The sequence below is a fragment of the Chiloscyllium punctatum genome, chromosome 12 (assembly GCF_047496795.1).
Source record: "Chiloscyllium punctatum isolate Juve2018m chromosome 12, sChiPun1.3, whole genome shotgun sequence".
In the NCBI taxonomy this organism is placed as follows: Eukaryota; Metazoa; Chordata; class Chondrichthyes; order Orectolobiformes; family Hemiscylliidae; genus Chiloscyllium; species Chiloscyllium punctatum.
Window position 1 is genome coordinate 45,091,502 of NC_092750.1, and position 72,089 is coordinate 45,163,590.

A 72,089-nucleotide genomic window follows, 5' to 3' on the forward strand; every position below is an offset into this window, starting at 1 on the left:
GGAAGTTATTTGGGTGTAACTAAGAAATAAGAAAGAGATGATCACCTTATTGGGATTGTATTATAGACCCCCCAATAGTCAGAAGAAAATTGAGAAACAAACTTGAAAGGAGATCTCAGCTATCTGTAAGAATAATAGGGTAGTTATGGTGGGGGATTTTAACTTTCCAAACATCGATTGGGACTGCCGTAGTGTTAAAAGTTTAGATGGAAAGGAATTTCTTAAGTGTGTACAAGACAATTTTCTGATTCAGTATTTGGATGTACCAACTAGAGAAGGTGCAAAACTTGACCCACTCTTGGGAAATAAGGCAGGGCAGGTGACTGAGATGTCAGCGGGGGAGCACTTTGGGGCCAGAGACCATAATTCTATTCGTTTTAAAATAGTGATGGAAAAGGATAGACCAGAGCTAAAAGTTGAAGTTCTAAATTGGAGAAAGGCCCATTTTGACGGTATTCGGTAAGAACTTTTGAAAGCTGATTGGGGCAGATGTTTGCAGGTAAAGGGACAGCTGGAAAATGGGAAGCCTTCAGAAATGAGATAACAAGAATCCAGAGAAAGTATATTCCTGTCAGGTTGAAAGGGAAGGCTGGTAGGTATAGGGAATGCTGGATGACTAAAGAAATTGAGGGTTTGGTTAATAGAAAGAAGGAAACACATGTGAGGTATAGACAGGATTGACCGAGTAAATCCTTAGAAGAGTATAAAGGAAGTAGGAGTATACTTAAGAGGGAAATCAGGAGGGCAAAAAGGGGACATGAGATAGCTTTGGCAAATAGAATTAAGGAGAATCCAAAGGGTTTTTACAAATATATTAAGGACAAAAGGGTAACTAGGGAGAGAATAGGGCCCCTCAAAGATCAGCAAGGTGGCCTTTGTGTGGAGCCACAGAAAATGGGGGGGATACTAAATGAGTATTTTGCATCAGTATTTACTGTGGGAAAGAATATGGAAGATATAGACTGTAGGGAAATAGATGGTGACATCTTGCAAAATGTCCAGATGACAGAGGAGAAAGTGCTGGATGTCTTGAAACGGTTAAAGGTGGATAAATCTCCAGGACCTGATCAGGTGTACCCGAGAACTCTGTGGGAAACTAGAGAAGTGATTTCTAGGCCTCTTGCTGAGATATTTGTATCATCAATAGTCACAGGTGAGGTGCCAGAAGATTGGAGGTTGGCTAACATGGTGCCACTGTTTAAGAAAGGCAGTAGAGACAAGACAGGGAATTATAGACCAGTGAGCCTGACCTCGGTGGTGGGCAAGTTGTTGGAGCGAATCCTGAGGGAAAGGACGTACATGTATTTGAAAAGGGAAGGACTGATTAGGGATAGTCAATATGGCTTTGTGCATGGGAAATCATGTGTCACAAACTTGATTGAGTTTTTTGAAGAGGTAACAAAGAAGATTGATGAGGGCAGAACAGTGATCTATATGGACTTCAGTAAGGTGTTCGACAAGGTTCCCCATGGGAGACTGATTAGCAAGGTTAGATCTCATGGAATACAGGGAGAACTAGCCATTTGGATACAGAACTGGCTCAAAGGTAGAAGACAGAGGGTGGTGGTGGAGGGTTGTTTTTCAGACTGGAGGCCTGTGACCAGTGGAGTGCCACAAGGATTGGTGCTGGGCCCTCTACCTTTTGTCATTTACATAAATGATTTGGATGTGAGCATAAGAGGTACAGTTAGTAAGTTTGCAGCCGACACCAAAATTGGAGGTGCAGTGGACAGCAAAGAGGGTTACCTCAGATTACAACAGGATCTGGATCAGATGGGCCAATGGGCTGAGAAATGGCAGATGGAGTTTAATTCAGATAAATGTGAGGTGCTGCATTTTGGGAAAGCAAATCTTAGCAGAACTTATACACTTAATGGTAAGATCCTAAGGAGTGTTGCTGAACAAAGAGACCTTGGAGTGCAGGTTCATAGCTCCTTGAAAGTGGAGTCGCAGAGAGATAGGACAGTGAAGAAGGTGTTTGGTATGCTTTCCTTTTTTGGTCAGAGTATTGAGTACAGGAGTTGGGAGGTCATGTTGCGGCTGTACTGGACATTGGTTAAGCCACTGTTCGAATATTGCGTGCAATTCTGGTCTCCTCCCTTTTGGAAAGACATTGTGAAACTTGAAAGGGTTCAGAAAAGGTTTACAAGGATGTTGCCAGGGTTGGAGGATTTGACCTATCGGGAGAGTTTGAATAGGCTAGGGCTGTTTTCTCTGGAGACTCTTCCCTGGGGATGAGGAATGGAGTCCAGAATAGAGGACATAGGTTTAGGGTGAGAGCGGAAAGATATAAAAGGGACCTAAGGGCAACATTTTCACTCAGAGGGTGGTACGCGTATGGAATGAGCTGCCAGAGGATGTGGTGGAGGCTGGTACAATTGCAACATTTAAAAGGTATCTGGATGGGTATATGAATAGGAAGGGTCTGGAGGGATATGGACCAGGTGCTGGCAGGTAGGACTAGATTAGGTTGGGATATCTAATTGGCCTGAACGAGTTGGACTGAAGAGTCCGTTTCCGTGCTGTACATCTCTATGGCTCTATGAATCGATCAGAACCCATTAAGGAATTATCGGGTCAAACCAAGACTGAATAATGCACAAGAGGCATTCATGGCTGCTGCTATCATACTGATCCTCAGTGAGGTAGCTCCTTAAGTCTTACTTCGATTTGCTTGTGCATGTATACATGCATCAAATGCATACCTGTCTGTAATTATTGTGAATATACATCGACTGAGTAAAATATAACTGAATCTCATACGCAAAGAAATTTGGGAACATTTAAATGAATCTTTTCCCCAGTTTGGGATCATCTGATGTGAAGCGTGAGACAGTTTGAGGAATTTATTGCATTAGCACCTACGGTCAGAATTTTAGTTGGAGTTCCCAGTTGAAAGTGTGATATTCCATGGCCTCAGAAAGTAGTTTAAGTAAACTGTAACATAATTGCATCAATTTCCATGAACCATTTGTGCAAAATTTCAAAATGCATCATAATAATATTGCATGTGCCTGTGCCTTAAAAGTAGAGCTATTGAAACCTGAAAAGAATGACAAAGTTAGGTGGAATGCTAAGATTTTAACTTTATGTGTCTCTGTGCAAATCACCCTATCATTTCTATTGCTTGTGCTGTTACTCCATAAAATTAGGTGCAAGTTTCCTGAGAAAAAAATTGCAGTGTAGTGAAAAAGGATGTGATTTATATGTCAATTTATTAAAACACTTAGAATATTATACTGGGCATAAGACTTTAGCCAAGTCAAATGAAACAGGAAGAGAAACAGATGTAGAAGATGGTTGTCAGTTTGCAGTGAAATTTCACACTAGATTTATATCTCAGAAAGGAAACATGTAAATAGGATTTGTTAGGAATTCCACAATTACACAGATTTAGATTAACTTAGATTTTTCTTCTGGTGTGAAAAAACAGAAAAACCAAAAACAAATACTCCAAAACAACTGTTTCAATGAATCATTATGCCAATAGATTTATTTTTCTGCAACTTGGTGCTTATGTCACTTTTTGAGTTCATACCATTTTCTTCAGTGTTATTCAGAAAATAATTAGTTAATGCAATTGTGATGTTCATGACCATTGGTGACCAGATTTTGCTTTATGTTTCCAACTTACATCGGAAAATAATTGACAGCTGATTATTCTCTCTGTGGATGGAGGACTATAAACATATGGAAGGCGATCACTTATCTTCTTTTCGGAATGGAACACTTTTGTACTTACAGGATATATGTGATTTTGTTTTCTTTTTCTTCACTCTGGTTCATTTATTTGTCTGGTTATTATGATTATTCACTTGTATTCAAACTTCTACCATGTTGGTGAGTTGAAGACCGAATTCACTTAAAAACAAAACTTCCAAGTTCCGAAGATCAGGATCAGTTCAGTAGTATGTTTGATGATTTTTATCATTGAACAACTGGATAGTACAGGCAAGAACTTCACGGGAATATTTCAGTGAAGGTACATTGACATTTTTTCAAGATTCACCTGATTTTTCAATAATGAGTGCTGAGTGCTTCATAGATAATGTGAAGAATCGCAGAGGATTAAGTTGTGTACAGAAATAAGTAATTGACTTGATAAACAGTTGTCAAGACTGGTGTATTACTTTCTTTATTGACAGATTTCCTGTGCCACTTAATTTATTTGGTAGGTATCCCACTTTTACCTTTTTCTATCTTGCATCCATAATGAGTTTTCCTTCAGACATCTCCTACATCTGAGCTACTCAGGACATATTCTGCAATGCAGGAATATGTCGTGGGTAGTGCAAACCTGTACTATTCTCTGCCCTTCTTCTGGCCTCTTCCAACTGTATTTACAGGCAATGATAGACATGTCGTCCTCTGTCAGAGGATTACCAATTCAACTAGTGCTGGATTAGTGGTGCTGGAAGAGCACAGCAGTTCAGGCAGCATCCAACGAGCAGCGAAATCGACATTTCGGGCAAAAGCCCTTCATCACTGAAGTGCTGTCCCATCAATCGACTGCAGCCTGTTTCATGCCTCCATCAAATTGCTTTCTTTTTACTAATCTTTGTATATCACTTATCTCCTCCAATGAGGTGAGCGTTATTATAGTTTGAAATATCTTGTGAGCCCTTCCCAAATGTTATCAGAAATCCTTGGTCCCCAATTCTGGCTTGACTCTTTAAAGGAACACATCCTATAAAATGACACAATGTTCTCGCCTAACTCCAAACTCTTTGCACTCATCAAGTATTTTGCTTGAATCTCTGAATAGCTATAATAGAGCTAAATACAGTAGAACCTCGATGATCTGAATGTGATGGGCAGGGAGGATTTTGTTCGGATAACTGATAGTTCGGATAATCGATCTGATTGTAAACAAGTGGTAATTTATGAGTGTTGTTTATCCAAACATTTCTCGGTTATCTGGCAATGAACGCAATAACGCCATTTAACCAATAATTGATCTATAGTAAACATGCAGTAACTTGAGTGCCAGTTATCGAATATGCAGCAATGCACGTCATAATACCGTTTAACTGATAACTGAATGCTGAGCTGCCTCATACCATTTTTATGCGACCTTGAGATCTTGTTCGGATAATCAAGAGTGTATTGTACAGGAAACATTATGCAATCAACACATTGCACTCCAGGAAGGAAGTGATGGCCTAATGGCATTATCATCAGATTGTTAATCCAGTGACCCAGACAATGATATGGCGATTCGGGTTAGAATCCTTAGCCAGCCAGTGATGCACTTATTTTGTGAATGAATATAAGAAAAAAAGGGAAATCTTCAGGTTTATTTCTGACTCATCCATCAATGGATTGAACATTTCCGCAAGTTGCAGTAGAGATCCTAGACACATTTATGACTGAGGAAGGCCATGAGGTAACCCCATTGGGTGATCTTAATTCATCGATCCAAACTGATCACTTCCCAGTGCATTTAGTTACCAAATTGTTCAAAAATGAACTAGCTTGAACCTAAGAATCTTGTTTTAAGCAACTTGCAGCTAGTCAGATCCTCTTACAATCTCATTTTGTCCTGAATGCTTCATAGCCTATGAAATACTTTTGAAGTGTAATGTGGGTAAACATAGCAGTCAGTTCAAACTTAATGAGAATTCACAAATAGTAATGAGTGATGAGGTGACAGATACATGGTAGATAGCAAGTTGAGAGAATTTGCTTGTTCTTCTCCTTTACGGGGAATGGTGAAGGTTACAACAAAAATTAAGCAGAAGGAGCAGAGCATGATTGGTTTTTGAGAGGGATCTGTAAGCCTGCAACAGAGCCCCGTTTGTCACAGCCTGAGCGTCAGCGTAGCCAAATTTTTTCAGATGTCATTGGAGTGTGAGAAATAGACCACAAAAAGGAACCTTTGTCCCTATTACTTTCTTGGTTGTATACTTTGTAATGTGCTACTAGTATACACATAATGTAAAGAAGAAGATTCTGAAGATAGCTTTAACTTCAAGATTTGCAAACTTGGATCAATTTCTGTTCTCCTCCCTCTCAACCATATTTTCCTTAATTGCTATGAAATTCATTAAACAGCCTCTGTGAGTAATACGTTGTGGTATGGTGCCAAATTGGCTGTAGCCTCACAGAAAGTCTAATCCCAACAGGATATAGTTTAAACCATCCTTAGCAATTACTTCACTTCACTGTAATGTCATTGATGGATCTCTTCTGACACCATCATGACTGCACACACTCCAGAAATACAATGGTTTAATGTAGCGACAAAAACTGTTTAATGGCTTTTTATAAATAATATAAGCAGCTGCCACTCTCAATATTATTTAGCTGAAAATGATATTGATAATGACCAATTAGTCATAGCTGAGAATTTTACAAAGACCTATTATTTTCTCATCTAACTGGACATATGGAGCAATTTTAAGACATAACATTGCAATTACTGGAAACTTCTTCACTGCATTCAGATGCAGGATGTTCTAATTGAGGCTTAGGCTGGTTAAAATGATACTCTCATGATTAATAAGGATAATAGGGTTGTTACCATACAAAGTTAAATCTAGTTGTTGTGAGGTTGATTTATAACTATAAATAAACCACCATCTGTCCAGACATCTGGGTTGTTCTTTGGTATAAGGAATTAGAAAGCTATTTATATTCAGTGATGTACTGAATGCCTGCAATAGAGATGAATAACTGATGCCTTCCACTGATGTCAACAGTTCAGCTCCACAAACTGGTTTCCCACAGCAAGTCAAGGATGAACATGCATGGCTCACATCCACAACCATTTCCCTGACTGATGTTTCAGCCATTTTTAAGCAAATATAAAGTATTTTGCATACAGTTGAATCTATTGATACAGCTATATACAATAATTATTCAAATAAAATAATGTCTGACTGTAAAACCTAACTAGGTGAAACTGGAGACTGCAGATGCTGGAGATCAGAGTTGAGAGTGTGCTGCTGGGAAAACAAAGCAGGTCAGGCAGCATCGGATGAACAGGAGAATCAATGTTTCGGGCATAAAACTTTCATCAGGAAAAACTTGACTGGAAACTTAGCACAGACAAGATTTTTTGCTACATATATAAAAAAAACTTAATTGCTATTAAATAGTAATAAACTGTGAAGAATCAATGAAGCATATTTAGACTGTAGGTGGTTTATGGATTCCTGATTAGTCTCTTCCTTCTATTGGTTGCCTGACAGCCCTCATCCAAGTGAAAGTAGTTGGCTTCATTAGAATGATGTTAGCCGACTGCAGGTAGAAAAGGAAGATCCCTTGGGGAATTTGTAGGATCATACTAAAATACAACGCAAGAAGGAAGGTGCATCATAGGGACTTTACTACCCTATAACCACTGGATTGGTGACCTTTAATAAACTTCCATGTTCTTTTTAGCAACCTTTCACTTTATTATCAAGTTAGTTAACATTCCTTGAACAAGTCAAATTCCACATGAATTATAGGGATAACATACTGGAAATTAAACCCCGCTATTCCCAGTGTAGTCACAAAAGATAAAGATTTTTAAAATTATGCAAAAATTCCCCTAGGTTACCTGGCTTCTAGATCCAGATTGATAGAAAGCACAGACCAGGTATCTACACTTAGTAAAATCTATTGTTTATTACAGCTAAATAGAGTCAAGCTACAGGTAGACAGTTATACACCATTGGCACATAACTCTTCTAATTAAAACTCCAAACCCCTTTTAAACTTCCTTTAGTACATGCACACACATAGCACATACACACCCACATGCACACATATAAAGGAAAATAAAGGATGACATGGATGGAGTTAAAATTAGGAAAGTTGTTCAGTGGTTGATTAAACAACCTGCTGAGATAGTTCTTGTGCTGCTTCTCAGTCTTCCTTTTTCTGGATACTTCCATTGGTTGGCAAGAGGCACAGGGTGTCTCATTCACCTATAAAAGGTTTCTTACTTATCAGTTACAAATCACATCCCACAGCAACTGCAGAAGGAAAAATAAACTTAAAGTGGCTTACTGCAGTGAACAGAGAGAGAACTCTTAAGCTGGAGGAGACATGAAGGCTTCTCTGTATCCTGTGCACAGCCCCAAGTTGTTCAGCTATCAGAGAACCAATCAAATAATTGTTGTCAGGCAGAAGACATTTGTCAATGGTAACTGATTACTAGTCAACAAAACAATCCATTACTTGTTGCCAACAAAAGCTCTATTTATGCACAACCCTTCAGCTCCAGTTCATCTGCATCCACAGCTGCACAAATGAATATTAAGTTACATGCTGTCAAACCATACAACAATCCTTGAAATCCCTGATTTTGATGTATCGATGAATCATAATTAGATACAATTTCCAGAAGATGGCTGGGATATATTAGGGGCCACTGAAAGAGGATGTGAGATGGTAGCATAGTAAAATTGCATTAGGACATATTTTTCTGAGAACTGAATGTTGGATTATTGAGACTGCATAATGGTGGCGGCAGCAGCAGGAAAACAACGAGTCAGCGATACTTTCGGAGAGCAGCAAGCAGCCAATCATGTTCATTTATCTAATATCATTTGCATACACGTGACAGAGATTTTATGTCACTTTTAAAAATAAATTACTCGTGCAAAGGAGAGTGTGAGGGCATTCCTTCTCCAGGCATCAGCACACATATGCCTGCCATCATCTTTGGGGTCTGCTACCGAGACTTGGAATGCAGTGTTTCAATTCTGCCCAATGCCTCTGAAATTAGACACAGCTGCACATAAATAAATAGTCTTCTAAGTAAAATGCTTGGTCCATTGGAATATTTAAGAAGAATGATTAAAGAATAGTTAAAACCTATCAATAGACAATCATAGTGGGCAACTAAGCAGATGGTTTATTGAAACATGTTCATAAAGCGCACGCTATATACTTCTCTGGATAATTAGTTACAGAATAGACTGTTGTCATTCCAAGAGCATGTTTACATTATGTAATAATAAGGCATAAAATTGTGTGATTCAGTTTCTTAGAAAAGAACCTGGACGAGCAGTAGATTTGAATCAACCATGTTTGTTGTACATTTAATTAGAACAGAATAAGGTGGGGGGGGGGGCGGATTTAGTACACCAGTGTGAATTCAGACTGTCTTGGTGCTACTAATTCTAATTCAATTTCTTTAACTTTACCTTATTCATTTTATATTCTTCCTTTTCAAGTATCCAATTCTATGTATGTGCTAAGTTATTCTTTAACACTGACAGGTTTTTTTGTGAAAAGATTTCTTCTAATTCCCTATTTAATCTCCAAATTAATGAGGACCAGGTAGCTCAATTGGTTGGACTCTGGTTTGTGTCACAGAGCCACAACAACATTGTGTGTTCAATTTCCTGTATCAGCTGAGGTAGCTCAATACTCATCTGAGTTGTGGTTACCCTACACTTAAACTCACTGCCAGTTATGTATCTCTAAAAAGAGAGCAGGACATTGGAAACTTTACTTTAGATAACCCTGAGATAATGCTATCTTGTTTTCCAGCTGTTCAAGTTCTCATCTGTACTGACACAAGGCTGAACAGTCGCAACAATAAGACCTAAAGATTTACAGTATTAAATATTAAACTACCCACTATCGCTCTTAGAAATCATTTTATTTTGGGTAGATAGAAAATGACTGCCCATATATGTCAAATTGATACTGCATCAGAATAAATGTGCTCTTTCAGTGGTGTTTCAGGAACATGATGTCTGTTGAATGCTAATTGCACAGCAGGTTGGACATCCAAAATCCATATGTCCAAGAATTAAAATTGCCTGCAAACTGAGCATTTTGGAAAATGTTCCATTTGAGATACAGTGAAATTAAATTTAGACATTTTGGCCAAAAATGGTGACAGTTCAGGTTGGTGTTAGTAGTCAATGGCACAGCAGCTACTTGTCAGGTTCAGCATTTTGTTTACAGAACCAGACTGGTCTGGGTCCTCTCCTCAAATTGACATCAAACACAAAATCAGGGAAAATCTGAAATCCAGAAGTCTCAGTCCTGAAGGTGGCTGATTTTGGACATCAAACCTATTTTTAAATTCTTTATATTGGTACAGATATCTGCCCATAGTTTCTGTACTAGAGAAGTTAAAATCTTTGTTGTAGATGCTAGATGCACAACAAAATTGTTCACACTAGAAGCTGCAAAGTTTAATTCCAAGTGAGTGCTGCTGTCGGTGAATGAGTTTGAAAAAGAAGGAAAAAACATCAGTCTGATCTCCCCCTCCAAATGTTGAATTAGTCCCTGCTGAAAGTGGCAATGGATATCAGGCAAGAACAAGGTTCAGTTTGATTTTAATGGCACTGGTTGCACCCAATACGCATGAAACCAAAACCCAGAGAGATTCAGCACTGTCAAAAATCAGTTGGTGAAAAGAACATTTGGAGAAATATTAAATATTTCTGATCCAAAAATGAGTGGTATGACTTTGAAGTGATCTGAATTCAGTTTTCATCTAGTTTGCTTAATTTATGATCATATTGGATAAAATATGCACCTTCATGTGCATGCTGATGATTTTGAATACCCCAGACTACTTTAGGTCATGGAGATTTTAACATATGTTTTTAAACAGAAAGAAAAACTAATAATTACAAACCCCTTACACAACCTCAGGATGGCCCAACACACTTTATAGCCAACCTTTTGTGATCACTATTGCAATGAATGAAGCACTACAGCTAATCAGTATACAACCAGGCCTCACAAACAGGAAGAAAATATATGAGCAGTTAATCAATTTCTGTGGTGCTTATTGGGGGATTAATATTCAGGACACTAGGACCAACTCTAAATAATTCCGTGGAATTGTTTATGTCTACCTGAGAGGACAGAAAGGTCATTGGTTTAATATCTCATTGAAAGAATCGTATCTACAGCAGCACAGCACTCCATCTATACTTTCCTGGAATGTCAAGCTGGATTTTGTATTCAAGTCTCTGGAGCATCTCATGACTCAGGATTGAGAGTGCTATTCGTAAACCAAAACTGACATACATGCATATAATCGAGAACGTGATGGCATTGTGTAATAAGTGTAGAAATAACAATGCATCAGCCCCAAATTTCAGTTTGACTCAGTGCTGCCTTTACTGCCATTGAGTCTTACATCTGAGTCAAAACGTTGGGTGTTCAAGTCTCACCTCAGGACTACCAAACACATAATTTAAACTGGTACTTCAGGAAAACACTTACTTCCTTGTCCAATGAGACCTTAATCAAGGACCGTCTATCTGCATAGATGCAAATTACAGATCCACTGTCATGATATGACTACAGGATTATCTTGAGTAGCATTTATGCCACAGTTGGCAGTACTAAAACATACTTAAAAGTAACTTATTAGCCTTAACACATAAAGGATGAATCATGTTTTATCAATGGAAATTCTTTCTTTTGAATGCAATAAAGTTTTAAAACACATTGAGATATGAAGCACATGCACCTTCATTTCAAGCTGTAAACACTGCATTAAAGAAGTTTGCAAGACAAGGGCTTCTACCTATCATGATGTGATAACATATGGACCATTAATCTTCAACTCTATCGAATGATTTTAGTTTGAAAGAAAACACATTTAAGTGAGCCAGGATATTGTTTTAAAATGGCTGCAGAAGTCATCTGCCCTGCAAGCTGACCAAGATTCACAGGAACCTATAAAATGGATGCCTAAACATCATGGCTAAGGATTGGATTTGTATTAAGATAGCTGAGCTGACATTACTCAATAGATACCTCAGTGTGCAGGAGTGGCCAGAGATCAGAGGAAGCTTACTTAAAACTGTTTTGCAAAAATAAAGGGTTATCTATTTCAATGGCATTTTGATCAGATACAGAAATTCTTTGGTAATATGAAGCATCCCCAGTGTAGTCAGCTATGAAAACAGCCCTTTCGAAAAGCTATGATTATAAGCTTGCCTGCTGTTTGCAAAGGGAATAATATCAAGTAGATCTGTAGGACAAAAATAATAACACCAATTCTCAACAGGTTTTTATTTCAAGGCGAAACCCTATTTCTGTTACAAACTAAAATATGTCACAGGAATAGACAATTTTAAAAACGAATGGAACTTCAGGTGCTGGGAAAGGTCAAATTGCAGTTTAATAAACTACCTTCAGAAAAACAATCAGCTTATGTTGGCCGCAACACAACCAGACCACTAAAGCAACATTGGAATGTATAACTCTGGGATTTGGACAGGGTTGGCCAAACAGTGGCATTACAAGGATGAGGAATTTCAAGCCCCTCCTATGTGAGTAGCACTAGATTTTATTTTTAAATAATAAAAATTATATCCAGGATATGGCAAAGTTGCCTTTACAAGTGGTAGAAGTAAAATGACTCACAGTGCATGTGTTGGCAGTGAAGTATTTCTTCACAAAGAATATATAGATTTTTTTATTCATCAAAAACAATTCAGTTTAGTCTTCTAAAAAGGAAATTAATGAAAACATAAAATGGTGAGTCAATGCTGATCCAAAGGAATAAATTAATCCCTGTTATGACCAAGTCCAAGGAAGCAAAAAAATTCCCATTTTTCCACTAGTTATAACAAAATTAGAACTTCATAAGTTCTAATTTGTGGATTATGAAGAAGCAAGCCAGCCAAAGTGGCAAGGCATATCAAAGGAGCACCTGTCCAAGTGAAGTTCCAGAATGTCAGAGTGGCAGGGACCTCCATCAAAGTGGTACAGTGGAAATGTCCACAATTGTTTCATTTTGTCTTGGAGATCAAGTGAGTGGTGATTGAAAGGGATTATCTTTCACTCTTACAGGATTCTGGCCTTTATTGTGGAACTCATCCTGGAAAATCCACTTTCTCCCTGCTGTAAATGGAAACACAATGTAAAAGAGGCATGAGCATGACTATCCTACTGATTACATACGTGCTTTTGCCCAGCAGTAATGTTAATTGCCTGCCGGCAGACTTTCTACCAGAATCATAAAGCCAGTTGAGGAGGTGCTGACATCTGGAGCAGTTGGCCAATCAGAACATGACATCTCCAACATTTGGCAGTGTCAAGGAGGAGGCTATGCTGCTGCTAGGACACTACAACCCATAACCCCATTCAGAGGATCAAAGTGTTGTTTGGGGAGGAGAGGTTTCTGGGGTAGGAGATAATGGGGAAAGGCAAGCAGTAGGGTCAGAAGCGAGGTCAAGAATTATCTCCCTGAGGCCATAGACTTGTCATAAATTGAATACTAGTGCAGATTGAGACCCCTATGCCCTGAAAACAATTCAACAGCACCTTCCAAATGCACAACCACTTCCTGATACATGGAAACATTACCACCTACAGATTTCATTCCAAGACACAAACCATCCTGACTTGGAAATATGCTACCATTCCTTCACTGTCACTGGGTCAAAATCCTTGAATTCCCTCCCTAACTAAGTCAACCTACTGCACACAGACAGCAGAAATTCAAGAAAGCTGCTCAACACCACCTTCTCAAGGGCAATAAATGCTGGCCAGTTAGTGATGCTCACATCTCATAAGTGAATAAAAAAAACCTGACAGTTCACTAGCATTGGTTTACCAGGCAGGTAGGCCAGCTCCTTCTTGCTCTCAATAATCTACAACTTAAGGGCCTTAATTGTCAGTGGGTCTGGAGGGATGATCACTGGTCTCCAGCCTACTATTTCACTTAAATATTTCTCATCAACCTTTTCAGACATAACTTGACACAAATGTGGAGTAGGTGGAGCAGGTCGAACATGAACCCTGAGACCATTAGACCAAATAAGACATAAGAGCAGAAGTAGGCAATTCAACCCATTGAGTTTACTCTGTCAATCAATGAGATCGTGGCTAATCTGATAACCCTCACCTCCACTATTATCTTTGATTCCCTTATTGATTAAAAGTTCGTCTATTTCAGCCTTAAATATACTTAATAACTGAGCCTTCTGTGATAAAGAAATCCACAGATTCACAACTCTCTAAAAGAAGACATTTTGCCTTAAATCTGTCTTAAATAGATGACCCTTTATTCTGAGATTATACCTAGACTCTCCCACAAGGGAAAACGACCTTTCTGCATCATTAGTTTTTATTCATTTGTGCGACCTGGGTGTCATTGGCTGGCCAGCATTTATCGCCTGTCCTTAGTTGCTCTTGAGAAGGTAATGAATAACTGCCTACGTGAAGTCCAGGATTTGGAACCAATGACAGTGAGACAGTGGTGATGTATTTCCAAGTTAGGATGGTGAGCAGTTTGGAGGGAACTTGCAGATAGTGGCATTCCCATGCTTCTGCTGCCCTTGTCCTTTGAGATGGAAGTGGTCATGGGTTTAGATACTACTGTTTAATGATCTTGGGTAAATTTCTGCAGTGTACTTGTAGATAATACACACTGCTGCTACTGAGCATTGGTAATGGAGGGAGTGAATGCTTATGGATGTGGTGCCACCCAAACAGGCTGCTTTTTCCTGAATTTGTCAAACTTCTTGAATATTGTTGGGGGTGGACCCATCCAGGCAAGTGAAGAATATTCCATCACACTCCTGACTTGTGCCTTGTAGATAGTAGACAGGCTTTGGGAGTCAGGAAGTGAGTTACTCGCCACAGTCATTGTGTTTATGTGGAGAGTCCAGTTCAGTTTCTGGTCAATGGCAACCCCAACTATGTTGATAGTGGGAGATCCAGTGCTGGTAACCCCATTGAGGGATAATAGTTAGATTGTCTTTTATTGGAGATGGTCATTGGTCTGGCATTTGTGTGATGTGAATGTTACTTTCCACTTGTCAGCCCAAATCGGGATACTGGCATTTGAACATGGACTGCTTCAGTATCTGAGCAGTCAAGATGGTGCTGAACATTGTGCAATCATCGGCGAACATCTCCACTTCTGACCTTATGATGGAAATAAAGTCATTGCTGAAGCAGCTGAAGATAATTGGGCCTAGGACACTGCCCTGAGGAACCCCTGCAGATATGAACTGGAGCTGCAATGACTGACCTCCAACAACCACAATCAACTTCCTATTTGTCAGATATCAATCCAACCAGTGTAAAGTTTGCCCCAGTTCTAATTGATTCTAGTTTTGCTAGGAGTCCCTGATGTCAAACTCAGTCACATGCGGTCCTGATGTCAAGGGCTATCACTCTCATCTCACCCCTGGAATTTGGCTCTTTTGTCCATGTTTGAAACAAGGCCATAATGATTTGATTTGATTTAATTTCATTTACTATTGTCACATGCATCTAGGTACAGTGAAAAGTTTTGTTTTGCATACAGTATAGGCAGATCATACCCAACAAAGTGCATAAGGGTAAGAAAACAAAGCAAGGTATACAACATTAGAGTTGCAGACAAGGTGCACAAAGATCAACATTAAATTTAAAATTTGAGAGGTCTATTCCAAAATCTAATAAGAGCAGGGAAGAGGCTGTTCTTGAATCTGTTATTGGATCTTTATTTAAGCTTTAATGAGGTCAAGAGTTGAGTAATTGGCGAAACCCAAACTCTGCATCACTGAACAGGTTATTGTTGAGCAGGTGCTGCTTGATAGCACTGTTGATGACACCTTCCATCACTTTACTGATGATCGAGAGTAGATGGGGCAGTAATTGGCCAGGTTGGAATTATCCTACTTTTTCTGCACAGGCCATACCTGGGCAATCTTCCGCATTATAGGGTAGATTCCATGTTAATGACTGTACTGGAAAAGCTTAGCCGGGAGAGTAGCAAGTTCTGGAGCACAGATCTTTACTACTGTTGCTGGAATGTTGTCAGGGCTCATAGCCTTTGCTGTTTCTAGCTCCTCCAGCCATTTCTTGATATTCCATTGAGTGAATTGAATTGGCAGAAGACTAGTATCTGTTATATTGGGGACCACTGGAAGAGGAGGTGGATCATCCAGTGGACACTTCTGGATGACGATTGCTGCGAATGCTACAGCCTTATCTTCTGTACCTATATGCTGATCTCACCTATCATTGAGGATGGGGATGTTCGTGGACCCTCCTCTTCCAGTGTCTATCACCATTCACAACTGGATATAGCAGGACTGCAGAACTTAAGTCTGATCTGTTGTTTGTGTGATTACTTAGCCCCATCTATCACTTGATGCTTATGCTGTTTGGCATGCAAGTAGTCCTGTTTAGTAGCTTGACCAGCTTGACACTTCATCTTCAGGTATGCCTGGGGCATGGCCTCCTGAACCCTCTATTTAACCAGGGTTAATCTACTGGCTTGATGGTCATGGTTGAGTGGGAGAAAAACTGGACCAATGAGATTGCAGGTTGTGCTGGAGTACAATTCTGCTGTTGTCAAAGCCCCACAGCACCATATGAATGCTCAATTTTGAGTTGTGAGGTCTGTCCATTTACCACAATGACAGTGGCACACAGCAGGATGGAGGGTATTCTTAATGTAAAAGTGGGACTTCTTTCCTCAAGTACTGTGCGGCGGCCACCCTTACTGGTACTGTCTTGGACAGATGCATCTGCAGCTGGCAAGAATAAGGTCAAGTATGCTATTCCCTCTTGTTTGATCCCTCACCATCCACTGCAGACCTAGTTTAGTAGCTATATCTTTTAGGACACCATCAGCTTAATCAGTAGTGCTGCTGCTGAGCCACTCTTGGTGGTGGACTTTTAATACTGTACCCTTGCCACTCTCCATGCATCCTCCAAGTGTTGATCAACATAGAGGAGCACTTATTCATCAGCTGAGGAAGGTTGGGACGGAGTAATCAGCAGATTTCCTTGCTGATGTAACATGATGCATTGGTTGTCATGAGATCTGGAGTCATTGTTGAGGACTCCAGGGCATTCCTTCTTGACAGTGCATTATGTGTCACCACCACAGTTGGGTCAGTCCTGCCAGTGGGACAGGACATATCCAGGGATGGTAATGGTGGTGTCTGGGACATTGCTATACTCATAGAATTGCTATACTGAACCTTACAGACAATGTCAGGTTGTTGCTTGACTATTTTGTGAGATAGGTATCCCAGTTTTGGCACTAGCCCCCAGATATTAGTAAGGAGGACTTTTCAGGGTCAACAGGGCTGGTTTTGTTGTGTTGTTTCCAGTTCCTAGGTCAATGTCAGGTAGTCTGTCTGGTTTCAATTTTTTGTTGATTGTTATAACTGATTGGCTTGCTGGGCCTTTTCAGAGGGAACTTGAGATTCATCCACATTGGTGTGAGGCTGGATTCATATGTACACCAGACCAGAAGAGGATGAAGGACATTAGTGAGTCAGATGGGTTTACCTAATGATCGACAACAATTTCAGATATTTTTATTCAGTTCAAATTGCATCAGAATTGCATCAATTTGCCCTGTCAAATCGCCTAAAAATCATGTATGCCTCAATAGGTTCACCATTCATTATTCTAAATGTCAGTGAATACAGGCCCAACCTACTCAACCATTCTTCCAGTACCTCCATATTCAGGATCGAACTAATGAATCTTCCCTGGACTGCCTCCAATGCCACTATATGTTTCGTCAGATAAGGAAACCAGAACTATTCACTGTATTCCAGCTGTTGTCCAACCAGTGCCTTGTGTAGTTTTAACAAGACTTCCCTAATTTTATACTCTGGTCCCTTTGTAATAATGGGCAGCACAGTGGCTCAGTGTTTAGCACTGCTGCCCCACAGTGCCAAAGGTTCGGGTTCGATTCTACCCTTGGGGGACTGTCTGTGTGGAGTTTGCATGTTCTCCCTGTGTCTGCGTGGGTTTCCTCCGGGTGCTCCGGTTTCCTCCCACAGTCCAAAGATGTACACGCTAAGTGAATTGGCCATGCTAAATTGTTCCATAACCTGCAGGGATGTGCAGCTTAGCTGTTGGGAATGCAGAGTTATAGGGAAAGGAGGATGGGTCTGGGTGGGATAATCTTTGGAGGGTCAATGTGGACTTGTTGGACCAAATGGTCTGTTTCCATATTGTAAGGATTCTATAAAAGCAAAATTCTATAAAGGCTAGCATTCCATTTGTTATGAAGTGAACTAGTATACTGGAATTTTGTGAGTTATGCCTGAGTACTCCTGAATGCCTTTGTGCTGTAGCTTTCTCCATTCTTTCAACTTTAAATAACATTCAGCTCCTCTATTCTTCTTGCGAAAGTGGATAACCTCACATTTTCCCATTTTATTATCCCATCTTCCAAGTTTTTGCCTGCTCACTTAGTATGTCTGTGTCCCTGAGACTGTGCCATTGTCACCATTTGTCTTCCTGCCTATTTTTGTGTCAACCACAAACTTGGCTACAGTACATTAATATCCCTCAGCCATGTCACCAATACTATATATGCTGTCAATAATTCTGGCCCACAAATCTGATCCCTATGGCACTCTAATAGTTATAAATTGTCAGCCTAAAAATGCCATCATTAACTCAAATCTCTATCTTCTATTAATTAGCCAATCCTCTATCCCTGATAATATTACCCTATCCAACACTGCGGACTCTTGTCTTATTAAATAGCCTCATGTGTAAAAACCTTGTCAAAGATCTTTCAAAAATCCAATGTATTGCTTCCGCAGCTTCCCATTTGTCGATCCAATGTTTGAGGAAGCAGGAAGGTGATTATATTCCCCAGTGCTAAACTGCCTCATTATCTACCTTTCCTGTCATCTTCCTTTTCACTTTCTGGGAGCAAATAATGCCAGCCATGTTCTTTGAAAATGAAAGCACTTGCTTACAAGATGCATCTCCAGGAAACTACAATTTACATTTCAACAATGAGCATTTCTTATTGTGAATAGTGCTTTTTGTTATATCTTGGAATCGTAGAATCCTAAATATAGAAGCAGGCTATTTGGCCCATCAAGTCCACATCAAGAGCATCCCAACCAGACCTACCCACATCCCTATAACCCTGCATTTCTCACAGCTAATCCACCCAGCCTTCACATCCCTATAAGCACTTAGCAAGGCAAATCCATTTAACCTGCACATCTTTGGACTGTGGGAGGAAATCAGAGCACCTTGAGGAAACTCATGTAGACATAGGGAGGATGTGCAAACATCCAAGGCTGGAATTGATCCCAGATCCCTGGCACTGTGAGGCAGCAGTGCTAACCACTGAGACACGTTGCCAATCTTTTAAGAAAGAAGAACAAAAATTGTAACTTGTCAATTACTATAAAGATTCTGAGTTCAAAGGTTCAAAGTCAGTGACATTGAAATGACTTTCATTTGAAATAGAGCACAACGCTCTTCTCCAGGTCAAACTACCTTTGAAAACAAGAATTCTATCCAGTTAAACATTGTTATAAGGTATTTTTATGTATAAAAATGGAGGAGCAGCAAATTGACTGTGCCATTGCACCTGTTTCTCCTTTTCTTAGTGATCTTATATTATGTAGATATTTTGTAAATACTTGTTTACGAAAATCCCTAATCTTAGAAGGGAATAATGCACTGAATAAATAAATACTTTTAAGCAGTTGTTTCAGACATTTTTATATCAAGTTTATTCATTTGTGCATTTTGCAAACTAATTTAACACAAATTTCAAATTTTGCAAAATATTAACAAACATGTTTTTATTATTGGGTACTGATTTACAAATCCATAGTCCAAATATATATTGCACGTCAAGTGACATTAGATTCATGACATTAAATGAACACAAAAGCAAAATTACAAGTTTGAAGAAATGTTTTCTCTTAATCGAGATTACATATACAAAATGCCAAATTTGAGTGTGGGAATGTTATCCAAAAGGAATAAATGAGGAATTGATTTGGACATTCAACTTTCAAATGCACTTGTACATAATAGAAACTGCAACAAATATTTGGGATCCTAACTACTGCAGATGGAAAAAAATATGGTTAGATTACTCAGAGAAAATAATTCAGGAGAAATCAATGTGAGTGTGAAATCTAAAAATAAAAGTAGAGTAACACCTACATACAGACGCAGGGATCATGATGCATGATTAACTTTTTCCCCATTCATTGGCAGAGTCACACAAAATTCATTCTACTTACTTATTTACATGAATACATCAGGCAGACAAAGCTTGTATGCAAGTTTGTCTCTCACATCTGATAAAGGGTGCAAAATCTTGAGAGGCTAGCATAAATTTAACTCAGTTCTACTATTTAGAACAAACCTGCACCTCTTAAAAGGTGATATATTAAAGATAATGTACAAATACAAGTTATTGTTGGCAATTATTGATGATCTGGCTGTGCAGCTAGGACTCAACTTGATGTGATGAGATCAAAGGGCTTTGCTGTGATTAAATTCTAGGCCAACAGTCCTGAACCATCCTCTAAACAGAAGTACTATTCTTCCTTGACCAAAGAGAGTACTTTCTTGGAAAATTATGGAAGAATCAGACAACTTGCATTTGTGAAGTCTGAAGGGAAGTCAGTAGGGAATGAGGTAGTGGTAAATGTAATTTAGTTATTTATGTATGTATGATATAATTATAGAAAATGTTGTATAAGGTAATGGTTCTGAAGGAGTTAATGTTCACATTATATTGAACTCCATCCAATTTGATTAAGTCATAGTCTTTGGGTGCAGAGAATTGAGTTTTTAAATATTTTAAGTGAGCAGCCTAGCTCCTGGGGATCCTCATTAACATGCATCACAAATTAATGTAAGCTGTAACTATTGCTATCATACAGTGAACTACCACATTATGTAAGACCAATGCCTCTTACATCTAGACTCATCAGTGGTCTATCCTCTACTGATAATTAGACAAACTATAGGTTCAACTAGAGAAAGAAGGATTAATTGGTGGCAGTGAACGAATCAAGCCAGATATGACTGGCTAATGGTGGTGGTGCTTAAAAATTAAACAGATGACATTTATTGTAGCTTTGCTGTCTTGGTGTAACATCATGATGTTGTATGAAATCAAAGTGTTGCATCAGGCACATCTAAAATTGCTAACATTTCTGGACAATTAGTGAAGAACCATATTGAGGCTAATCATTACTCAGCTTTACCTTTATTTAGAACTAAATGTTCAAGAATACCCTTCCAATTTAAGCATGTGATAAGTTTAATATGTCTTTTTATATGTGCTTGAATGAAACACCAATTAATACCATTATTTTCAAACATTGAAACATAATTAATAAACAATTAACATATTTGTTTCTTTGTTTTTAAATAAAATGTAGAGTTAATGCACAGATTAATGTTTTAAAACAAACCAAATCAAAAACTACCACATTCTTAACAAAGTTTAGCATTGTGAGAAATCTCAAGAGTCCTGAATAACTTCTCTGTACAATCAATTATGTTGTGCAAAGTAACCATTTGCTTGATAACTTGCAACCACCCTTTTTATTATACGTTGCCTTATTCTCAGCATTGTTTCAAGTCATAATGTCTATCCATAACCTTTTCTCACGTTTTTTGAAGAGTGAACATTAACCCACAAAAAATACTTCTATGGTATTCACTAGTTATATTATCTTCAGTATGACCATTGCACTGCTGCCTCACAGTTCCCCGGGACCAGGGTTCGATTTCACCTCAGGTGACTACTGTGTGGAATTTATATATTCGCCCGTGTCTGCATGGGTTTCCTCTGGATGCTCTGGTTTCCTCCTACACTCCAAAGATGTGCATATCAGACAGATTGGCCATGCTAAATTGCCCATTGTGACCAGGGATGTGTAGCTGAGGTAGATTAGCATTGGGAAGTGTAGGGTTAGAAAGATAGGATAGGCATGTGGCTCTAGTTGGGATGTTCCTTTCAAGGTCAGTGTAGACCCAATGGGCCGAATGGTCTGCTTCCACACTATACAGATTTTATGATTTCTAATCTATATGACAAATGGAATCTCATATTCACTGCCTCTACAACAGCCAATGTTTCAGCCACGAAAGTAGAGTCATAGCATCATGGAGGTATGCAGCACGGAATCAGATCCTTCAGTCCAACTCGTCCCTGCTGACCAGACATCTTAAATCCTAAATTAATCTAGTCCAATTTGCCAGCATTTTTTCCATATCTCTCTAAACCCTCCATATTCATATACCCATCCAGGTGCCTTTTAAATGTTGTAATTGTACCAGCCTCCACCATTTCCTCTGGCAGCTCATTCCATACACACACCACCCTCTGCATAAATAAGTTTTTCATAACTTTTAGCTGTTTCCATCTCACCCTAAACCTATGCCCTCTAGTTCTGGACTCATTCATCCCAGGGAAAAAACCTTGTCTATTTACCCTATCCATATCCACTCATGATTTTATAAGCCTGTATAAGGTCACCCCTCAGCCTCCAACACTCCACGGAAAATGGCCCCAGCCTATTCAGCCTCTCCCTAAAGCTCAAACCCATTTTATTTTCTTAACTTCTCAAAATTTCCATTTCTTATCTTCTCAGCATCACCCTTTTTTCCTCATAGAACAATTATGAAACCAGCTACACTAAAATATCCATCAGGAAGATTAGCACGTGAAGCACTACCAAAAATGGCCAGTTTCATGTTCTTCAAGCACCTTAGTATGTTCACTTAACAAGCATTCAAATAATACATATGCATTTCTCAAGCATTAATTTTTAAATGTTTTATTTGTTCTTTAATCATTCTTGACTTGATTATGTTCCATCATAGGATTTACATCAAATCTAGCATCTAGTCTAGTCTTCCTGCACAGGTAGATCGACTGAAAAACTAAGTTTAGAGAGTGCCAAAGTGTGTGTATATACATGAACAGCATGGGAATTTAGGTTAGTGGACATGGTGGAGATCAGGAGCAATATGTTCTGGCTGTAAAGAGAGATAACTTTTTTTATTGGTTGTTTCTCTCTTCTCCAGATAATTTGATTGTGCTTTGTAGTTGACGGTGAGAAACTTTGCTCCAAACGATTGTGACAATCCCCTAAAATACAGGTGGCATAGCTCTATGGTGCATTGTTTTAAAAATACTGCCTGATTGTTTACTGAAGAGAATGATAATCTGCTCTGAAGTTAAAGCCCAGCCTTTTATCTTTCTGTACTCTCCAGTAGACGGATGAAAGGCTAAGTTTTAAATGTTGTTATATGATGTAATGAGAGCAATGAACAATAGTGTTTCTTTACATTTTGTTTGAAGTGCTACTGGATGTATTAATCATTTCATATTAACAGAAAACTGCCTTTATTGTATCTAGTCAGTTTTATTGCAGTTAGTCAGTAAAATTATTGTTTGGATTTAGAATGTTTCTGTAGGTTGTATTATTACCATAGTAACCAGGAGACCTTTATTGTCCTTTGACACTGTGGGCCTCACAGCTGTTCAGTTACCCTTCAAAGAACATTTGTGTTAGTCAAACAAAGATGCTTAGAAACAAATTCCACCACTCTTGTATTTTAAGACCATGTTTTCTTCAAATTGCGTCTCACTGAAAATATTTGTCTATTTTTAAATAAAGTGAAACATTTTGCACTCAAATTTTCACACACTGGCCACTATCTGTTTTAAATTCTCTACCGTTACTCAAAACAAAGTAACATATAAAAGTAAGAAAAATTACTATTTAAGGACTCAGTCTCCATTCCTACCTTCAAAGCAATAAACAAATTTAACTATGGCAACTTCTTCAAAGGAAGTGTAAATATTTCTAATTAGTTTGACTTTTGTGAAATTTTAAGTTACATTGTCACTATAATAGGAATTTGGCTGGCAAGATGGATTAAACTAAATAGCTTGCTTTATACTTGTTGTGCCACCTTTGAACTAAGCTTTGTTTTATGTCGCAGTCATAAAATATTTTGGAAGTTCTCTGTTAAATAACTTCTGAGAAACTAAAAGAATGAAAAGAGGAGGGAAGAAAAAATATGGTGGAGTTGACATAAAAAGGGTTAATAAAGGCCAGTTGCACAATTAACAGAAATCAAAGCAACACCAAAATCTGAAAGAGATCAGCATATAATTATATCATTAAGCAAAAATGTTACAATAAATTACTCAGTACAGTGATTGTGGATAATTGTTGAGAATATACTAATGAACTGGCCAAAAGAATCAGAACGGAACACTTGATATTAATTTGGGTACAGGTTCTACTTTGTCTGCAATCAGCAATTCCGGCACAGGCTGTGTCCAAAATTGCTCCTGGTCTCAAAAGTACTTCCCATTCCCGTGCTTGTGTTTCCGTTCAAACCTATTTGCATATACGAAAACTACCATGAACCAGTGCAATTAGACAGCATTTTAAGTTGTAATTTTTTTCTTAAGCAAATGTGCTTCTCAGATATGTATTCCTTGAAATATTGAATAAGGGTAACTCAGTGAAGTTTGAGGAACAAGGCTGAAAATTAGTGCATCACAGAAAAGCAAACTTTTTTTTCACAATGTTGACTGACAAACTGTTGTGAGCAACCTGATTTCACACTTCTGAAAATGTTTTTCTTACTGATATGCAAAGCTTTTTTTCAGTTAGAGCACAGTCATCAGTTTCCTAGTTTAAAAAAAAACTCTTAACTATTCGAGTTCTTGGTCTCAAAAATTCTAGATTAAGTTTTGGAAATTCCTGAAGGCTAGCAAATAAGGACAATGAGTAGAAACTTTCAATGGGGATAAACTTACACTAATGTCATGATTAGCTTTATGGGTCTTCTTCAAAATGCAATGTTTTTAAATGTAATGCAAAAGGTTATGGAATACTATTTACACCTAAAATTCTCAATGTTTTCCACTAGTTGCTTTGATTTTGTCAAATTGTGCCAAAAATGCGGGACGAGTAAGCAGAGCGGTGTTTCTTGACAACAAGTTACAACAGTGTTGTTGCAATCAGACCCGCAGTGAGGTTCTCCAAGTTATTACTGTTCCAGATGGTATACCCTACATTGGAATGTGAGGAGGAAGTACTGGATATATTGGTTCCAAAATATTAATTCAAAGAGGACTCCTTCCTTGTGGATGTCTTTCTCTCAGATCAAGCTAACTTATGTTTTAAAATGAACCAAGTCAGAAGTCACATGATACCAGGTTATAGTCCAAGAGGTTTATTCGAAATTGCAAGCTTTTGGAGTGCTGATGAAGGAGCAGCACTCCGAAGGCTTGTGATTTCAAATAAACCTGTTGGACCATAATCCAGTGTTGTGTGGCTTCTGACTTTGTCCACCCCAGTCCAACACTGGCACCTCCATATTAAAAGGAACCAAATTAACCAAGCTTTCTTGAGTCAACAAAAGAGTGTTCCTAATCACATTAGGAACTGAATGTGAACAGAAAATAATAACACAACAGAATCCAACACAACACGTGGGTTAGGAATAAATCGTGAGTCCCAAAGGTTCAAAGTTAAAAATGTAGCAGTCACTGAGTCATTCATGAAAAGTAGATGGAAGAATGTGGATGTTACCTGTAACATTGGAACATGAACAGTTAATTCAGAGTTTTTGGCTTTGCAGTTTGATTGGAATTCTTTTGTCCTAGTTCCATTCAGCAGCAGGTAGCTGGCAACAATCATAGTGTGAGAATGTCTATTGCCTTTCTTTATTTACACTGTAGAGGTGTTTAAGGTCCATGCTGAAAGCTATGAATTTCACAGCACAATCATCTACACATTCAGACATTCAGGTGGTTAAGGCACAAAGTCTAGGATTGAAGCTCACTTTTAATCCCTGTCCCTTTGTATTCTTAACGTTGTGTATTTTCCAATGTCCTTTTTTCACAAACACAGGATCCACGATGAATTGGTAAATTGAATACAAAATTAGCTTGATCATAGAAGACAGAGTGTAGTTGCTGAGGATGTTTTTCTGACTGGAAGTCTGTGACCAATGGTGTACTAGAAAGATCAGTGCTGGGACTTCTGTTGTTTGCAATATAAATTATTTGAATGAAAATGGAAGTGATCTGATTAGTAAATTTGCAGATGACACAAAAATTGCTGGGCTAATTTATGTTCTATGTTCTGTGATCATGTTCACAGTCTGAGATTACAGTTCAGTGGTAGTACATTTCTTTCTTTGAATCTTCTTTGAAACTTGCAGGTGTGATATCCCAGAGTTCCTCTCTAGACATTCTCCAGAATTATATTCACACTCATTTTGGCTCTAAAAATCCTTTTATAGAACAAGTATGTTGGAGTTCAAACGTTTGATACGCCCTTCGGTGATCAGGGGTTATGAACCATGGTCATATAACTTTGGTAATATTAGTGAATAATTCACAGTCATGGTAACAAATTAGGAGATGCATTCAAAAGACAAACACTGCAACAATTACACAAAGACATTAAACATGTTACAGAATGGACATGTCATTGTGAAATGAATCGATACAGATAAGTACAATTGGTAAATAAAGGCCACAAACTCCTTGGAAAATAGCTATTATGTAGAATAGAGGAACAGATGAATGTAGGGACATAGCAATATGAATCACTATAAAAATTGACATCAGGAAAGGGCAAAACCAAAGCACAAGGTACATCTTTAGAATGAAGGAACTGAAAAGCTTCTTGAACAGTTCTGACATCTGTACTATAAGAAGATCACAGAAGTAAATGAAAGAGAAATAAATTGAATTAGCTTGAGGCAAAAGTAAACTTTATTTCTTTATTCTTCTGAGTCTGCCTGCAGCCTTTGACACAGCTGACCACACAATCCTCCTCCTTTGCCTATTTGGTGTCATCCGGCTGAGGTGGGACTGTATTCATCTGGTCCCATTCTTCATTATCTTATCTTAACTACAGTAATATTTCCAATGGTTTCTCTTTCTGTACCAACACCATTGGCACCCCAAAAATCTATAATTGATTTCCTCCTACTTCTCAACATCTCCCCTGCCCCCCACCACCACTGCAGTGATTTTCACACGTAGACAGATGACACCTAGCTCTATTTTACTATCAGCTCTCATGGCTCCTCCACTGTTGCAGGCTGCTTGTCTGGCATCCAGTATTGGGTGTGCCTAAATGTCCTCCAATTAAATACTAGGAAAATTGTACAGTTTACAGTTCTTAGTCTCAACTTCATTCCCTCGCTACCAATATCATCCCTTTCCTTGGCACCAGTCTGAGACTAAACCAGTCAGTTTGCAGACTTGATATATTTCTGCACCTGGGATGAGCTCCCAGCCAGATGCTTGCATCATCATGAAAACTGCCTTTTCCAGCTCTGTGACATTGCCTGACTTTGCTCCGGTCTCTGCTCATCTGCTGTTAAACATATCATGAATGCCCTTGGCAGACTTGAGCATTTCAACACACTTCTGGTGGGCCTCCCATTATCTAACCTCTAAATTGAAGTCACTTAGAAATCTCTTGTTTGAATCCTTAATCACACCAATCCTGTGCTTGTCAGAGTTTAGCCTCTTCAACATCTGCTATTTTAATTGCTCCACCTTTGGTGGCAGCATCTTCAATTGTTTAGAATCTAAATTCCAGAATTTCCATCTTAAGCTCCTCGGCAACTCTCAGCTATTTTCATTCTTTAAACCATCTTCTTAAACTCTATTTCTTTGACTAAGCTTTTGGTCATCTGACATCATATCACCTTGTATGTCTTGCTGCCGTATTCTGTTTACAAAAGTTCCTATGAAGTGTTGTATAGGGTGTCTCTGGTTCGAAATAGTTAATATTGAGCAATGCTTACCCCAATGAGCTGGTGGGACTGGGGTGGACAAAGTTAAAACTCACACAACACCTGGTTATAGGAGAAAGTGAAGACTGCAGACACTGGAGATCAGAGTTGAAGAGCATGGTGCTGGAAAAGAACAGCCGGTCAGGGAGTATCTGAGGATCAGGAGAGTCGAGCTAGCTGTGCTTTTCCAGCACCACACTCTTCAACATCAGGTTATAGTCCAGTAGGTTTATTTGGAAGCACTAGCTTCTGATGTACTGCTTCTTCATCAGGTGGTTTAGAACACAACCACTTGATGAAGAAGCACCACTTCGAAAGCTAGTGCTTCCAACTAAACCTGTTGGAATATAACCTAGTGTTGTGTGATTTTTAACTTGTACCACAATGATGTCATCTGAATTGTGGTTCAAACAGCTTTAGTTCTCAAAGGAGTGAGACCTGACATCTGGTCCTCCTCAAAATCTCAGATCAGGAATGGGTTTTTTAGATTAGATTAGATTAGATTACTTACAGTGTGGAAACAGGCCCTTCGGCCCAACAAGTCCACACCGCCCCGCCGAAGCGCAACCCACCCATACCCCTACATCTACCCCTTACCTAACACTATGGGCAATTTAGCATGGCCAATTCACCTGACCTGCACATCTTTGGACTGTGGGAGGAAACCGGAGCACCCGGAGGAAACCCACGCAGACACGGGGAGAATGTGCAAACTCCACACAGTCAGTCGCCTGAGGCGGGAATTGAACCCAGGTCTCTGGCGCTGTGAGGCAGCAGTGCTAACCACTGTGCCACCGTGCCGCCCCATACATCACATGTGACCAAGCAGTCCCTTTAGCTTCCTAACAATAAAGGAGATGGTGGCAGCAACCTTAATCAGGAGCAGCAGCTCATACAGTGTAGCGAGTGGCATGCCCACACAACATGGAGTATCTTTGGACATCATAATATTTTAAAGGTGCAGTATGTGAAGTGGATTATAATCCTAGCCCATTTTTGGGACAGTTCCAGACTATGACTACTTCTCAGGTAATCACTCTCACTTCAGGTTAAGAAAATGAGACCTTATAATAAATGAATGAAAAATAAAACACATTTTACTGTCTTTGAAGGAAAGGAACCAGCTGAGTGTATCCTCCAACCAGCCTTTTCAATAAGTTTTAGCTAGATTGTAACAACCCAGATATCTTAAAGATCCAGGGGTATATCTCTTCAATACTGTACATCTCCACTGAACTCAGTTCATAGAATTGGATTCCTGAGTTTGGAGACAGAAGACTATCTTCACTGTAGCTGGGTCAAAGTCCTCAAACTGTGAGGACTATACCAAGTGGATTATAGAGGTTCAAAAAGGCAGATCAAAAGGGCAACAGGCTTAGACAATAAATGCTGCTCCAGCTAGTAAACGTCGCATTCCCTGAACTAATAAAAGTAAGGACAGTATACTTTTTAAATTCTAAAAAAAATTAACAAAGAACTAAGCATGCAATTCATATTTGATGAAAAGCCAATTCTAACATTGATGTTTTATAAAAAGACTGTAATTCTGTTTCTAATCAAGAATCCCAAGTTTAAATAATATTCCAAAGAGATATTTACTTTCAATCCTTGAAATGAAAGTACAAAATTTAGGTGGTAATCCTTGTCTCAAATGACAAGAGAACTATTGCCATTACACATGGTAGCAGTACCTATATCAGTACAGAGTCTGGAGTGAATCTAGCAATCTAAAAATCCATTGTGTGATTCCAATACTTATTCCATTGAAACATCTGGACCAATAGGAAACCCATAACACACATCAACAGTGCTAGTCAACACTATTTGTGCGAGTCAACATCCTTTGAGTTAACAGGATATGGAGAGATGCAGGTAAGAGTTGCTTCCTTAGTATACAACTCACTTATAAGGTTAGAATTCAATTGCCCAGATTCAGTTGCTAGATGATTTAGGAATGAAGGGCTCATGCCCGAAATGTCGATTCTCTTGCTCCTTGGATGCTGCCTGACCTGCTGCGCTTTTCCAGCAACACATTTGCAGCTCTGATCTCCAGCATCTGTAGTCCTCACTTTCCCCATTGTAATTTACCACAATTTCACCACATGTATCGACAAAATGTTGTTCTGAGTGCCTTACTATGTTGATGAATCCATGCTTTTCAAACTGAAGTTCCTACTTTTCAGAAAACGGACTTGTTAAATCAAATACATATGCTGGCTACATCAATAGGATAGTAATATGTTAATTTGTTTCAATGGTTACCAACATTTCTGTGTTTGTCCATTTCAAGGACCAAACAAGTTTTGACTTATTTCCAGTGGCAAGAAACATCAGCTACTCTAAGAAACATGTTTCTATCAATGTATAAATGTTATTTTATATCGGTATGTGATAAATACAGTGACAATTTTGACGATGCATGTCCAGCAGGTGGTTAAAGTTCCAGCAGAGTTACGACTCACCTACAGCTATTTTAAGCGTGTAGTTTGATTTTGGTGGCGAAAGCAGTTTGCTTGAGGTAGCCACGTGAATCCATGTAACTTAATGTCTGATGATGCACTTAGGATCACAACACTGTTTTGATGTGACGGACTAGGGAAGTATAAAGAATGAAGAATGCTTTCTCTTACATAAAGATTTAATGGGTTGAATAAAAACCATGGGTTTAATGGTTTAAATGGATTGAACCAGCCTTTTTCGTATTGCTGATAAACTCTGGCTGAATTGGAGGTAATGAGAATTCTCCTTATAGTCTCTCCTCCCATGCAGAGAGAAACAAAAACAATAAATTCTAAGAAGATCTGACAGCATCAAGGGAGAGAGATACCCAGTTGCTGACCTATTGATATTCCAATAAAATGCCATCGGCTTGAAATTCTCTTCATAGACACTATGGAACTTCCTGAGTATTCCAGTAGTTTCTAATTTAAACAGATATTTTTGAGGCAAGAAGATCAATGGATACAGAGCAGATGTTGATAAATAACATTATGCTATAGCCACGATGTAACTAAACTGAGGAATATAGGCTGAAAAGTTTACTCCTGTTCCCATTTGTAACCCCACTCCAGGGATTTGAGCACATGATCTCAAGTAGGGAATACTACGAATGCATATAATTTTTAAGATATCAAACTTTATCAGACAAAACCTTTGTTAGATCACTTTATGGACTCGCTTTAGCTTCTGCTATAGGCCAGTGAAGCTCATTTTGTTGGCTGTCTCAGCCTCCCAATTAATATTAGTTATTGCAAGATTTCTGCCAATCAGTCTCCTGTTCCTACTGGCATGGCTGATCTCGTAAAGGATGACTAGAGGCTATGTCTGTTATAGGGCAAGCCAAATATCAACATTACAGTTGGAACCCAGCCAATGAAGCGTTGTGGATCTTCTCCAACTGGTAGTTTAACAGAATCTCCGAGCAAAGTTTGCTGAATAATTTCAATGAGATAACAAAGAGGTATCTAAAAAAGAAATGAGCCTGTGAATAGCTAAAACAGCTATGATATTTGCTTTGAAATACAGAAAACATCTTCAAAATGAACGTGAATCAAAAAGATAGAAAGGAAGTCATCAATGGGCATCCCGAATGGAAATGAATGACTAGTTTATTGGACAGTTGTATTTCGTCTGCAAGCATAATTCTGACTCTAACGTCAGTTCAAATATCACTCCCATTTCCATTCTGACTTCTACGTATTTGGCCATCAACATTATTCCAAGTAAGACCAATACAGTGACCTAGAACTGCAGGCATAATAAATCAACAAAATGATTTATAACATCTGATTTCCTCATTTGACATTTCATGTACACTTTGGTAGGGAATTTAATGAATTCAACAAACTGAAGTTTATAATAAAAGTATCATGTGTGTTAATGCAAATACCAGTTGCTTCTACTCATAAGCCCCATCCAAGACAATTGTCCTGTATAGAAATATTTCCCCTGGAGCTTCAAAGGACTAAAGTGAATCATGGTGTAGGGTGTACAGTGGATTCAAGGTCATTGGTGCTTGGAACATCCCAGATAAAACATTGCAATGCTATCCTTATAATCAGCCTTGACATACAGATTCGAACAGAAGGAATAACACACAAAGTACTTCAGTAAATTGGTTGTCATCAGCTTCAGCTTTCTTATGGTCTCTTTCTTCACAATTTACATGGATTTTTCATCATTATAGGGTTCGTTGATAATCTTGTGTGTTTTGTTATAGCTTGCCTTTTCCTATAAACAGAGTACAAAAAAGAGTTCTAATTATATAGCTGATATCCAGAAATCCACATATTTTACAAGGCAGTTGTGGGTGTGATGTCATCTATATACTTCATGCTGCTACATTCGTGGATTGATTGACACTATTGTTACAGGGTAAGGAATGTGAACAGTCTTGGCACAGATTTTTGGTTCCTTTCTTTTGGTTCCATGCAGAAAAGTGAATGAGCTTGACAACTGAACCAAAAAGCCCTGCCCCTCACAAGCCTCCCCATATAAAGCAAGCTGGTGAGTGAGTTGTGTAATTATTGTCTGCACATGGATTTAAATATGTCAGAAAAGAAAACACATGGCTGCTATAATTAAACCTTGTTTGTTTGGTTTAAGAGTACACATCCAACTAGTGTTAATAGCTTTGAGTTATTTTAATTCAGAAGCTCGGATGAAACTGGCCTAACTTAATCCCTAGCAAAGTTTATTTTGTGTTGCCTGATCTAGTAAGGTCATCAAACATTTTTTTACATTGCTTCCAAGTCTGTGGCATGTTGCTCATGGAATTTGCACATTTATTCTGTTGCAACATACAGCACTTGAACCAGATCAGAGTCCTCATTGTTTTTCAATTCAGAATTTTGATTATTTTTAGATATTTGGGGGATCTATTCTTTGCCTTTTTGGTGATGTTGGCAAGTATACTTCAAAAGGCAATTGTGCTGTTTTATAATGTTACTCTACTGTTTTAAATCCTGCATCATAGTGCATCTCTTCCTGCCTCCATGATTAGTCATGTTTATCTTCTGGCTTCCAGTTCTGACAAACAGTTTACAACTGAAATATTAACCTGCCTTTCCCCAATATAGATGCAGCTAATCGTACTGTGTTTGTCCATCATTTTTTGCTTTTATTCCAGATTGGCATTAACGGACCATGGATAGGACTGTTGAGTAATAAGTAATCAGTGAACTTTGGTGCAAACATCAGTAAACAGGTTAATGTACTCTTGAAGGTATATGCATAGTTTTGAATTTTAAAATGTTTTAATATTTAATATAATGCCTAAAATAAATAAGGGTAAAATGAGTCTTGTTTCTTTGATTAGCTTGTTCAGCTGAATATGCCAACAAAGCTTTATGATCAATTGTAAGCACGTAATCCATTAGCTGGAGGAGGTCTTGTGTTACAATGAGTAGCATAATTGTAACATAGCCGAACAGGTTGAGTATAACCGAAAAGTCCTTTCAGCATGTGCCTGTGGCAGGTGGCAAGAATGGAATAGTCTCCTGATCATATGATGAGAAAAAGGTCAGAACATCTACCATCGATACCAATAGCTCCAGTTCAACATTCATTTCAAAATGCAAGTTGACATGCAACTCAGTCTTTGAGTGTATTATATCTTGGCCACCAACCTGATAGATACAGTACTGTGTACTTGTGGTGCATCAGAATACATGGTCTGGTGCAGAGTAGGGCGAAAGCACAAGGGCCAATTTTCACCTCACTACTGCCCACTTACTGCTCTTCCTCCTCTTCACTTATCTCTGCGGAATCACCAATGCTAATCTCTATTGTTCATCATTTATTCGGTGCAGAATGTCAGTTTCTGCACTCATGTTTGACAAGGATGGAAATGGGGTGAGGGGAGGGTTGATGGAGGTGGGAAGAGGCCTTATCATTTCATACTGTTGTACCTTATACTACTTTGCCAGCACTGTCTTACCTCTGGGCCAGAGATCAGGGCTGGCTAGCCAATTCATGTAAGTTCATAGTCAAAGAAAGCCGGCCTCTGCACACAACGCCTCCCCAAAGCATCAGGTATTAGGTTACCTGCCCCATGATAACAAAGCATAGTGTCTGTTTTCCAGATAGTCTTCAAGACCTTTCCCATACTAGAGCTGCAGGAACAGGTTAATCTGTGAAATGGGTTTCCCTCCGCAATGCTAGTCCCATAACTGGGGCCTTTGACTCATTTTGACATCATTCATAGTCTTTATCTTGGACCAGCAGGTTGCAGCTCCTTCCATGGTGGAGGGCTTCTGGTTGGCTTTAGAGCATGAAGAGCCCATATACGACATAGATGACACGCACCCCTCTTGGACATTAATTTAAGTGAGTTTAAGGAAAATCACTGCCAGGTGATTACTCCCGAGTCAGTGTGGGTCAGGACCTCCATTGAACCCAATCTTCAAGCAAACTCCAAATCCCTAGTTAGGATAATACAAATGATGGGATAGCATGTCAGAAATGTTTAAAATAAAACAAAATTGACACAAGGGAGGTACAAACAGATTATTTCCTCTTATTCAAGGGTCCAGGTGAGTGACAATAGATAGATTAGATGTAAAGAATTTAGAAGAGGTAAAATAGAATTGCTTAAAAGTGAAGGCTGAATCTTCAGGTTTTAAGCTAAGTCTGGGTTGCATTGAGCTTTCTGAAAGGTTATTTGCTGTGAGTCTTAGTGAGTTCTGTCACCATATTTCACCAAACTGCCTTATTAATTACCCATCATAACCCTATCACATCTATCCCATTCTACCATGTGCCATTCCCAGAACAACTTGCAACTCAGCAATTATCTGATGAAAAACTGGCATTCCTTGTAAGTGCCATCTGTGAAAGCCCACTGTGTACCCAGACAAACATTGGCAATTGGATGTTATCCCTCACTGGCAGTATCATGCTACAACAACTACAAAGCCACTCTGCTCATGATACATAGCCAAATTGGCTGGTACTCACTCACTCCCATTCTCCCACTCTAGTTACTGTTTAACCATCAGGCCACATATTTTATCTATCCTTCGCTACTTCTTGTTTGGAACACTGTATGTTGGCACTACCCAATTCACAGTGCCCAATGCCTCTATCTAATCAATGTTGTCCCTGTGCTGGGAGTCTTTGCTGGAACCAGTGTAGATAGATCTTTATTTTCAGGTTAAAACGAGTAGAGATAGCTTTACTGTCAATTTAGATAAGATTCCCTACAGTGAGGAAACAGGCCCTTTGGCCCAACAAGTCCACACCGACCCTCCAAAGTGTAACCCACCCAGACCCATTTCTCTACCTTGTACTTATGCCTGACTAATGAACCTAACACTATGGGCAATTTAGTATGGCCAATTCACCTGTCCTGCACCTCTTTGGATTGTGGGAGGAAACCGGAGCACCCAGAGGAATCCTGCACAGACACGGGGAGAATGTGCAAACACCACACAGACAGTTGCCCAAGGCAGGGATCGATGCTGGGTCCCTGATGCTGTGAGGCAGCAGTGCTAATACTGAACCACCGTGCCATCCCAGAGTTAAAAGAGTAGACCTATACTCTGTCATTGTCCAGTAGGGAAACACAACATGCAGATAAACAATTCGACAAATGCAAAGTCAAATGTGAGTTTTTGTTTACAGAAAACAAAACAGACAAAGCCAATAGAGGCTGAACATTGTCCCCAAAATGCCAAACTGATTTTGGAATCATAATCAAAGATTATTTTCCCACTAGCAATTGGCTGCTGTACCCAGCTTACTTCTATTGGCATGAGGTGTCAATGAGATTCTGTCTGGTTGATAATGTCCATCACAGCTGAGCTCTGTCATGATTTGGAGATGTCAGTGTTGGACTGGGTTGTACAAAGTTAAAAATCACACAACACCAGGTTATAGTCCAACAGGTTTAATTGGAAGCACTAGCTTTCGGAGCGCTGCTCCTTCTGATGAAGGAGCACCTGATGAAGGATCAGTGCTCCGAAAGCTAGTGCTTCCAACTAAACCTTTTGGACTATAACCTGGTGTTGTGTGATTTTGAGTTCCGGCATGGACACCAACTTTCTCTTCCCCAACATCCTCATCCTCCTCTTTTAGGACTCTTACTGCTCCCTCACTTCCTCAGCACCCAGCACATTGCATCATTGCCTGCTCCAGTTATATAGAGAACAGCATTCTAGGATAATGCAGCTCTCTCAGTCGGATACTGGAGGGTACCCCTAACACCACATCTGCAGCAGCCCTATTATCTACTCTACCACAGCCCTAGTTGAAACAGATATGGCATTAAACCTGTGCTCTGTATCAGTAAGGGTATTGTGCAGTGGTCACAGTGGGTATCCCTTGTGCCTCAGTAGCCAGCCTTGTCGGGCACTTGGATTACCAACTACACTGGGTACTCTGGAGTACTCCAGGATGTCGGAGTCATGCTATTGCAAGGGCAGCTGACACACAGCTCCAGGCAAAGATAACTGTGATCAGAAATGGCCTGATGTGGAGGAGCTGGTGCTGGATGGGGGAAGACCGAGTTTAAAATCACACAATACCAGGTTATAGTCCCATAGATTTATTTGGAAGTATTAGCTTTTGGAACGTTGCTCCTTCTTCAGTCGTTGTGGAGCAGGACTATAAGACACAGAATTTATCACAAAAAATCACAGTGTATTGCTATTGAAATGATATATTGAACAAACCTAGATTGCTGTTCAGTCTTTCATCTTTTTAGAATGAGTTGCAGGTTTCAGTTCTGGGTTTACATATTAATTAACTGAAACTTGCAGCAATCTTGGTTTATTCAATATATCATTTCATTTGCATGCCACTGTAATCTTTTGCTATAAATTCTGTGTCTTATGGTACTGCTCCACAACTACCTGATGAAGGAGCAGCGCTCTGAAAGCTAGTACTTCCAAATAAACCAATTGGACTATAACCTGGTGTTATGTGATTTTTAACAAATGACCTGGACATTAATGGAATTCAACCCCTTCCTGTTAATGAATTCTTCAGCACTGTTATATGGGCCTCTCAACGCGATCTCACACAGATGATATCGGTCACTGTGCTGATGTATTTGTGGGTGCACTGAAAGATCCTGCACAGGTCTCCTGTCACTCCCTGGTAGGAGCCAGTCACAGAGAAGCTTCATGCTACAGAGCCCTTCACAGCTACTAGAGAAGATAGCTTCTCACTCCCGCAGTCTTCAGGTCTCACTCCAGCAAGCAGGACAGTTTTGTGACCATGCCCCCCGACATGGCATTGCACCTCATCCCTTGCTCAGGAACTGGAGTCATGGGGTGGGAAAATCTGGACATTCTGCACAGTCCACAGATCCTGAGGGAGCCCTGAGGTAATGAGCTTTCTCTGAGCTAGATGTCCCTTATCCTCAATGGAGGCTGTAGTTATGCCTGGACTAGCAGTCAGTCCTGGTCCTCCTACATTGTCTTCGCCTGATTAGATAGGCAGTGACAGTGCCCACCAGCTACAGGCCCTAGAACACCAGGGAAAATATCTCACATGGGAACAGAAGGAGCAAAAGAGTTTCTTAGATCTCAGAATATCCAGTGACGACATCTCCTGCAGATGAGGACTCAGCACACATCACCCACCATGAGACATGCTGCACCTCGGTAATGAGGACATGTCTGCACTATCCATTCCCATTCAGGCTTTGTATGTGCAACATCTTGGCACAAGTGCCCCATTGGCTGAGTGAACACCCAATGTAATTGAGAAGGGACTGCTTGTACCAACACTCTATCAACCCAGAACCCACATGAAACACTCAGTTTCACACAGCAATGAGGGCACACCTTAGTAGTGTTTACATGATAGATGAGGACTCAAAGTTGTTCAGCTCACACTGCACCTTGGAAGTTGCACAAATAATGGTTGAGCTTCAGTCTTTTGTAACATGATTGCTGCTAAGTTCAACATTATTGAGGTGTTAAAGTTCAATTTGCAAATGTGAGGCAAAAAGGCTCTGACCCCTAAGCTCGCTCACTCTGAATCCATAAAGAATGTGCAATGAAATGATTACAATTCCCATGTAGCTGAGCTTTTGAAATGGCTACTTCATGACTTTGTCACAACAATGTCATGGTGTCCAACAAATGTGGATCCCACGCTTTCACACATAAGACTGCAAATGACTCTGTCCACCCTGGACATTGGTCCAGCCATTTTCCAGTATAAACTGTGCAGCTAAAGAAGGAAAACTGAAACTGGGAACACAACTCACTGAGGACATTGTCAGCACTGGGTCCTGCCTGGTCACCAGGTGCCTCCTCCTAAACTCCATGTCTTTTTTCCTTGCACAATCCACTACCGCTACTCATCCCCCAACATCAAGATCCACCGTATTGAACTTTGTGTCTAACTGTCCTCCCTGCCCCCTGAACCTCACCAGTACATGACATGCCCACCTGGCTCATTTATACTCCCCATGTGGAGGCCATCATGATGGTCAGAGTAAATATTCCTCCCTCCCCCGTGTAGCCTATCAATGCTGTTCTGCACTACCCCACTCACCTTGAGTTTTTCTCAATCACTATCCATATGACCCCTTTCAATTGCCTTTGCTTCCCCCCACCCTAAACCTTGACTTCACCAACCCCTTATGCCCTCGATCCCAGCTGCCCCTTGCTTGAATGCTTCTGAAAGATTGACTAACAGTAACTGCCTCAGACCTCTCTCTGAATTTGGTAAACAGCCCCTGGGCATGACTGACCAGGCCCTTAACTGTTATGTCTTGGCAGCTCCCTGCCTGACGGTACTCAATCCCCCTGACAGCTTATGCCGTTTCTACAGGTCTGACAGCTGAACACTCCCCAGTATGTACTGGGACAGTTCCTCTTACTATGAGCATCCTGACTGTCATGTGGAAGCCCCCGGACTCTGTGTGTGTGTGTGTATATACAGGGACTACTTGACTGTCAGTGCACCCCGCTTGACTTCACTGAGGACTAACCCCCACTAGTTTTGGACATGGTAATTTGGTTGAATGGTTATTTGCAGCTGGCGCAGTGTGTGTTTGCCACTCAGGTAACTGGCATATGCTGTAAGCATTATCTTGAGGACTCAGTGTGCTGCTTACTAAGAAGTACATCCTCCCCTGCCCTTTGACAATTCGTTATTGACCAGTCTTTCTGTGTATCCAGACTTAAGAGCAACTCAAAATAATAGTACTTGAAGCCAGAGGTTCTGGCTAACGCATGGCAAGGCAGGCTGCTACAAGAGTGACGGTGGGTGCCATGTGAGTGACAGTTAAGAGAGCAAGAGGGCAGCTGTGTGATGTCGCCTGGTTCATTCTGTGAGCAGAGTGTCTGACTGTGTGCTCAAAGTATTCCTGCTACAGCCTTCTCAATGCGAGTTGCCAGCGTGCCCTGTAATGCATTTTTGCATGGCTTGCCGATTGTATCAGATAAATGTCATGATGGTTGTGATGAGTAAGCAGATTCCAGATGCCAATGCCCATGGATGAAGCATACATGTGGCTGTTGCCCCTGAATAGTGCCTTGAGATGTTGCCCATTGTCCAACGTGGGCTTTGTCCAGAGCAAGTGGTGAACTGAATTTGTCAGTCGCTTGTTCTGGTTCTTTCCTGAAAATGTGTTGCTGGAAAAGCGCAGCAGGTCAGGCAGCATCCAAGGAACAGGAGAATCGACGCTTCGGGCATAAGCCCTTCTTCAAGAAGGGCTTATGCCCGAAACGTCGATTCTCCTGCTCCTTGGATGCTGCCTGACCTGCTGCACTTTTCCAGCAACACATTTTCAGCTCTGATCTCCAGCATCTGCAGTCCTCACTTTCTCCTGTTCTGGTTCCTTGTCAAGTATTCCTGATTTTAAGCTTGTTTGCCAATTTGAGTAAGATGGCTCGCTGAACATTAATAAGGTGAATGGTGGCATTAACAAAGTGTTTAACAATCAATGATGACTGTCAATTTGCAATTTACTGAAGCCCAGTGAGAATCTCTTCATGCTGCTTGTGAAAAGTATAAAAGGTGATGAGAGTTGCTCTCAATGTCAAGATGGACCTCACTGCACTTGGCACTAATTCTGCCACACCTTCACAGGTCGGCTCAACCTCGAGGGCTGAAGGGCCTGTTCTGCTCTGTATTGTTCTATGTTCTTGCCATTCTTCAGGTTGTTCAGACCCTTGTGAGATCCTGCCCAGACATTTTGAGGCTATGGCATTCATGTCTGGACTGAATGGTTAAGGTATAATGTCAACATTCAGGATTAGATTTAATAGGTGGAAAAAGCAAAATATAACAAAAATAATTAACAAGCTGTTAAATGTAATTTGAACTATTGGCTTATGTAAGGACTAGATGTCAAAGAGAATAGTTGGACTAAATAATCTGCTTCTATGTTGTAGTTTTCATGTTTTAAATTTATTTCCTTCAAAAGAATATGTCCTTCAAAAGGTGGTTAAATAAAACTGATTAGAAACAGGAATGAAGGTTGCTAACAGCTACAAGTTAGACCGTTCAGATAGCTAATAAACAGAACTGCAATTCATGATACCCTGCAATGGTATTCTTACAATTAGATAACTTCCAATAGAACAAATTGCATACTGACTGTTTCAGTATAAAGTGTCTGGGACAAAGCTTGCTTCGCCTATAATAATAAAGCAAATACAACGTGTCTGGTGTGTTTGTCCACCTGTCTATGAAGACAGAAGGACTTGTTAATAGGGTGATGAAAAAGGCATATGGAACACTTGCCTTTATCACTTGAGCCATAGATTACAAAAGCAGGGAAGTTATGCTGGAGTTGTATAGAACTTTGGTAAGACCATAGCTGGAGTATTTTATACAGTTCTGCTCACCACATTATAGGAAGAATGTGTTTGTACTGAAGGTATTGCAGAGGAGATTCACCAGGACACTGCCTGAGAAGGAAAATTTAAGGTCTGAGTGGCTTGGGTGATTTTCATTGGAGCAGAGAAGCTTAAGGGGCAATCTGATTGAGGTGTACAAGACAAGAAGGGTTATGGACAGAGTGGATAAGAAGCTGCTGATCCCTAGTTGGGATTAGTTATGACAGGATATGGGTTCAAAGTGAGGGACAGGATGGGAGGTATGAGGAAAATCCTTTTTACTCAGTGGGTTGAAATGGTCTGGAATATGTTGCCTGAGGGTAGGGGAGGTGCGTTATCTCATATCCTTTAAAAATGAGCACTTATCATGTCATACATCTCAAGGCCATGGGCCAAGTGGTGGTCAGTGAGATTATGTTAAAGGTCAGGTGTTTCTCATGTACCAGTGCAGACTAAATGGACTGAAGGACCTCTTCTGTGCTGTATCATTTTATGACTACAACATCAGACTAAAAACCTGAGTTTACTAATAACAGTAAGTGCAAGGAACTCATGGATTAATTGTCATTAAGGTCAAGCTTATCTACCTCTGAAACTTACTGTCGCTTCATTAAACTTACTGTCGCTTCATTAAGCTATCAGATCAAACTTCTTCGGATGATGTCAATCTGTCCAGCCCCAAACTCTCATACTTTTGCAGTTTTGCTTCTATCTGCCTTGATGTTCTTGTCTTGTCCTTAAGACCCACATTTTGCTGCCACAGTCCAATTGGCACTAAGCTACCAGATGCACAATAACCACTCTTCATCCCCATGTTGGCTGATATTATTAACAAAGTCTCTGTTCAGATACTATCTCTCTTTTCTTTTAAATGATTTGTTCTTTTAAAAGAAAAGCAACTTTTTGCAGTCTTTGCAAAATATTGCCTATCTCCCTTTTCTCTTCAAAGTTCTTGAACATGTTGCCTTCTTCCAAATCTGTGTTAATCTTTCCAGGAAGTCTACGTTTGAATTATTCTGATGAAGTTTCCACCACTATCACAACACCAAAACAAATCTTACCAAACTCACAAATGATAAGTCTGTGCAATGAAACAATAAAAATATTCAAGATGAGCATTCAGACTCAGAACATGGATGCCTTTTATTTCTCCAGATTCCCTCTGCTGGTACAGGTGTACCAAGAACCTCAATCCCTTAAGTCACTTGTAGTGAATTCTCTTCCTGCTCCCACATAATTCCCTCCAAGGATCAATCCTTGGCCTCCCCCTTACTTGAAAGTTGCACACATGCAAACACTTTAACAAGGTGACATTTTGCACATTGTATGCATGCAAGTACATCTCGGATCCCAGCTTAGAGCATTAGGTGGCCACATAACACCTAAAATCAGTGTATTGTATAGTCCAGATTTAGCCCCAAGAACAACATTATACCTGAGAGCATCTAAGTATTTGTCAGCATTTTAAAAATATTTTTAAGCAGAAATTTTCAATTCGCATAAGATTTAATCTCGTTTTATATCTAGGTTCCACTAAACAACCCAACTAATAGTTACTTGTTTTTCAAGGCCCCACAGATACCATCAGGTGGAGTATTCCTCACAAAAATCACTACAATTTCCAAAGGTATATTATCTGAGGATTGAATACCAAACAGCACTAACTATTTTATTTGGCATCCGAGGCTGATATAAGGCCTCATTCCATGATGTCCTGAGCCAAGGTAGTTCTATTTTTGAAATAATTCAAGGCCAGTGATGCTGTTGGATATCAAATTACCTAAAACACTGGAATATGTATGAAATACTAGAATACTGGTACACGTTTTTATTAATCCTGGCCAGTTAATTGTTATATACTGATTCAGTTTCTGCTTTAAAGTTGGATAAGGCTTAAGCTTGCTATTCAAGGCAAGAAAGTTAAAACAAAATGACGCAGCTTTGTGATACATAAAATCACGACAAACAAAAAAGGCAAGTGGTTTCTCTCATTGTACCTTGGAGATGAGAAAGAATCTTAATTAGCAGGGGTGCATACTTGAACTCCAATGTCTTCCTACCTCTGGCAGAATTCAGCCCAAGGTAGGAAGCGCTTTGTTCAGACTTCCCAACCTGCCACTAATTAAGGTCTTTAACTGACAAATTAATGACCATTTAAGTGCCTCATCCTGCTGGTGCTAGTGTTAACCCATTGGAGGGTGGGTTAGTATATCGATATGTGGCAGGAAAATCTATGTGGCTTGCTGTGTTCTCCATTGAAGGGTTTTTTGTTGGAGGGCACACTCATTAGATAGAGAGGAACCCACTGTGATCCACCCCTGTGTCTTGCTGCTGACTCCACTACACATACCTTCCCACTCCCCCACCCAGTCTTGATATTACTTACCTGTGGCCTGGGTTATTCCTCGATCCTATTTGCTATTGTCTTTTCCTATTGTCATTCCAGCAGCAGCCACAGCCCTCCCTAGTGACACAGACCATTCAAAAGAGCTATTGGCAGCTGGTCGTCAAGCACCCCTTGGAAGGTAAGACTTCTGCTTCCTGAATCCTTAATCCTGCAAAAGAACTTCCAGTGTCCTGTTACTTGCCTGAGCAACACTTAATAACAGCAGTTATTACCTCCTTAAGAAGATAATATGGTATTCCCAGTCGATCTCCAGTTCAACAGTTCAGACTCCAAAGACCCCCTGAAATATATGCAGTTCAGTCTTTTGGTCCTAAGTGAATTCAGTACCACCTTAATAATTCTCAAAAAAATGTCATATACTTCATATTACTTTTCTCATCCTGACATAATTTCTGATAAAAGCTTGAGGTATGTGTTGTCTGTTACTCATTGATGGTTTTTCAGACCGTGAAAAATAATGAAAATAGAGTCGTACGATTCCTTCTCAAAAGCTGAACTCAACAGTCCATGGATTTGCCAGTCAGGATCTGGTATCGATGAGAACGTTAATTTTGAGATGGCACATCATACAAGGATGTGTGCTTCTTGTTAAAGATCATCAAATCAAACATTTAAACAAGTGCATTATTTCAATATTGACCGGGTTTAATATGGTCTGTCATTGCGTGACCAGGTCCACTTATTTGTGAGAGACACCCTGAACCAGGTGCTAGGCAGAGGAAAACCTCTTTCAGTTAAGAGGGCAGAAAGTGGGATTCCTGGCGACTGCTGGTGGTATGGCAATTAGACTCCTTGTCAATTTGGCTCAGTGATGAGTCAACTGACACTCATTTTTTTTCTGGGTCATGCAAGTTTCTTCTGCCTTGAGAATGCAGCCCAGTGAACTCTGTTTGGTGTACAACTGGCCTCCCAGAGGAGACTCTCATTATCACGCAATGTGATGAAGGGACCTGGCCTTGGGAAAGGGAGTGTTATAGTGAAAGCCTCCCTTACCTTTGCTTCCAATCCATCTGCCATACATCCTTACCACCTCCAAATGTCTTAAGCAGGTGATGTAACTCAAAGCTCAGGAAAGAGTCAGGAGTGAGACCTAGCTAGTTTTAACCACTGGGTCTCATTTTAAAATTTGAATTCAGTCTCCCACCTGATGCTGATGGGAATGTATAAAGGCAGGATACAAAGAGGGAACTAATTGCTGTAGAGGCCCAGACTGATGGTCTCACCTAATGGTGACATGGAGAGGTGGGTGGGATGGGGACGCAGGTGGGACACTGTAAAAAGTCTTTATTGTGGAGTAGCTTATCAGCTGGAATTTGATGCTTTTGCAGCAGCAGCAAGTCTTCATTAAAGTCACCCCAAGGTGTCAATGTTACCGGTCTGTGACTTTTAAATTTACATTAGGCCATGACAGCCTGCAGGTGACTTCAAAGTTGGTGAAAATAGAATGTCTTTAAATAAGACCAGTGTGGTCTCAAACAGATCAAAGGACTTGGTTGTTCATTTTCTCTCCAATTCACCGGTCCTGCTGGGTAGAATGTAATGCTGAGGGTTAAAATTGACCCTGTGCATTTTTAGTTAGGCAACTTTTAAATGATCAGGATTTAATGTGTAAATTATTTGATCAGTTGAAGCAATTGATCCCATCTTGTGGAAAGCAATCTGCGGAAAGTAACAGACTTTTTAAATAACTTGGAGCAATGACTTCCCGGTCTAGGTTCTTTTGTTCAGTAAGTTATTTTTGCTGTTCAGTGTACTATTTTAATGGATGAGCTATATCCAAATAAGCAGCTGGACAGCATATTCAGTCAATACACTCCCCTTCAAATTTACATTAGACAGAGCAAAACTATTGCAGGAGTTCTTCTTTTTATTGAGAAACTTTGGAGAAGGGCCCAAATCTAACATGTCATGAACTAAAGTGCAGCAATTTAGTGCTAACTAATATGATTTTCAAGCACATATGTGCAGAATAACTTCAAAAAGCTGGGTTCAAACCCCCATTCTGGCTCCTGTAGTTCTTTGGTCCTGTTTTGCCTTGCCCCATTGTCATACGGCATCAGCCATGGTTAGCAACCCTCAAACAAGGAGGATCCTACACAGAGAAAGAAATGGGGACAAACATCGATGAAAATAATGAGGTTATTTTAACCTAATGCATCTTGAAAACATTTGTGTTTTGCTGGTCAGAGCTTAAGCAGATTTTGTAAAATGCCACCTCATAACCAAAATGAGCACGGATAGGTGGCTCATTATCATTGGTATCCATTTCACTGGCCTTGATTAATCTGCAAAAACAATATCTTTGTATGATACAGAACGTGCAAGTAGTTTCACTGGGCTGATAACAAGGTGCTGACAGACAAGCTGAAGCTTGGATTCTGAAACTTCACTCTCCTGTGCATTGTCTCATCTTCTCCATGTTCAGTTAATCCTCACAGCTAGATTTAACTTCTCTAGGCAGCCCAGATTATTGCTTCTGATTTTACTCTACCTGAAAGCTTTGTCTCTGTTTTTTTAATCCTAACTTCTGATTTGCACTTCATCTGATCGCCACCCTCTATATAATGCCTCTGAGAATGTTAAAGATGTGCCTCAGGCATTTATGAATTGTTGATAATAAGCTACAAGAGATTTCTTTTATCCTACTGTACTGGACAATACCTTTAGGATTTGCTTCCATTACTTTCCAATTAATTTTGAATAGATCCCTTGTTATCTCAAAGGAAGACCTTGTTTTCAAAGCATTTTGAAGAAGGCACTAAAATAATTGTTTAAAAGTATCCCGAAATAGAAACTTGCTTTGTTAACCTCTTCAACAGAATCCATTATGTTTTGTACAGATAAGTACTTAATTTTAGCTTCTTTCCCATTTTGTTTCAATGCCTTCATTGCTCTTAATTTTCATCTATACAGCTATAAATGTGGATTCAGTGCCGTCTAGTGGAAACATGTGGAAGTGAAACTTTATATTAGGTTTTTATAGTCTGCAAGTCCAGGCAATACAGGTATAGATTTTGTAAAAAAACTAATATGGTTATACAAAATTCTTGTACTTGCTAAATTACAAAACAAGCATTGGATTCTGTCTAGAAAAGCTTTGTCTTTTATTGGCAAAGTTGAGAGTAAAATATGTTTGGAAAATATTTTAGATTTTCCCAGTTGAAAGCCCCTTGCACAAATGTTTAGATCTAGAATAAAACAGCACAAAGGAAAATTAGCAGCATTGAAACAGTGATGATTAATTTTGTACTTTTTCTTACGCGACTTGCTTTGAATTTTAAAAGCAATGTGTAAATCATGAAAACTACTCCAAACATTTTGGATCAGCATCTTTTACCATGTATATTGCTTCATACTGTAAGATTTGTCATACATTTTCAAGAAAAACTTCTACCAGATGAAATTACATATGACATTGAGTTATACAGTTTGAGTTGGAAAACAAATTTTAAAATCATCAGAACTAGTTAGTTTTACAACAATTCTTCCCCATTTTTTCCAGTTTATTTACAACATTTACAACTCTATCAATTGTAAACTGTAAGCATTTGTTTCATTTTATAGTGGAATCATAATCACATGTGGTGATGATGTCAAGTCCTAAATCGAATGGAAATTACAACTGACTGCATATTCTTCCATGTTACACTCTGGACACAAGAAATACCTGTTTATCGTCACCAGAATTTATTGAAAGCTATAGTTCCTGGATTGTAATAGCTTTTGAAAGATCAAAGTCTTGGGTGAATCTTCATGTTTCGTTGTCATTGGTCTTCAAATTCTGAAATATCATTTGAGATATTGTTGGACCCTTTTTGTTACCTTGAATAGCTTTATTATTGTCCTTGTATAGTTTCAGATAACAGCTATGTTCAAATTTATTGCTGTACTTCGATGGAAGGAGGTATTGGCCTCATACAGGTTTGGAAACCTATGGCAAATTTGCTTATGCCCCAAACAGGGGAAAATATACCTTGTTTACATGACAACATTTCCAATTTCAAGATCATCTTGGTACTGGGAATGATTCCATTCATGTGAAAAATTATTTTTTTTAAAGTCAGCAATTTTGTTTTGTTATTTGAGTACCTCAGGAGGTGGTCTGACGATGAAATAAAGCAAAGTTTGCAAAAAAAAAGTTCAGGAAGAAAATGCAGTCTCTCCAAAGTGCACTATGGAACAACCATTGTTGTGGTTCTGTTTGCCGAGCTGGGAATTTGTGTTGCAGATCAGTCATATATAGATTTCATGTACTATATACCACAAAGCTGTTGTAGTGTTACTATAAATCAATTTTTTTTGATGGATTAATTTGAAGAAATGTCAGCCAAAATAATTCAAACCTACAATTATAGAATTAACTATTAGACTTTTTAAATTTCCCCATAAAATACATTTATAGAATCAAGTGTATCCACTGATTCTTCTCTTGTCTCTCAGTTGTCTCGGGTCAAATTTTCTCATATAAACCTTTACAGCTGTTAAGGAAGGTGATTTAGATGAACGATTTCTCATTGGCTGGGATTATTATGAATAGATGGAATGCATCTGGGATAATACCATTTTCTCCTTTATTTTATGATGCTTCACTGAAATAATAACTAGCAAATTACAACCAATTATGCAAAAGCTTAATACACAATAAGTAATAAAGATACAAACATCCAACTGTTGCAACAGTAAAATAACAGAGCATTTAAGGGTTTGAACTGCACTAACTGGTCAGGAACCCTGAATTTTCCAAAGATTTGTAAGAGTGTCAGTTTTAGAGAACTTCATGAAGGCTTTCACTCTGTGAGTGCTGATAAGTTTTCTCATGCAATTTCATTCTTTTCACCCCACTAAGTGTGTACATTGCATCTACAATGCCACCCTCCATGCAATCTTGTACTCAGCAGTGGCAGAGGTGCCATAACCTTCACACCAAAAGAGCCATTTGAACCTCAGATGTATACCATTTTGAATGTTTTCAGCCTGATCTAAGGTAGGCATCTGGAGTAATGACTGCTCCCCTTAGACACTTGGTCATTTAGTTGAAGCACATGCAGCGTATTTGCTATGTAAGCTGGCTGTAAGTGTGGCTCTGATGCAGTATAATGTCACACACTAGCATACCCACCCCCTTGACTATTCATTGCTGATAAACATGACAAAGTGCCTGGCTTTCCATCTGCGGTAAAATGCAAATCAAGATAGAGATGCTGTGAGCATCCAAATAAATAAATAGGTTTTTTGAGCTCCTAAGTGTAGTATTGTGGTGCTGAATTATATTAAAGTTAGCCTGCCATGATAAGATGGTGAAGCCAGTGCTTTGTTGATGCTCACCTCCATGGATGAAGGGTGCAGGCGGTTGCTGCCCATAGAGAGTTCCCTGTGATTGCTGACTAAGGTGGATTCCCAGAGAAGATGTCAGTAGCCTATAGCCCACAGATAACCCCTCTGATGTCATGAATTGGTACCACCTAATTTCTTCCTGCTCCCTAGGAAAGTAGAAACTTGCATGTAAATAAGTAGACTTCATAACAATGAGATGTTAATGCATGCAAATAAATCCCTCTCCACTCACCAGTAAGATTCTCATCCAATCGTCACATCATTTTGTGGAAAATTGAACTATTTGTCTTAGTGTCCAGAATCTCATTTTTCGTTTCTTACTGTATTATCCAAACTACCTTGTCACTGTCCATGCCATTCAAATGCTTATCATTTTTATGTTACTTTCAGCTACTGCTCAGTTTTCTTTATTCAGGGTATAAGATTTTGATATGATACTTCCCTTTTAGTTTTTATTTGCATGGTACTGATGATTGCCCAAAATCCAAAATATAATCAGACCTTCAAAGAAAATTACAAGTGAACTTTGCCTGGGATATTTTCTCTAAAATGTGAAACCTGGGTTGGAAAAGTATAATTTGGCTTATTAAACCCAAGCCAATCTAGCACATTAATTTAATTTGATATTAGCCTGCAGGAATGTTTGAATGTAACTAACTTCATAGTTGTTTTAGGAATGAGTATTTGCATAATCCTTTGCATCCAGTGTCAGGCTGGAATAGCACAACTTATATAGACAGTGAAGCTCTTTTGATGTTGTGAGAAACTCAGAAGATCACCTCATGACATCGCAGCTTTAATTTCATTTCTCAAAAATAATCATCCCTGTAGATCTCACCACTGACAACTTTCCTGACATTATAGACATTTGTTTCTTCTGAATTTTGAACCACTGGAAAACTAGCTTGAGACAATTCAAATTCATTGATTCAAGGACCCTTACTGCCTTACAGAAGGAAAATAAACTTCCACTCCATATACGTACTTTGATTTTAGACATTGGTCATTCATACAAAAGATTATGTTCAATCACATGTGTTTATGTCAAATGCAAGCACAGAAATATTTTGCAGTAGTGGGATGGTAAAAGTATCTGGCCATATGTCTCATTATAAGAAGTCTGTGCAATTAGGAATTCATCTTCCTCTTTATGTATAAAAGGCTTGGAATCATTGCCTTTATTGAAGGATCTAATAAACCTGTCAAAATGGAAATGATTTTTTGACAGCTGTTCAAAGTTCTGCTCTCCAAATGATAAAACACTTGGGTTTTCTTTCAGTCAATAAGAGGGCACACAAGTAATTAATTTGTCACTAGCTTTTACGTAACAATGTGGATGGATATCTTAATAATGATATGTTGCCCACAGGCCTTCTAAAATACGTGGCCACTAATTTCACACACCACCAGTCTGTTATGGACCTGGTTTTAGCTGGTGGTGTCATATTTCAGCACAGCCGAGATTTCAGCAACAAGTGAACTTTTGCTATGTAACCATCTAGTTTAAAAGATTACATCAGCAGTCTATAGGACATGTTTAATAAATCCATATGGACCTGTGAGACTTATATGCATACTTGGCATATGCTGCAGGCAGATGGCAGCAGCATTATCAGACCCAGCGTATGGTTTAATGAGCCCATTTCAATTTTTCAATTTCAAAATGTTTGCAGCCTTTTATGTTTTTTTGTTTTATCACACTAAAGCCCCTAAAATGCCCTAAAGATACTTTGCTGTTATGATTGTATTCCAGCTGGGATCTAGTTTTGTCAGAAATGCTTACCAAGAGAATCATTTTATATATAATTTTTCAGCCATAATCAAGGTAGTTTTTCAGTCCAGTTCACAACAGCTGAAGCATAAAGCAAAATGTTGTTCACAGTGGTTTGGTGCAGCTGTTTGATAACTACATCAGCTATCATTTGTAAAGCTGTTAGAACAATTCACTGATGAATACTCAAGTGCATGACACTGCTCAGCTTTTCCATTTTGTTGTCAAAGTTCATTGGTATTGCAGATTTCTTTTTGAGAAAGGCAGCAAACTATTTGCTTGCTGCCTGCATTATCCAAAATGGTCTTAACAAGGAACTATATACAATCTGACAACTTTTGGAAAAGTCTTGCATCTAAGTTGGTGCTGTGCAATTACAAAGTTAATTAGTGGTAGTTTGTTATGCTTCACTAACGTTAAAATTTGTACTCGTCTGTTGTCAGTTAGTACCTGAAAGAGTTAATTCGCAACACAGTATAAGCTCCACCCATCAGGATAGAAAGGACTGCTCCTAGGGGAAGCAACAATTCTGTTTTAATTTAGTTTAAGTTTACTGCTGATCCTATGTTGCTAATAGTCATGTGTACTTGCTCTTAAGTATATCCTAAGACCTCACATAGAACTCTCATGAAACTCAGATGCAACAAAACTAGCTATTATGTACCAAGTAACCTACTTATTTAGTATTTCAAGAATGAGCCTCAGTTCTGCCAAAGACCTCCCCAGTCGGTATTAGTAACTTAGACTAATGGATTGGTTGCTATGAACCTAGCCACAGCATTTCAGATGGTTTCGGCATAAACAACCACACAGATAAAAACAATTGCTTTATGGATTTATTATGACAGGCCTTCTACATCAGAGGTAAGGACACTACTACTGTGCCACAAGACCGTCTTACAAAGAAATCCTAAACCCTATCTCTTGATTGCGCATATGATGTCATTGGACCAGAGTGAATAAAAGTTTAGAATTAGTTATAATAATTAGTGTATTCAATGGCACCACTTATTGGACACATAATTTTAAGGGGTTGATCAAAAATAGTGGCACGACTATCATCAAAAGTGCATAAAGTAATTGTTGTTACCCAATTCTAACTGTTCACTGAAACTGGATTGATGTACTGCTATCATACATTGATTGTATATCATGACTTTTATTCATTTCACACTATAACATGGATTAATTTCATCCTTATTTCCAAGATATAAATTACAGCTATAGTATAACAGATATCTTTGAAAATAAACAATATTTTATTCAACAACTTTGAAAACAAATTATTCTACTTCTGGGAGATCAAGAAGTCAAGAAGCAATAATTGCAGAAAATGGTTAAGGTTTTGTTGAGTGAGCCAATTCTTGACATTGGGAGCATCTACTGAGTGGAACCATATAGGGCCCTGAATGGTGTGGATTATGGTGAATCACGTGAGATGTCCAATGAGGTCTTTGTTGACATTGGGAGCAACAAGCTGCATTTCTAAATTCTGGATGTTGAGATGAGATTATCACTAAGTGGTGGTAAGACGCCTAATAATGGGAATTACTGATTGTTTATACCCTCAACAACTGCATGTCTCACCTCATTAATGTATAGCTTCCTGTCTGATCACTTGCCACAACAAAACTAGATGCTGAGAATTCCTGATGTGGAAGCAGAGTGGGTATTTGGTAGCTCAGTTTAACCCGTGCTTCTTTGGACTGCTATATGGACATCCAACAACAACATCTCAGAGCAGGCTCCAGGTTATCTGCCCCCGTCCAGGGCCACTATCAGACAACATATGACAGCCTTTCAGAGCACTCATATCATCTGTCTGATCCACTTACAAGATACATAAAATCATACAGCACAGAATCAGATCTTTTAGTCAAACTCATCCATAATAACCAAGTTCTCCAAATTAAACTACTTCTGCAAATTAAAGCTGCAGTTTGGGAAGCACTGTCAACTAGCATTGTTGCAAGGATATATTGTGTGCAGGAACTAGTACCCAGCTCACAGTTTGAGCTGGGTGGCATCTCAGGGCTACTCGCTTGCTACCTTAGTGTTCAGGCACCTTGAGCACTCAGGGATACTCACAATATCACTGTTTTACCTTCTTGTGCGTTGCCTCTTCCCCACCCTTTCCCACCCCTGACACTGCCAGACCCACCAGGTTCATGTTCTTCTGCCTTGGCTTGCCATTTAGCACAGACAAAAAGCCAGGAAACTTGTTACGGTTGTCAATATTCTTTGTCCAACTCAAGTGTTACAACCTTCAGTCAGGGTGTCCTGGCACATTAATTCAAGGGTAATCTCCAATAACAGTCCATGGGGGTTAGGCAGGATCAGTCGACTACTCAAGATGGTCAGGATTCTCTTACCATCAAAAGAAACCAAGTGTTGGGCCCCCACCACCCATCTTGGAACTTTCTGCCTAGTTGTGCACTATGTTTTGCCTGGAAAAAGACAAAGGGAAGGATCAAGTAAGGTAAAAGTGAGTGGTGCAGCTGTTGGTGCTTGTGCTCACAAGGGAATGTGCTAAGATGGCCCAAGCGAGTGAGTTGGCAGCACAGAGGCCATTTAGGGATAGAATTGTTCATGATTGAGGTGGTTAAATGTGTGTGAGGAAAGGTAGTGGCAGAGTGTGACCCTTGGTGAGAAGTGGGTGCAATTGCAAAAATATAATAAGTGTGAACCTTCAGAAAGAAGATGTTGAAACTTGTCCTGGCAGCTCTAAGAAGCTCATTGACCTCCTTCCTGTATTGATGGGTATTCCTCCAAACAGTGAGACTGCACTGCAAGCTTGGACCAGGGTCTGATACTGTGACCTCCTCTTCTGCTCTTGGGGGAAGAGGCCATCCGTCCTCTGCACCATCCCATGCATCAAGACCTTTTGTCCCTTCTTCAAAGCAGAGCACTGATTTCCCCTTCTCTGCCAAGGCTCAGGAACCATGCAGAGCAGTTCCGGACGAAAGGAGCTTGTCTGGCTGTGCAACAGCCTTTTAGAGATTATGTGTAAAACACAGATACCAATCCAACCAGGATAATCTCAGCACAGGCAGAGATGGTGATGGAACTAAGGTGATGGAAGAACCAGGCTAGCAGTAGGCAGGAGCATTACCAAAGGATTAATGAGGCAAATTTGGGATGTTCACACTTGAAATCACATTCGGCCTCGCAGAGAGAAACCTTCCATGAAACTTAACAAAACTAACTCAGCAAAAATATCACAAGGTTCAGCCCCTTTCTTTTAATCCTTTCTCAAAGCCCATGAACATCCTTTTATCTTTTGAAGACATTAAACCATATAGCTTATCACTAGGCTTCAAAGTCCTGTTTGAGATGGATATCAAAGTTAGGTCGGACTATGAGAATCCTGAATGTTGACTGTGTCTGAGGTTGACCCATATATTCTATTTGCAAACAATTTGAGATAGGCACCAATTGATCAAAATATTCACTATGTAACGATGTCCTTTCTCTGAAGTATCTGCATTAACAGACACCAGACTGAACATTGTCTGTTTCCAGAATTTAGGAAGAAATTCATCCTTTGATTGTCCTTTGAAAATAATTTGCCATGCTAGAACATTTGCAGCAACACTATTTTCAAAAGTGTTTACTGAATAGGTGACTGCTTAAAAACTGAGTGTTTTAGCTTTGCAATATCTGTGTCAGAGAAGGGAAAGGTTGACTTAATTTCACTGGATGTCTGCCAGAAAGAAAAAGTTTGAAAAGAACAAGTCCTGGCATAGCATATTCTGCCAGCAAAGCTAAAGTTCAGCCCATACTGAGCTTTGTTATGTGAGCTGGATATAGGCCAGCGTCTGAACAATCCTTTTGTAAATATTACTAAATGCAAGGGTCAAAGCTATTATTTTTTGCTGTATGGTAACAAAAATAAATGAATGTCATGACAGATGCAGCCAAATGCTAGAAATTTGTTCACAGGACTGGTTTGAATGTGTATTGTTATTTGTTTTTGATGGACCAATTATAGTTGAAGTTTCTTTAGGAATATTGTTACACTACATGACATTGAATAGAAAGTCACAGGTCAGTAGACCATGGTAAATTGATGGTTTTGCATTGTTGTCTATCAGTTGACGACAGTGCTCTGTACAGGTTTGTATGTACTGAGCTCTGTTCACTGGTTCAACATTTAAAAGAACTTAACTATTCTATTGGTTGTCAGCTCGTATTGAATTGTGAAAATACCCCACTTTGTGGTCAAGTGAACTACAGATATGTTCTCAACTTACCTTCATAATTAGAGATATTTTCCTAATCAACTTGTTCAGAGAAGATATAACACACTTCTGGAGTAGGTAGGACTTGAACCTGGGTTTGCGAGGTCAGGGATGGACACATTATCTCTGTGCCAAATTCATTCTAATTTTTTAACTATAGTTTTGGGCATTTGATGCCAAGATACTGTGTGACCGTCTGCCTTAGTTGATCCCACAACTTTGTATCCTGTTTGCCTCATTGAGAAGCTAAAACAACTTTGCATCTTTATGAATTATATAAAACATATGGCTTATGAAATGCTTAATTTGCTGACAAAATATTGCTGCTTTTAATTGCTGGGATTATGTTGGGAAGACAGAGTTAAGGTTAACCCTAATAACAGCCACTTCTAAATGAATATCTGGTGTGAAGTATTTAATGTGCATGAAGACAAGATAAATGAGGTAATACAACAGACCTAAGGAATCTAGTTTAGATTACTTACAGTGTGGAAACAGGCCCTTCGGCCCAACAATTCCACACCAACCCTCTGAAGAGCAGCCCACCCAGAACCATTCCTCTACATTTACCCCTTCACCTAACACTACAGGCAATTTAGCATGGCCAATTCACCTAACCAGCACATTTTTGGACTGTGGGAGGAAACCAGTGCACCCGGAAGAAACCCACGCAGACACGGGAAGAATGGGCAAACTCCACACAGACAGTTGCCTGAGGTGGGAATTGAACTGGGGTCTCTGGCACTGTGAGGTAGCAGTGCTAACCACTGTGCCACCATGCCGCCCACAGTCGAATTGACAGATTAAAAATAGTGAGGAATGCTTATCTCAGACATACCTTTTGAGTAGCTGAGGTAGATATTAGCTTCCTCTTGCCAAATTTCACTTTTTCTATATTAGCTCAATGCTACCGAATGTTCTATCATTCACTGTATTGTTACATGAATAGACAGTGCAGACCAATGTGTAAATTTTAAAACACATTAGAAATGCCCATGACTAACTAATTCAATAGCTAATAGCATTCAAATGGATATGCTCAAATTAGCAATATCCTAGGAAGGGTAGTCTAAATCAGTACACTCCAAAAGGTCTCTATGACTGATTTTCCTTTTTTTATTATTAATTCATTCATGGGATGTAGCTGTTGTTGACTGGAAAAGCTTTTTATTGCCCCTCACTAGTTGTCCTTGACACAGTGCCAGTGAGCTGATGTCTTGAGTGGCTACAGTCCATGGATTATAGGTAGACACACAGCTGTTAGGGAGACAGTTCCAGGATTATGACCTAGCTGAAGGAAGGATGATATATTTCCAAGTCAGTTGGGAAGTGGATGGGAAGGGAATTTACAGGTGGTAATGTCCCACGTATCAGTTGTCCTGTCCTTCTAGCTGCAATTAATTGTGGACTGGAAGGTGCTGTCTAAGTTGCTTTGGTTAATTCCAATGGTGCAGCTTGTTGATTGTACACACTGTTGCCACTGAAATTTGGTGATCAAGGCTGCACTCATCCAGGAAGTGGGGATTTTTCCATCACACTGCTGACTTGTGCTTTGTAGATGGCAGACAGGCTTTGTGTAGGCATTGCACTTTTTCTCACCTTTGATCTGTTTTGTAGCCACTGTATTTATATGACCAGTTCAGATTCTGGTCAATGGCAACCTCCAGGATGTTAATAGTGGAGGATTCAATGATGATAATGCTAATGAATATCAAGTGACAATAGTTAGATTCTCTCTTGTAGGAGATGGTCTTTCCTGGCATTTGTGCAGTGTTAATGTTACTTGCCACTTCTCAGCCCAAGCCTGAATATTGTTCAGGTCCTTCTGCATTTGGACATGGACTGCTTCATTATCAGGGGAGTCATGAGTGTCCGTTGTACAATTGTCATCCTACTTTGGACATGTCTTCCTATGTGCCAGGTATGCCTTCAGCCAGGCAGAGAACTTTTGCCCTGACTCCAATTGATTGCAATTTTGCTAGGGCTCCTCCATGCCACACTCAGTCAAATGCAATCTTCACGTCACTCTCACCTCACTTTTGGCATTCAGCTCTTTTGTCCATAGTTGAACTAAGGTCATGCTGACATCCGGATCTCAAAGACCCTGATATAACTAAATTGGGCACGAGCAATCACGTTATTGCCAAGTAAGTGCTGTTTGATAGCATTGTTGATTATATCTTCTGTTATTTTACTGATTATTGAGAGTAGAGTGGTGGAGTGGTAATTGGTTGGGTTGTATCTGTCCTATATTTTGTGTACTGGACATACCTGGGCATTTTCCACCTGTTGGGCAGATGTCAGTGTTGTAACTGTACTGAAACAGCTTGGCTAGAGATGTGGCAAGTTCTGGGGCATATGTCATCGATACTATTGCCAGCACTCACAGCCTTTGCAGTATCCAGTGCCTCCAGCTATTTTTTGATATCACATGGAGTGAATTGAATTGACTGATGTTTGAAGCTGTGATTCTGGAGACCACTGGAGGAGGCTGAAATGGATCATCCACTTGGCACTTCTGGCTGAAGATTGCTGCAAATGGTTCAGCCTTATCTTTTGTACTTATGTGCTGGGCTCTTCCATCATTGAAGATTGGGATATTTGTAGAGTTCTTGCTGCTTGGTACTCCTGTTTGGTTACTCACTGGTTTGATTACTTTGTATTTAAGTATGCCTGGTACTGCTCCTGGCATGCTCTCCTGCACTCTTAATTGAACCAGGGTTGATCCCTTGGCTTGATGGTAATGGTTGAGCATTGGATTTGCCGGGCCATGAGATTACAGATTGTGTTTCAGTACAATTCTGCTGCTGCTGATGGCCTATGACACTTCACGAATGCCCAGTCTTGAGTTGTTAGATTTACCTGCAGCCTGTCCCATTTAGCACAGTTATATTGCTACACAACAGAATGGAGGGTATTCTCGATGTAAAAATAGCATGCAGTGGTCACTCTTACTGATCCTGTCATTGACAGGTGCAGTTATGGCAAGCAGATCGAAGAGGATGAGGTCAAGTTTGTCTTTACTTCTCATTAATTCCCTCACAATATACTTTTGGACCTTACCAGCTCAATCAGTATTACTGTTACCAAATCAGTATTGCTGTTACCAAATCAGTCTTGCTGACTCATCAAATCTCCTGCCAGAGTACATTTCGGACTCTTGCCACCCTCAGCACTTTGTCCAAGTGGTGTTCAATGTGGAGGAGTACATCAGCCAAGTGGGTATGTGGTAGTCATCAGGATGTTTTCTTGCCATATTTGATCTGATGCTGTGAGAATTCAAGGGATCTGGAATCAGTATTCCAGGGCAACTCCCTCTCAATTGTATATCACTGCTGATCCTGTCTTTGCTAGTGGGCCAGGGCATATCTATAAGTATGATTCCATGATCATGGCAATGTTAGCTAATTAATTGGTGAGATAACTCTCCCAATTTTGGCATTAGCCCTCCAGATGTTAGTAAGGAGACTTGCAGGGTCAACAGGGGTGTATTTATTGTTTCCAGTGCCTTAGTTCTCTGGTTTCAGTTTGTTTTGAGACTTTCCAGCAACTGAGTGCCTCAGTTCAGTGTCAAACACATTGCTGTGGGTCAGGTGTCACATGAAGACCAGACCAGGTAAGGATGGCAAAATTCCTCCCAAAAGAACATTAGTCAAATAGATGGCTTTTCCTGACATTTGACAACAGTTTCATGGTCATCACTTTTCATTCTTAATTTTTTAAAATTTCAAATTCCACCATCTGCCATGGTGGGACTTGAATGCAGGACTCCAGAACAATATCTGGATCATTGGTTCAGTGACAATATCATTGGGCCATCACCTTCCCAACTATTTGATAATGATTCTCAAACTTTCACTTACTTTCTGAGACACATGTTGATGTGATGAAATTTTGAACAATTTGGCAATGAATTTTTTGTAGAATTCACAATTGAAGCTGTATTTACTGATGCTTTGCACACTTTTTTTTATAATTTATATCTGGTATGGGAAATCATCAAATAACGACATGTTATTATATTATCAAAGTGGAATACATTAGGTAGATGTTGATGCACCCGATGGAGTTTCACCAAGGATTGAAGTGGCATACTTTGCAAATGTCTTGGACAATGAAAATCCTTGCACAAGGTCATAGGTCAACAGCATGATTGGGAATAACTACTCCCTCCTGCAGTAAAATCTAATTCGTTTGCTTAGAAATCATTACCTCCTGCAGTAAAATCGAGATTGTTTGCTTCTAAGTCATTGAATGACAATACTTAATTTAATTGGCTCTTCTGCTATAAACAAATGATCTTTCAATTAGTTTGGTATTGTTATGAAACAGGTGGAAAGTATTTATCATGGGGTTGTTCAATCACCGAGCTTCAGCTTTGAGAGAAGTTTAACCTTTGAAAAATAAATAACCAGACAAGCTTGGCCCTGCAGATAATTGATCAGTGCAATTGTTGCCAAAATGAGAGATCATGCAAAATATACACAAATTATGAAATACATTTTGAATGAATATTTATATTGTATTATTTTAAATTTTCAAAATATGCTTCAAATGTTTTTTTTAAAAGTCTAAAGTATTTCTTCCTTCTTTGTGTTAATATAAAATGTTAATTTCATAAATAGAATGTTGTCAAGAGTAGTTAACAAATGAATAAGCTTTTAATTAATAAATTTGCTATTCTGATGCTGGACAGACATTTCAGAGATGATGTGTAGTGTTACTGCTTGATTTGCCTGCTGGCATCATACAGAAATCTAAGCACAGCTAACTCAAAGGGAATTGTGCAGGAAATGGAAAATTCCAATTGGCAATTCCTCTGAAAATGGCTTAAAATGCAGAGATTTTGAAGGGTTCTGACACAATTAAGCTAACTTCAAGGAATCTGGAAGCTAAATTCCTGACTCATAACTGACCCACTCACCTAAGTCTTTCCAACCTGAACAGACTAGATCCTGATCTGTCAAACCTGACAATCAGCCCTATGCCAATTCCACCAGAACTTACACTTGACCCTCCTCTTTTAGGACTGGATTTCACTGGACCTGATACCCACCTCACCCTCTTTGACCTGACATTACCACACCTGGCACCCATTTACCCTCCCCTGACTTGAAACCCATACCTACCTGTACCACTCATCTATTTGCCTGGCAACCTACCTTTCCTCACCCACCTGGCACCTCCTCCTTATCTTCCTAATCCCTTGCCCACTTGCCATTCTATCCCTTCAACAACTTGCCACCCTCAGTCATGTAGCATACCACCCTTTTGCTCTCTTTTCACACCACCCAATTGTCCACCTGGTACCATACTCTCTCACCTAGTTGCCTCTTACATCCACACCCTTCCCACCTTCCCCCGCCCCCCGCCCCCAATTACCTTACTTTAATATGACTAGAGTGCATGTGGAGAAGACATTTCCACTATTTGGAAAGACAAGGACCCAAGGGAACAGCTTCAAAATGAAATAACAATGCTTTAGAACTGAGATGAATAGGAATTTCTTCAGCCAGAGGGTGGTGAATCTGTGGAACTCATTACCATAGAGGGCAATGGAGACAAATTCATTGAGTATATTTAAGACAGAGATAGATGGGTTCTTGAAAGTTAGGGGATTAAAGATTACAGGCAGGAGAATAGGGCTGGGAGCATTTCAGACGGAACAGACTTGATGGGCCAAATGCCCTAATTCTACTCCTGTGTCTTATAATTTTATGGTTTTATATTGTTGTCCTTTGAAGGTAGTTTTCAAAGTGTCTGCTGGACATTTAAACTTCACAATACAATGTTCAGCTGTATAAAAGTGAGTGTGGTTTTGATGCTGATTTCCTCCACTGCTAGATTCAAGAATTCCTGGGCCAGTTTGTACCAGAAAGACTCTGTCTGATTAAACGAGTTAATGGTCCATTTAAAAAACGCTCAATTGCTATTTGATGTCATCTGTGCTGGAGATTGCTGGCCCAGTTTTTACCAGAGATCCCCTGTCCAGGGATTTCCAGTGCAGATGACATCAAACAGTAAGCTGACATTTTTAAAAATTGGATTATTTCTGACACTAATTGAAATCTTTGGGTTACTTAATGGTAAGGTCCTAGGGAGTGTTACTGAACAAAGAGACCTTGGAGTGCAGGTTCATAGCTCCTTGAAAGTGGAGTCGCAGGTAGTTAGGATAGTGAAGATGACGTTTGGTATGCTTTCTTTTATTGGTCAGAGTACCTCAATTCACACTCAATTACTTTGTAAATGTTATCTTTTTACTTGTTGCACATCAGTTAATTACACATGCGTATGGTATGCAATTATTATTTTGTCCTTTACTTTTCCATTGAAAATAGTAGAGTCACAGAGTCATAGAAATGTACAGCATGGAAACAGACCCTTCGGTCCAACCTGTCCATGCCGACCAGATATCCCAACCCAACCTAGTCCCACCTGCCAGCACCTGGCCCATATCCATCCAAACCCTTCCTATCCAAATGCCTTTTGAATGTTGCAATTGTACCAGCCTCCACAACTTCCTCTGGCAGCTCATTCCATACATGTACCACCCTCTGCGTGAAAAAGTTGCCCCTAGGCCTCTTTTATATCTTTCCCCTCTCACCTTATGCCCTCTAGTTCTGGACTCCCCGACCCCAGGGAAAAGACTTTGTCCATTTATCCAATCCATCCCCTCATGATTTTGTAAACCTCTATAAGGTCACCCCTCAGCCTCCGATGGTCCAGGCAAAACAGAACCACCCTGTTCAGCCTCTTCCCAAAGGTCAAATTCTCCAACCCTAGTAGCATCTTTGTAAATCTTTTCTGAACCCTTTCAAGTTTCACAACATCTTTCCGATAGGAAGGAGACCAGAACTGCATGCAATATTCCAGCAGAGGTCTAACCAATGTCCTGTACAGCTGCAACATGACTTCCCAACTCCTAGACTCAATACAGGAAAGCATACCAAACGCCTTCTTCACTCTCCTATCTACCTGCGACTCCACTTTCAAGGAGCTATAAACCTGCATTCCTAGGTCTCTTTATTCAGCAACACTCCTGAGGACCTTACCATTAAGTGTATTAGTTCTGCTAAGATTTGCTTTCCCAAAATGCAGCACCTTGCATTTATCTGAATTAAACTCCATCTGCCACTTCTTAGCCCATTGGCCCATCTGATCAAGATCCTCTTATAATCTGAGGTAACCTTCTTCGCTGTCCACTACACCTCCAATTCTGGTGTCACATGCAAACTTACTAACTATACCTCTTATGCTCACAACCAAATCATTTATATAAATGATGGAAAGTAGAGGACCCAGCACTGATCCTTGTGGCATTCCACTGGTCACAGGCCTCCAGTCTGAAAAACAACTCTCCACCACCACCCTTTGTCTTCTACCTTTGAGCTAGTTCTCAGCGTATTCTGTGAGATCTAACGTTGCTTATTAGTCTATCATGGGGAACCTTGTCGAACACTTACTGAAGTCCATATAAATCACATCTACCACTCTGCCCTCATCAAAAAACTCTTCTTCAAAAAATTCAATCAAGTGTGTGAGACATGATTCCCCATGCACAAAGCCATGTTGACTATCTCTAATCAGTCCTTGCCTTTCCAAATATATGTACATCCTGTCCCTCAGAATTCCCTCCAACACCTTGCCCACCACCGACCACAGGCTCCCTGATCTATTGTTCACTGGCTTGTCCTTATCACCCCTCTTAAACAGTGGCTCCACATTTGCCAACCTCTAGTCTTCCGGCACCTCACCTGTGACTATCGATGATACAAATATCTCAGCAGGAGGCCCAGCAATCACTTCTCTAGCTTCCCACAGATTTCTGGGGTCCACCTGATCAGGTCCTGGGGATTTATTCACCTTTGTGCATTTCAAGACATCCAGCACTTCCTGCTCTGTAATCTGGACATTTTTCAAGATGTCACCACCTATTTCCCTACATTCTATATCTTCCATGTCCTTTTCCACAGTAAATACTGATGCAAAATACTCATATCTCCCCCATTTTCTGCGGCTTCACACAAAGGCCGCCTTGCTGATCTTTGAAGGTCCCTATTCTCTCCCTTGTTGCCCTTTTGTCCTTAATGTTTTTGTAAAATCTCTTTGGATTCTCCTTAGTTCTATTTGCCAAAGCTATCTCATGTCCTCTTTATGCCCTCTCGATTTCCTACTTAAGTATACTCCTAATTCCTTTATACTCTTCTAAGGATTCACTCAATCTATACTGTCTATGCCTAACGTATGCTTCCTTCTTTTTTCTGAATCAAACCCCCAATTTCTTTAGTCATCCAGATTCTCTATACCTACCAGCCTTTCCTTTCACCCTGACAGGAATATACTCTCTCTGGATTCTCATTATCTAATATCTGAAGGCTTCCCATTTTCCGGCCGTCACTTTACCTGCGAACATCTGCCCACAGTCAGCTTTTTTGAAAGTTCTTGTTTAATACCATCAAAATTGGCCTTTCTCCAATTTAGACCTTCAACTTTTAGATCTGGTCTATCCTTTTCCATCATTATTTTAAATCTAATAGAGTTATGGTCGCTGGCCCCAAAGTGCTCCCCCACTGACACCTCAGTCACCTGCCCTGCCTTATTTCCCAAGAGTAGGTCAAGTTTTGCACCTTCTCTAGTAGGTGCATCCACATACTGAATCAGATAATGTTCTTGTACACACTTAAACAGTCCTCTCCATCTAAACCCTTCACACTATGGCAGACCAGTCTATGTTCGGAAAGTTAACATCTCTACCATTACCACCCTATTATTCTTATAGACAGTTGAGATCTCCTTATAAGTTTGTTTCTCAATTTCACCCTGACTGTTAGGGGGTCTATAATACAATCCCAATAAGGCGATCATCCCTTTCTCATTTGTCAGTTCCACCCAAATAGCTTCCCAGGATGTATGTTTGGGAATATCCTCCCTCAGTACAGCTGTAATGCTATCCCCGATCAAAAACACCACTCCCCCTCCTCTCTTGCCTCCCTTTCTATCCTTCCTGTAGCATTTGTATCCTGGAACATTAAGGTGCCAGTCCTGCCCATCCCTGAGCCATGTTATTGTAATTACTATGATATCCCAGTCCCATGTTCCTAACCATGCCCTGAGTTCATCTGCCAACCCTGTTAGGCCCCTTGCATTGAAATAAATGCAGTTTAATTTATTAGTCCTACAATTTCCCTGACTGTTTGCCTGATTTCTGTTCTCAACTGTACCAGTCTCAGATTGATCTCTTTCCTTGCTATCTCCCTGGGTCCCAACCCCCACCCCCAGCAGCCAACCCCCCATCTTACTAATTTAAATCATCCCGAGAAGCTCCAACAAATCTCCCTGCCAGTATATTAGTCCCCTTCCAATTTAGGTGCAATCCATCCTTCTTGTACAAGTCACTTCTACCCCAAAAGAGATGCCAATGATCCAAAAATGTGAATCATTCCCCTTCCTCAGCCATGCATTCATCTGCTCTATCCTCCTATTCCTGCCCTCACAAGCTCGTAGCACTGGGAGTAATCCAGATACTACTACTTTTGAGGACCTCTTTTTTTAAATTCCTGCCTAACTCTCTGTAATCTCCCTTCAGAATCACAACCTTTTCCCTTCCTATGTTGTTGGTTCCAATGTGGACAATGATCCCTTGCTGGCCCCTCTCTCCCTTGAGAACATTCTGCACCCTCTCTGAGGCATCCTTCATCCTGGCACCAGGGAAGCAACACACCATTCTGATTTTTCGCTGCTGGCCACAGAAACATCTGTCTGTACCTTGGACTAGAGAGTCCCCTAACACAATTGATCTCTTGGAACCCGACGTACCCCTCTTTGCATTAGAGCCAGTCTCAATACCAGAAACTTTGCTGTTCATACCACGTTCTCCTGTGAATTGATTACCCCCTACATTTTCCAAATAGCATACTTGTTTGAAATGGGGATAGCCACAGAAGACTCCTGCACTACCTGCCTACCTCCCTTACCTTTCCTGGAGTTAACCCATTTATGTGAATGTATCTGGGACTTCCCCCCCTTCCTCTAACTGCCATCCATCACATACCATTGCTGTTGCAAATTCCTCATTGCCTCTGACTGCCTCTCCAACTGATCCATTCGATCTGATAGGCTTTGCAACCAACAGTATTTATTGCAGATATAATCTGCAGTAACCCTTAAACTCTCTTTAAACTCCCACATCTGACAAGAAGCATATATCACTCTACTAAAGGCCACTTTTGCTCCTTCACAATCTACAGACCCAGAAAATAACACCGTCTCATTCCTCTACAAAATGCTGCCCCATGTTAAGTTAATAGTTATGGCTTATATTTTAAGTTGAATCAAGAGCTATATCTCAATAAACATATAATCAAGGAAGAACCCACTCTACTCACTACTGCAGACTTTCTGTAGGCCACACTTAAAACATTACTTGTAATAACTAGTATTACTTTCAAAGTATTACTTCAGAAATCTGGTCAGTGTTCTCTGTTAGCTTAACCACCAGAAAAATTGAGGGCTTTGCATGGAATCATTACTTTTTCTGGTGACCCTGGGAGTAGTGGAACATGAGAATCATGCACTTTCCCAAGTTGGTTGTAACAGCACACAAAAATGCGTAGCAACAGTATTATAATGCAAGGTGTCAGTGTGCTCAAAAGTGCAGTACTGTAGTGTTATCTGTATTTTAAGTGGGTCACAGATGTGTCATGATTATGTGGTAAGGCCAGTGCAAATTTTCCTGACCCTATAGTATTTTTCCAAATGATTTACCATTTTTCTGCTCATGCCATGCTAGAATTGTACAGGTATCATGAATGCCATTTTGTTATCAAAACAGTCACTCTGTGGGAACTACAGAGTTCAGTCTCTTTGTCTACCCTATCACATTTTGTTATGATCCCAGCTGATAGTAATACTGGACAAGTCAAATCCTAGAGTGAAATCTCACTGGATAGATCATAATTTTTATTTTTGCAGTTTGGTTACCAAGGAGATCTGTCATTGAACTTCATCATATGAGGATGCCAATGACCACAAAAGACCATAAGGTTATTGCATTTATAGCATTGTTCTCTTTTGTATAAGACAGTTTCGAAAAATCATACAATAAACAGCAAAAAGAAAACTCAACTCTTTTCTCAGTACTATCCTTAACAGACTAACTGCCATGTATTATCACTTCTACAATAACACTTCAATTTCACATGCAGCTGAGAAAGATTACAAGGATTTCCCTGCAGATGTGGTTCTCTCCATTGCTGTTCCTAACGAAACACTAAGAAGCTACTAAAACAATTTGAAGATTTCTTTCCAGTTCTGAAAACTTGGACTGCTCAAACTAATTTGCTCTTCTGCTGCATGAAACTTCCTCTCAACCGAAACCTGATTGTGGCCTCTGTTTTGTCTTTCTGTAAGTTATGAAACTAACTTTGTAAACGTTTTATTGATTAACTCCCCCAGATAGTTTGATGATTTACAAAAATGACATATCCTGTTAAAAATGAAGTTTGAAATCACTGTTCAAAAAGACTTCTTGTCCTCTTAAAAAAACAAGTTACACTCACAGAACTGGAACTAAAAACCCATTTAACTATATAATCAAAATCCCAAAATGGCAATAACATTATAACCTTTTATTGCAGCTTTTTAATTGTAAATATTTCTTGTAGGTTATATTTCATCTTCCCTTTTCAAGAGAAAAGCAATTTTGCCAATTCATCCATTCCTGATGGGATCTTGCAAATGCACTGCTGATGTTATTTTTCCAGTGTGTTGAGGCAGTTGCTCCAAGTCTCTGAAACTGCTAGGATTAGGGTGTTTACTGCCCACTAACCCATGATCTTAGTCTTAGGTCTGAAATTTTGCTCCTCCAACGCAGCCTAAGTCTGAGATGGCATGTTAGATTAATTTTGATGTCTATGTTCTCCATATTGCAAAGAGATATCCTAGGTAAGGAAAATGAGCCATAGAAGCATGCTCTGAGTGAATTGGAGATGTGCCATGAACATTCTTAGAAGCTGGCACATTATGATATTGGATGCATGTGGAGCAGTGACCATGGCCCAGATGCCTGAGATTTAGTGCCCATTGTCCAACATGAAGATCCTTTCGAGCAATTGGTAAGCTGAAGTCTCCAGGTATCCTGCTCTGACTTTCATGCAAAAATTTTCAATATCTAGTTTATTTGGTTGAATTTGGTTTGATAGAGAGTTGAACAACAATGAGGCGAGTAATGGTGTGAATAAAAAAATCCTCTATAATCCTCTTTAATTGGCGACTTGTTATTGTCCCGCAAGAACCTACCTTCTCACTTGGCAAATGCGTAAAAGATGCAGTGGGATGTTCTTAACAACAAGATAGGCCTCATCAGAGTTCTAATACAATTCTGTCACAAATCTCATCAAAGCTCACATCACCCAGTTTCATTTAAGATTCTGCTCAATAACATAGGACAAAATCAATTAGTGTTTGTAAAATGTTAGGTTAACAGATTAAAGTCAGAATAGAATTGTTGAGGACAAATGATATTTGACTAACAGAATTGAGTACTTGGATGAAGCAACAGCTGAATCATTCTTGAGGGTAGTAAAGCTATTGTTATATATCTTGACTTTTTGAAAGCATTCAACAAAGTATCCCATAACACACATGTTAGCCAAGTTAAAGCCCACAGGATGCAGCACGAATGAAAAATTGGTTCAGGGGCAGAACAAAGAAAGTACTGATTTACAATTGCTTTTCATACTGGAACTAAAAGTTTACCAGCATTTGCCATTAGGCCCATTGCTCATTTTGATATACATTAATGTCCAGGTCTTGGCAGCACAAGGCATACTTTCAAAGTTTGCAGATAATAAAAAAAACTCAGAAATCCTGGTGAACAATGAGGAAAAACAGACATCAGAAGAACATTACCAGACTGGCAATATGGACAGACATATGTCAGATTAAATTTAATGTAATGCAGTATGAAGTGATGCATGTTGGTAAAGAAAATGAAGGGAGGCAACATGAACAGAATTGTACAATTCTAAAAATGTGCAGGGACAGTCTGAGGTGGAGGAAACATTGAAAGTAAAAGAGAAAATGCTGGAAAATCTCAGCAGGTCTGGCAGCATCTGTAAGGAGAGAAAAGAACTGATGTTTTGAGTCTAACTGACCCTTTTTCAAAGCTGGTTTTTATTTCCAGGTCAGGACAAGAGCATGAAGCCACAACGAAATAGTCATCGATGTACCGATAAAGCAGTTGTGGGAGGGGACCCAGGTAGGCCTGGAACAAGAAATGTTCCACATACCCCACGAAAAGGCAGGCATAGCTAGGACCCTTGCGGGTACCCATTGCTACACCTTTGATTTGGAAAAAATGGGATGGGTTGAAGGAGAAGTTGTTGAGAGAGAGAACAAGTTCAGCCAGGCGGAGGAGAGTGGTGGTGGATGGAGGTTGTTTGGGCGTCTTTTCAAGAAAGAAGTGAAGAGCTTTCAAGCCGTCTTGGTGTGGGATGGAGATGTAAAGAGATTGCACATCCATGGTGAATAGAAGGTGGTTAGGCCCTGCGAATTGAAGGCTGTCAATCTGTTGCAGGGCATCAGAGGAATCCTGATGTAGGTGGGGAGGGAGTGAACCAGAGGAGTAAGGATGGAGTCAAGGTAGGAGGAAATAAGTTCAGTGGGGCAGGAGCATGCTGACACAATGGGCCTGCCAGGACAGTCCTTCTTGTGGATTTTGGGGAGTAGGTAGAAATGGGCTGTCCGGGGTTGGGAGTCTATGAGGATGGAAGCTGTGGGGGGGGGGGGGGGGGGGGGGGGGGGGGGAGGCATCCGGAAGAAATGAGGTCAGTCACGGTGTTGGAGACAATGGCTTGATGCTCAGTGGTGTAGTCATGCTCCAGGGGGAGGTAGGAGGAGGAATCTGAGAGTTGGCGCTCAGCTTCTGCGAGGTAGAGGTCAGTATGCCAGACGACAATAGCACCCCCTTTGTCAGAAGGTGACGGAAGAAGAGCTCAGCATCATGTCAAGCCCAGAATTCATTGAGGTGGCGACGTAAGGATACAAAGTGGAGTCCTTTGCTGAGAACATCACGCTCAGCCTCAGAGAGGGGGAGGTCAGAGGGTATGGTGAACACACGGCAAGGGCTGGGGCTGGAAGAGGTGGGGTTCGAGGGATTGGGACTGTTGGAAGGTGGAGAGTGGGCAGGGGTGTGGATGACAAGTTGAAGCTTGCGTTCCTTAATATCTGCAAGAAACAGGAAAAGTTTGGAGTTAAGGCGTCAAATAATACGAAGGATGAAATGAAACTGTGGACCAGGACAGCTTTGAGAGAGAATAAGTCGGTGCTGTTGGAGAGAGGTGTCGAGTGCTTTCATGTGGCAGCGCATGGCCCTGAGTGTGGCTTTTAGGATGCGGCGAGAACAGCAGTTGGAAAAATGTTGTATAGAGTGCAAGTACATGTAATCCTGGAGGCTGCATGCAGGGTGGAATTCGAGTTGAAATCCACGTGGAGTAAGTCAGAGGTGAAGACAATCACTGAGGAAGGAAATATGGCTGTGGAAGCGAGTCTTAGTAAATACCTTGTCTAATACTGAGAGAGAAAAGGAAAGCAGTGAAGGTGGACAGGGGGAGAGAGACAAACGAAAATCCTGTCGGAGAGAAGAGCAGTACTTCTTCAGCGTAGGCATTCCTGGAAGAGAGGTGGCAGTGGGTTAAACACTGGATCAAAGCAAATTACTGCGGATGCTGGAACCTGAAACCAAAAGAGAAAATGCTGGAAAATCTCAGCAGGTCTTGCAGCATTGAAAAGGAGAGAAAAGAGCTGATGTTTCGAGTCTAACTGACCCTTTGTCAAAGCTCGACAGCTTTGACAAAAGGTCAGTTAGACTTGAAACGTCAGCTCTTTTCTCTCCTTACAGATGCTGACAAACTTGCTGAGATTTTCCAGTATTTTCTCTTTTGGTTTCAGATTGCAGCATCCGCAGTAATTTGCTTTTATTTTATGTCATTGAAAGTGGTAGTTCACATAACTGAAATAGGAATGAAACACAAAGTCAAGGATATTAGACTTTTTTGGAAGAAAGTCAAAGCCTTTTATAGGAAACTTAGAATAGTTTGTAAGAATAATACCAAGACTAAGTGACTTAAGGATTGAATAGAGAAGCTTGTACTATGAGCAAAGAAGTTTAAGATGAGGTTTGATGAAAGTATTCAAATAATGATTGGAGTTTTGATAGAATAAGCAGGATGAAAATGTTTTCACTAGCTAACATAGATTAGAATGGTGCTGGAAAAGCATAGCAGGCCAGGCAGCATCCGAGGAACAGGAAAATCGACGATTCGGGCAAAAGCCCTTCATCAGGAATTGGGGCTTTATGGGATTAATACCTAAGGCAAACGCTGTATCTTTCAGGGCACAATACCAGAGCTCACAGAGTAAGAAAGATATCTGGGACGTGGACACTGCCCCGCATGCATCCCACATTCATAATGTGCCAACTCCTAAGAATGCTCATGGCACATGGTACAAAGTCCTTGAATGTTTCTAGATCAATAATGTGAAGTAATAGCTGAAGCAAAAAGACTACCAGGGTACATTTTCAGGATGTCCACTAAGACAAAGCATGCTATTTAACCTTAGTGTAGGACATTGATTAGGCCTTAATTAGAATGCCTTGTTCAGTTTTGATCTACTCATTCTGGATAATATCAAGATCTTACAAATGTGCAGAGGAAAGCCATAATGTTAATTCCTAGTCTAAACTGTTTTTGGCATGCAGATAGGCATAATCATCTGGGAATCTACAAGGTAGATGGACCCATGGGGATAAGAAGCTGCAGCCTATTGTCAATTTTAGTAGGTATTTCAAAAATTATCTTTTGGGGAAAGTAAAAGAAAAAATATTTTTTTCAATTGAAATATTTGAAGATGGTACAACTCATAAAATGCAATACCTTCCTGTCAAACCCCAACCTCTCCTCCATATAATGGTGGCCAGGTAAGCCGCTAACCTACATTTTGGCCAGCTGAGGCCCTTCAGAGGCCAATGAATGACCTCAATCTTCCATTTCAATGCATGCGGCAGAGAAAGGTGGAAGCAACGAAGCATGTTGACAGCCAAGGTGTTGTACAGTCTTATATAATGGAAGACAATGGTTCTCATCTCTGCCAACATCTTAAACTTGACAGAATCTTCACTGCTATCTCCATCCTAGAATGTTAGATATACTCTGGGATATATTGTGTAGATTCACTACCATCAATGCTTGTTATTATAAGTCTGGGCTACTGATACCATATGGCAGAACGTAGCCTGAATCTTGATGAAAAATAAATAGGTGGATTACATATTATGTAATAGCTACTTACTTTACATCTCTTGTAAGACATTAGCCTTAACTTAAGATGAAATTCACATTACAGCTGCTAGAACATCCTCACACAGTGTCAGTAACAAGAACACTTGAAACCGTTTTTTTACATATGGATGGGAGGTGATTACCTTGTGATGCCAGTTCACCTTTCACGCGTTAAATGCCTTGTACAGCATGCTGAGATGCCATCTGCCATCATTCACTTTACAATTATTGCTTGTAAACAGAAATGACAAGTGACATTTTAATGTATAAGGATGAGTTAAAACAAAGCAGAGATAGTTGAACTTCAGATTGGAAGTAATAATTAATGGGAACGTTGGATTGCAGCTTGGACTCTTTCTGAGACTGCATACTTAAGGAATTTTTCATTCTGAAAGCGTCTTTTGAGAGTGATAATTTATCGTTATGAGTTCTCAGCTGCTAACGCTGCAGGTGTGGGTGCCTGGGGAATTGCTTACAGCTGTGACAGCTGTTTTCACAGATTCACATTTTCCAGGCACGTTGGCAGCCTCATTGTACCAGACATTATTGTGTAGCACATCAGATCAGCAGAGTTTCCATCCACATGCTAATATCTCATGCTTACATTCCATTCCTTCTTTGGACCTTTTCCATTATGTTGTGTGCTTATTTTGATTGGTTCAGCAAGCTCTTAAAATATTATTTAACTCACAGGCTGATTTACTAAACTCAATCTTTTGCGTTCAGGCTCTGTCTTTGCTGGCCCCTTAGGGTCTTATCAGTAAATATTTCCGTTGATTCTTGTCAGTTGATAACATTTAGTTTTTTTTGACGAGAAACTGAAAAACATTTTGTTAATAGAAGTCTGGTCATTCTGTTAACTAATTAATTTTTAGTAAATAGGTGTTTGGAAACATGCAAACTATTTACAAGTATTTATGAATGCAGGAATAATAAAACAATATAATTGCATTATTCATGACAAGGATATGTGTCAAATGCCTAGAATGCTAAGCTTGATTTAATAGTCTGATGTTCACCACTGTTCTGTGAACAACTCATTGTTCAGTTCTCATTGATTATTTTGTTTGTAAAAGGGGCTACCCGACTGGTCAAAACTGTAATAATATACACATAAGTATGACATGTTAATCCACTTGACTGTAGGATTGTTGTATAGCTCCAGTCATGCAAGTAAACAAATTCAGTGGATATTATCCTTGTTGCAACTGCCAGACAAACAATACATCGATAAAGTCAGAAACCATAACCAGCCTAGCCAGGTCATCTGTGAGTCACTAATGTAAGGGTTACTCACCATTTTGCTGGATTACAAACAACAACTACATTATATTGCACCAATATGATGGGTTGAAATCAATATCTCTTTGGCTAAACTACCTACCTCAGCTCAGTGGCATCCCCCACAATCAATTTTAGCCACAGATTGGAGAGAGGGAAGATTGCACTATAATTCCACAAAGGAACTGTCTCTCTCCCACAGAATACCTCACCACATTTCCTCTGCCTGCACAAGCACTAACAGGCTTGCCATCCACTTTCACCTTACTTAATCCCTCCTTTCCCTCCTTCCAGGAGAAGGCAGCCCACAATTGGGCACAAAGGAGCAGGAGAGGTGGAGTAATGCACAGTATTAAACACCTCATCTCCTACGAAGAGAGAATCCTGGCCTTTGCA